General features: G+C 43.1%; 5 protein-coding genes across 5 annotated transcripts in view; 4 read left to right on the forward strand and 1 right to left on the reverse strand.

Moving 5' to 3' along the window:
• Positions 1-13101: 13101 nt before the first annotated feature.
• Positions 13102-13580, reverse strand: LOC127329502 (uncharacterized). Its single transcript, XM_051356011.1, has 2 exons — positions 13454-13580; positions 13102-13361 (listed from the first exon to the last, which is right to left on the reverse strand). The coding sequence occupies exons 1-2, from the start codon at positions 13578-13580 to the stop codon at positions 13102-13104; spliced, it is 387 nt and encodes a 128-aa protein (XP_051211971.1).
• Positions 13581-18487: 4907 nt separating this feature from the next.
• On the forward strand, positions 18488-23310 carry LOC127336584 (uncharacterized). The gene is made up of 7 exons (XM_051363415.1): positions 18488-19060; positions 19496-19570; positions 19649-20189; positions 20618-21003; positions 22078-22292; positions 22373-22529; positions 22850-23310. Exons 1-7 carry the CDS (start codon positions 18626-18628, stop codon positions 22979-22981), a joined length of 1941 nt encoding a protein of 646 aa, XP_051219375.1. The 5' UTR covers positions 18488-18625; the 3' UTR covers positions 22982-23310.
• Positions 23311-24952: 1642 nt separating this feature from the next.
• LOC127336588 (sec-independent protein translocase protein TATC, chloroplastic) lies at positions 24953-29956 on the forward strand. The gene is made up of 4 exons (XM_051363419.2): positions 24953-25257; positions 27244-27536; positions 28660-28950; positions 29580-29956. The coding sequence occupies exons 1-4, from the start codon at positions 25032-25034 to the stop codon at positions 29787-29789; spliced, it is 1020 nt and encodes a 339-aa protein (XP_051219379.1). The 5' UTR covers positions 24953-25031; the 3' UTR covers positions 29790-29956.
• Positions 29957-32546: 2590 nt separating this feature from the next.
• Positions 32547-36344, forward strand: LOC127336587 (uncharacterized). The gene is made up of 6 exons (XM_051363418.1): positions 32547-32846; positions 33387-33461; positions 33572-34085; positions 34517-34905; positions 35485-35802; positions 35897-36344. The coding sequence occupies exons 1-6, from the start codon at positions 32751-32753 to the stop codon at positions 36089-36091; spliced, it is 1587 nt and encodes a 528-aa protein (XP_051219378.1). The 5' UTR covers positions 32547-32750; the 3' UTR covers positions 36092-36344.
• A 32941-nt stretch (positions 36345-69285) lies between these two features.
• Positions 69286-71734, forward strand: part of LOC127336585 (uncharacterized) — a 4669-nt gene continuing 2220 nt past the window's right edge. The window contains exons 1-3 of the mRNA XM_051363416.1: positions 69286-69531; positions 70002-70076; positions 70207-70717. Of these exons, the coding sequence (XP_051219376.1) occupies positions 69367-69531; positions 70002-70076; positions 70207-70717 (751 nt within the window). The 5' untranslated portion in view covers positions 69286-69366. The remainder of the gene's footprint in view (positions 69532-70001; positions 70077-70206; positions 70718-71734) is intronic.

A 71734-nucleotide genomic window follows, 5' to 3' on the forward strand; every position in this document is an offset into this window, starting at 1 on the left:
ATAACTCAGTGAATAAGTATTCTGTGAAATATAGCCTAAGAGACCCACACGGTGCACACACTGTCACCTTTACACACGTGGGACAAGGAGTCTCCGGAGATCACATAAGTAAAATCCACTTGAATAGCATAACGACATCTAGATTACAAAGCTCATCATATGGATCTCAATCATGTAAGGAAGCTCATGAGATCATTGTATTGAAGTACATGGAGAGAGAGATTAACCACATAGCTACCGGTACAGCCCTTAGCCTCGATGGAGAACTACTCCCTCCTCATGGGAGACAGTAGCGGTGATGAAGATGGCGGTGGTGTCGATGGAGATGCCTTCCGGGGGCACTTCCCCGTCCCGGCGGCGTGCCGGAACAGAGACTCCTGTCCCCCAGATCTTGGCTTCGCGATGGCGGCGGCTCTGGAAGGTTTCTCGTACTGTGGCTTATTCGTCTCGAAGATTTAGGTCAGGGGGCTTCTTATAGGTGAAGAGGCGGAGTTGGAAGGCTGACGGGGGCGCCACACAATAGGGAGGCGCGCCCCCCCTTGGGCCGCGCCGCCACCCTGTGTGGTGGGCCTGTGGCTCTCCTCTGGTGCCTCTCCGGTGTTCTGGAAGCTTCGTGGAATTATAAGATGCTGGGCGTTGATTTCGTCCAATTCCGAGAATATTTCCTTACTAGGATTTCTGAAACCAAAAACAGCAAAAAACAGGAACTGGCACTTCGGCATCTCGTCAATCGGTTAGTTTCGGAAAATGCATAAAATCATCATAAAGTGTGAACAAAACATGTAGGTATTGTCATAAAACAAGCATGGAACATCAAAAATTATAGATATGTTGGAGACTTATCACGCACCATATCGGTAAGTGTGCGATTGTGGTGCTCAGCCATACTATTTTGTTGAGGTTCAGTGGGCATTGAATAATGGGCAACAATTTCATTCTCATCTAGGAACTTAGCAAAGGGTCCTGGAATTTGCCCATAAGGAGCATGCCTACCGTAATACTCTCCCCGTGATCAGATCGTACAACTTTAATTTTTGCATTCAGTTGGTTCTCAACTTCGACTTTGAACACTTTGAATTTTTCCAAAACTTTCGATCGATCATGTATAGGGTAATTCTACCCATAGAGGGAAAAGGCGTATGTGAAGGTGATGAATGAATCAAAACTATCTATAGGCACTCGTGGCTCTTGCTGCTCCTTTCTTAATTGTTTTTGCATATTTACCTTTCATGCAATCAACACATTTATCCGCATCAGAGAAGTCTAATGGGAGGATTACATCATTTTTAATAAGTCTTTCCATTCTCCCCCTCGAAATGTGGCCCAAACGATAGTGTCACAATTTCAAAGAAGTACTAGTACCCTTCCATTTCTTCTCAACATTTGAAACATCACTCACAAGCAAAACATAATCATTCATAGATAACATATATAGGTTGCCTCGTCTGACATCGATGCTAACATCATTATTACAACAGCTTAAAACAAATTGTTTGTTGCCAAACTTGCACTGATACATGTTATCATCAAGACAAGAGACTAAAATTAAATTCATGCTTAAGGTAGGTACATAAAGAACATTATTTAAGTGAAGAAGAAAGCCGGTGTGGAGCTCAAATGTGAGTGACCCAACAGCTTCTGCATCAAATTCAACTCCATTTGCAACTTTTAGTCGTCTTGCCCCACTTGAAAAGGTTTGGATCATATTGAATCCCTGCATAGAATTCACAACATGAGCAGTTACACCTGAATCAATCTACCATGATGTACAAGAGAAATCAGTATATAATATTTCATCAACAAAAGTGATTTCATCTGTACTTTTCTTCATCACCCACTTAAGGTATTATGGACCGTCCTTCCTGTAATGTCCATCCTTCTTGTAGTGGAAACAAGCATTATCAGGAGGTGCTTAAGACTGTCCATTATCTTTTTTCCTTTCCTTTAAACTTTGGCATATCTTTCTTGAAGTTCCTCTTTGGCGACTTAGAAGGGCTTGACCCGTTATGCTTTGTCTTGGAGGAACTAACATGAAAAACATGATCCATGTTTTTCCTTATCATTCTTTCTTACTCCTGGACAATCTGTGGGGATATCTCAGCGAGTGTCCACTTTTCCTTCATAGAATTATAGTTGATCTTGAACTTATCGAACTCTTCAAGGAGGGACTCCAAGATCATGATGAGGAGGAGGTTCTGAGCTCACACTTTAAGTGCTTCAACTTATTTGAAGCATTTATCATTCTTAGTATGTGCCCCCTAACATCACCATCATTTTTATACTTGCCAAGTAGCTTGTGAAAAATTTCATGTGCATAAACCTTTTCATAGCATTTGAATTGCTCCTCCAAGGCTACCATAAATTCCTTGGCAGTATCTTTGTTGGAAGAATTCATCATGAGCATTGCAACGGATTGAATTTGTCCCACTTATCCATCTTGGAATCATAAGTTTTCTTTAGTTCATCATACCCTGCAGCACCAACAACTGGCTCCACAGGCTTATCCTCCCTTAAGGAAAAATCAAACTCATTGAAAGCCAAACATAGCTCAAGAATTCTTCCAATGAGGAAAGTTACTACCGGTCAGCTGCTCAACAGTATCATAGCGCATCGTAGCGGTAGCTGAAATTTGACATGGACATTCATAAGTAAAATTGCATGTATATAATATAGGGATTTATATTTTCGTGCCCTCGGTTCCTTAGTTGTACTCAGTTTTCCCCAGCTCCTTAGTTTTTCCTCAGTTTTCCCCAACCCCTTATCTGAAACCCGCAGAAGGAGGTCGGACGGTAGGATTCCCGTTTGGTTGACTGTTCCGTGCTGACGTGTGGGGTTGCGTCGTGTGGGGCCGCGTCGCGTGGGGCTGGTAAAAAAGGACCGCGTGGTATAGGACGAGACCGCGTTTGGTTGTACGTGAGCAGGAGCTAGGTTCTGTCTCTCTCGGCCCAAATTGGCATATCCCTTTTTAAGAGCACCTTTTTCCCCTCTTTCTCTATAACAGTTCTCTCTCTTTTCACCAAATTAGTATCAAATCTATAGAAGCTTCTATTTCTGTCTTTGTCTTCAATGATTGTTGCCCTTTGGCCCTCGTTTTTTGCCCAATATGGTAACAAATCTAGAAGGTATGATAAATTCACAGCAGCATAATAAATCACGAAAACTAAGTATAATACATAAACTGCATACAACAGCCAAAAGCAGCCAATAACGATGTTTATGTTCACGACAAGCTAAGCTGAAAATAATACAAGACGTAATGTATGGCCAACATGAAGACTAGGCCCAGGATGAATGAATCAGTTCTTCATTCATCTTATATTTCTTCATCGCTCCATTCCTGTATCAGAAGGAAATATTCATTGAACTCCTTCCGTCTGCAGTGTGCAGCCAATACATCCTCCAAACGGTATGGCCTTTGTTCATCTCTCATACCGTAGTTTCCTAATCTATCCACACGCCGTGGCCAATCATCCCAGACCTTTATATAATCAAAGTACTCTCTAATATAACCCAAATTCGTGTAGTAGATGCAGCCAGGTCGAAGTGTCGGGTGCACTCTGGTGTCGACGGAGATACACCAGATATGATTGACGAAGAAGGCACGACTCCCAATGTTACCGACGACATGGAGAGAGCGGCTCGCAATGTCCACACGGTACACCAATGGTGCTTGACCTTCCTCCAAATGCATGTTGTCCAACAACACAAACAGCAGATCACCATCCGAGTTCGCAAGGTAGAACTTATCATTTCCATGTTCTGGAAATGAAAATAGTGTCTTCATGTTGACATTGCTCGCGCGTTGCTCCAACTGGACACTGTTGGTGCACACTAATTTTCCGAACTCAAAATTGTCCACAGCTATTGCATATAATTCACCATTGAACGGGGTAATGCAACGCAGACTATGGTGCTCGATCGAAAATCTTACTTCTCCCCAATCTTCATCTATATCCTTAGTTGGAGTTCTCTCATCGACCCAAGCAATTTCCTCCAGGTAATGTGTGGAAACGAAGATCATAGTCGGGGACTTCATTACAGCGACTGAGTATAGAAAAACAGTTGGAATCTGCGCCTCAAACATAGTGTTCAATGTCTTCGTGAGTGGGTTCAGAAGTCGTATCTTGTGCGGCTGGTTCTTATGGGCAAGCACGATTATGCCACAGTAAAAGCTGACGAAGTAGTATCTAAAAGATAATGATGAAGATAACATTCAGCACTAAGATGTTTACGATTGAAAATAAAAATAGCTAGATTAACTCTATAGATCTGGAGGAATTTGAACCTTGCATGAACTACCGTTAGATCGATGGTGATGTAGCGGGATTTGCGGAGGTGGAGGAAAGTGAACTCAGTGGCGCGTGGAAGGGCGTGTTCTACCATGATCCATTCGTGGAGGTGCACGTCGGGCTCAGGTAAACCTGAACGCCAATTTGCACAAACTTGCCTCAAAACAGAGTAGGTGTCCACGTACTCCTCTTTCGCTAGTAAGCAGTCGCCGATCTTGTGAAGTGGTCCGTCAGCCGAGAGAGAGGCCCAGTTCACGGAGGCGCCACGCTTGGATGCGCCGCCCTCGGAGGCGATGGGCTCGGAGGTGACGGGCTCGGAGGCGATGGGCGCGGAGGCGACGGACTCGGGGGTGACAGCCGCCAGCGCATTCTTCTTCTCCATCGCCGACAGGGGAGTGCGCGTAGGGCGGTTGGGGTTTTTTCGATTTGGAGAAGTTGATGGGACATGAGAGGCGTGGTTGCGTGCGTCAGGGAGAGAGGGGTTCTGTACAGGCAAGGTGACGGTTGGTCTCGGCAGTTCCAAAAAACTATACGTTTGGTCTCAACACGCGCACCGCCTAACCGCTGCACACCGCGACACGCGTCCGTGGTTACGTGTACTCAGTTCTACCCTCGAGTCTTACACTGGAAAAATATTTGTACTCAGTTTTACCCTCGAGTACTAATATTGGCTAGTGCAATATACTCAGTTTTACCCTCAAGTGGTTGGTCCACAGAGAGTCAACAAATGAGATTAAGCTATCTAATTGAGTCATTTCATGCGCAAAATTTTCCAAAAAAGATAAAACCATAGTGGCACTTACTCATGGAGTCTTCTTACTCGACCTGCCACATTGGGAACCATAACAATCATAGATAAATCAAGTTTTACCACAAATTTCCACTTCTCAAATCACCTAGTAGCTATGAAGGTGCATGGCTTTCCACAATAAGCCCTTCCCAAAACAGCTTTCCCCAAAACATACTTTATCTGAATGAGGCCACAATTTTCACACTCATGTATATTTGTACTGCAAATAGTTTGAGGTGGGCCAAGATGGGTTTCATTGTACAAAACACGCATTTTCCATTTTTAAATCTCATATTTGAATCCCGTAGTCTGTTTACTACTCACGTGCCCTTGGTTTCTTGATACTACTCAGTTTTGCCCTCTCCCTTCACAAATTCTCACAGACGCCCAACCTTGCCCTGATTGGTCTAGCCCTTGTCACGCGGATCGTGCTCGCCGACCGTTGATCATATGATCTAATGGGCAGGATAACCCCTCTCTCTCTGATCGGGGCCCACCACCCTCTCTTTCTCTGTCGGCATTTAGGCATTATAAACTCTTGGGATCCCTAAACTCCTTTGGTCAAACCAACCCTAAAAAATTATACCATTGGATTCATATGCAAAAGAAGTTTCCAACGATATAATGTTTGTGATATATATTTCATATTTTGTTGACCAAATTAATGGTCAAAATTCTTCTCAAATCACGAAATGTGCTTATAAACCGGTATGGAGGGAGTAGCCATTACTTTTCACGCAAAAAATAATAAACCATCACCGATTTCTTGTAGCCTTTACTTTTCACGCCAAAAATGATAAACCATCACCGAGTTGTTGTAGACATTACTTTTCACGCAAAAAATGATAAACCATCACCGATTTCTTGTAGCCATTACTTTTCACGCTAAAAATGATAAACCATCACCGATTTCTTGTAGCCATTACTTTTTCACGCTAAAAATGATAAACCATCACCGATTTCTTGTAGCCATTACTTTTCTCGCTAAAAATGATAAACGAAACAATCTATCTATCTCTGTATTTGAAGTTTGGGAGGGTTCACCATGTACTTATGTTAACTTTCAAGGTTTTGACCTGAAAATCAACTAGGTATTATAAAGGGAAATAAAAGTTCAAAAAATTGTAAAAACGAAAGAATCTACCTATCTTCGTATAGAAGATCATCTGTATGAAATTTGACGTCATTTAGAGAAGGTCGAAAAAACCTAACTTCTTACAAAAGCTGGTTTCAGTGAGACCAAACGGCATGCGCTTAAGCAAAGTGATTTCTTCGAACATCTCCAAATGACCCCAAATTTACCACACATGATGCCATACGTGTAACAACAAGGAATATCTAAAAGGTGTCAAAAACTTTTGCCGAACCGTATAGCTCTATAAAAAAACCTCACCATGGTGCCAGTAAATTTTTTAGTTACAAACATTCGTATTTTACCTAACCTTCAAAAGGAAACTTGTTTCAAATTCATTTTGGCGTACAAGAACCAAATCCCACCTTGATTCGAGCACCACAACCTCCAAACGATGGCGTGCCGATATCGGCATGGTCAGAACGGCTATGCTCGTCGCCACTGCTAGGTCACCATCGGGATGCACCCTCAATCCCGTCCCCTCATTCGATCATTGACACACCAGACATACCACCGAGGCCACTGCCGAACGTACATGCTCATGCCAATACCGAACATGCACGCCGATGTGGGCACGGCCACGCCGCCCCGCTATGTTGGACGCCACAGACCACCGCGAGGTATTTTCCTTCGCCACCACACTCCCCTAGAACCCATCTATACACGCCAGAAAGGAGAGACACTAGTTATCTCTACATTGCTCGCGTTCGTGTCCGACACCATCAGTCAAATTGTTGAGGTAGTCATCGATGTCCTCGACCATTTCTTCTGTTCTTTGCTTGGTTAAACACGTCTAGTTCATATCTATCTAATGCGTCTGGTATCGCCTCATGTAGTTATTTGTGGACGTCAATCTCATCTCAGCACCCCGCATGCCACCTCCTCCGTGCCATCGTTGTAGAGCTGCGTTTAAAAATATAATCCTACCCGTGTATTGCCCCTTGTGTCAACGTCATGGCCCCACTTGTCAATCGATATACCGAAGCACCACTCATCCGCGTTTTGGTCAGGGATACGGCGATGCTTACGGTCAAACAAAGATGGATGGTCTGACGTGTCTTTGCAGGCTCTACGTGGCCCCACTAGTCAGTAGATAACGGTCAAAGTTGTTGACCCGTCGAGCAAACGGATGTTCCAGCACTTGTGAGGGCTTCAGACAAGGGCTTGGGCAAAACTGAGGAAAAATTAAGTGGCTGGGGAAAATTGAGCACAACTATGGACACGAGGGCACGGAAATAGAAAACCCTATAATATAAACATGCCATAAATATTTCTTATTCTATGTCAAACACCGTTGGGCAGAAATGACACGAATTAGAACAACATTAGGGGTTTGACATGCAGAAATAATACAACGTTGGTCAGAATTATTTTTGTAGTCATGACATTATCAAAATTAAACATCAACATTAATCATTCAAGGAAACTCATCATATTTGATGTTTAATTTTATTATACAACATTAAAATATACTAAATACTCTAAACCAAAAAATCTTGTTGGTTCATTTTTTCTAGAACAAATAGCATGTTTTTTGATCATATTTAGAGGAAATCATTTTCTGTTTATTACAATGCATAAAACTTTAGTTAATTTACATAAAAGTGCACAGAAAATAGAAAATATAAAAGAAAACAAAAAACGGTAGCCCAGAACTGACTGGACCATCGACAACCTGGGCCGAAGCCCATTTTCAGATTGATCCCAAAAAGATCCCCGGCCCAGCTTCTGTCCCTGCCTCGATCTGGACCGTCCAGGGGATCATACGGCCCAGATTGACCGCAGCCAGAACAAAACCGCCACTGGTCATAGGAAACCCTAACCCTAAATAATTTTCTCCTCCTCCCCAGATTTTCTCGCACCCGACAGAGAGAGGCGACCACGCCCGTCGGCTAACCAAACCATGGTAGCACGCGAGGCGGACGCTCCCTCCCTGCCTCATCCTGACGTGGTGGCGTGCGACGGACCATATCCCGCGCGCTCCTCCGTCGAGCGTGGCTATTGGTGTCGTCTTCTTGTGGGGCGGCGAGGACGTGGAGCACACCGGCGAGGCCGGTGGCCGTTAGGCGACGACAGAGGCAGGCGGCGCGACGACCACCTCGCGTGTTGTCTGCTCCGCGTGTTACACCGCGTCAACCCGCACGCTCCTCCATCGGAAGACAGTGCGGTGCGGGATCTCTACCCTTGCCGGAGCAGCGGCTGCTTCGACAGGGCCTGAAGAGGAAAGGCAAATACCCGATCGGCATCAGGTGTGTCCCCAATTGCATGCTCAACCGCAGTCCAAAATTGGGGATTTTTGTAGGATTAGGGTTCATCAACATTGCATGAAGCAAGGACAATTAGACCCGTCATAACTTTTAAACATGCATAACAAGGGCTAATCTAAGGCTTAAGCATCAATATAATTGCCTAAAAACATGATCTTAAACATAAATTAGGGTTCTACTCTTAGCAAAAGTAGGCCTCTGATACCACTGTTAGGTCTAAATCCTCATGTGTGGCAGAAGATCATGAAAAGTAGCACGTAGAACACCTAATGAACATTAACAGAGAGGGTAGAGATCTTCATTACGAATTCCTGGATATGCCATCATCGCCTGCTCGTTGCAGGCGTGAAGCAGAGAGGTTGTGGACGCAGTAGATGATCTGGAGATCCTCCTTATCCCCTCCGGTCTCCAGCGGCACTGCCCTAGCACTGGTGGAGTGTAGTTTGATCTTCCCATCGCTGTTGTGCCTCCCTATATCGGTAGGGCTTATGGAAATATGGGGAAGAAGGTGGGCTGATCGTGAACGAGGTCAATCCAATCGCTGTTAGGCTTCCCCCTATTATATGGCGCAGGCGTTAGGGGACCAAGCCATTGAGTTGGTTTTGATGCCCCGATCAGGGCGCATCAGATGCGTACGAGGTGGTCACGAACTGTTGGTTCGTGGGCCTCCTCCTTATCGTTAGTTTTACTGACTCGTTCTGTCTTTTGTTCTCTATTAAACCTGATAGGTCAACCAACTTTAATTTGTTGAGATTGGGATAATCCCTTTTGATTAAAAAATATACTAAACTTCCATCATGTATCGCTTTGCGGGATTCATGGACATCTTTACAACATGTGAAGGACCGCAATAAGTTTATAGAGGTGACTACATGGACGGAGGATACGGTAAGAGAACTTTTTTTCAACATGGATGACAGCGTAATCTTACGATTAGACCTCCACCACCTTAGACACCAATACAGTTCCCAATTGATTACTTGTGTTAAACATTTTTTTCCCTTTTTTCTTTATTCATATATAAAATTTTGAATGTATATGCACATCTTAGTTATGCATAGGACGATGCTGATCCTTTTAAGTAATATAAAACCGAAAATGATGTATCAAGACATACGTACACTTAGAAAAGATTCTCACGCGTAGGCATTTTGTTCTTATGCTCTTGAGCCAAATAAAGACAATATAACTCAGACTGATGGGTCTGATGGTGACATGGCAACCTACGGTTGGTTATCATTTTAACAACGGAGTTTTCTTCAACGTGTATTGTCTATTCACGCTTGTCATGTTCCAGTGGTGATATGGTCTATCAGCCAGTCACCTATTAGCAGAATGCAATGACCACACAAACAAAATCTATGTACCGAAATTCCACACACACAAAATATGTGTACCAATAAGCGAGAGCTCACTGTGCAGACATTTGCTATGAGATATAAATGGCTGATTCCACCTTTGTGTATTTTCCTTGTGCAGACATTGTGTATACCAGCGAATTTGAAAGCCAGTTCAGACTAATTAATCATGAATCACATTGGGACCATGTAAATATCACCCCATAGTGATACCTGGGTATTTTGAGGTCCAAGTATATTCCTTGACTTCCTTTCGTTAATGAAGCTGGGATACACTTTTGGTTAAAAAGCGTACTTTAATTTTCATGATGTTTCATATCACATACTTTTTTTTAGATAAAAGACTTAAGAGTCCGACTTTAAATTAACAAAGCCCTCAACCGGCCAGGAGTTACAAACACACACGATACTGGGGATGCCAGTTTACAATACAAGCATAAAGAGAAAAACGACACCCAAAATCAAAGAGAAGCGACTACAGCAAGCATCCACCATGGTGTCTTCGTCTCGGGCAAATAAAGAACATTGAGTATCGCCGGCAGAAAGCACCGGAATCCCCACCAACCAACTACACGAGTGCAGACGCCAGCCACGGATGACCACACAGCGAGGATGCAAGCGAACGACGAGATCTCAGAAGCAACGCCTTCAAGAAGGGGAGCGACACCGAAGCGACGCCGTTGCTCGACCCAACAAGGGTCAAGGTTTTCACCTTGAGACATCCGACCATGATGGGGGCAAAGCCAAGGCTCTACGAAGAAGCCTCCAAGGAGGGGAATGGCGCCCAAGAGCGTCACTGTCAACGGCTCCGGATAGACCGGCCAAGGCTTTCACCCAAGCCATCGGCTTTAACCCCACATCAACCACACCGGGAAAACCGAGTGGGGACTACATCTCCCTTCGAGAGCGCCCACTGTGATACCACCACATCATCGGAGAAGCACCGAGAGACCAGAAAGCTGGGACCTTTTCCTCGTTCGACCAGAGGAGGCCGAGGGCCGAGAGGAGGATTGGGTCGAGACGTCACGCAGGCGGCGCTGGTGAGAGCAACATGGGAGAGAGGGGTGGGAACCAAGGGAGCCGAGCAAGGCTAAGAGAGATGGTGAGTGAAGTAACCATATACTTTCGAGGATGAAAAGGGTGACATAAATCATCAATTCATGAGGTTAAGGTGATGATGGAAAAGAATTGAGGAGTGAGATGGGTATGATGAAATATAAGTTGCTCTTCCAATAAGAGGTCAATTGGGAGTGGTTTGAAATAATCCCTGAGTCTAGGGTTTAGTTGAAGGGAGTCCATTTGAAAGTATCAAATGATCATCATCTTGATCATGTATTGGAGGATGAGGGGATACAATGGGGCAGATCAGAGATGTGCATAAGATGTGCAAGAGTTGCTATTTTAAAATGAATTCATTTGAAAGGGATCTCAAACACCTCAATTGTCTAGGAACAATTGGGAATGAACTCAAGTGGAATGAAATTTGAAAATGTTGAGAGAAAACTAGTTGGAACATAGGAGTTCAAAATATTCTACATACTTTCTCAAGTAAAGCAGAGTTTTTCTCAAATGTAAAATAAGCAAGAGGAAAACAAGAAATGGTATAGGTACCATAAACAAGCTTTTTGTTAAAAATAAAGCAAAATATAAAGTAATGTTTTAGAAATCAGTACTTGGTAGAAATGGGATGAAAAACAACACCCATTTCAGTTCCTTGTTTTCTTTGAAGAAATATCTTGAAAAGATTTAATAAAACTAGAAGTAGTTTTGTGATCAAAACTAGAGAAGGAAAAGAAATAGGGTTTTTGAGAGAGAAAACTAATTTAGGGAGGAGTGTTCTCAAGGGTAGATGGTGGCTACAAAATGTACCCATCATTCCCACTCTTGGTTTTGTGAAGATTAAACTTGAATAAAAACAAGAGGTAAAAGTGAAGGAAGTGATCTAGTGTTGAATCATTGGATAGGGTATAAGATCAGGTTGAATATATGTGCTGCAAGGATAGACTGAGACATGCAGGACGTGGAAATGTTAGAGGGTGTTATATAGAGGATATTCATGCATTGAGGTCACCAAAAACATATGAGGGTGCTTAGAGATCAACTGCCAAAGTTTTAACATTTTAAGCCTGCCAAACATCTTATTGACTTGGCTTCAAAACAGACAAAACAGACAAGGATAAATGGTATATGAGAGATATGGTTCAAGGCAAGGACATGGTTGGAAAATGCTCATGACAAGGTAGGTCTAGGATCAAGTGCATTGCTTTAGATGGAAGGGAAAGATATGATAAGGAGCAGATGATTCCAAGCTTTGATTCAAGGATGATTTGAGCTAGATTTAGAACACCAAGAGGAACTTCAAGATGGCACACTCATGTTGCCATAAGTAGAGAGGTTTGGTGTAGTAAAAAGGGATTTTTTCCTTAGTCACACATGTGTTTTATTAGGTGAGTTGTTCGTTTTGCCACAAGAGGTGTTGTTCTTTGGGGTAGCTCAAGACAACACTCAACAAGCAAATCAAGAAAATACATCTACCAATAGATCAAAGCAATTCATCATAACAAACAGATCAAGGCAATTCATCTAATTAGTCTTAATAAAAAGTTTTTGTCCTCCCTGATTTTTGCAATATGGACAACTAATCAAGGTTGCAAAAGTTGGGGTGTGACACCCCTCCCCTGTTTTTGGCGGGCAATGTGAGCTACGATTCGAGGCAGTAAGAAAATAGAATTGAAATTAAGCTTCAAAATGGGATGAATTACCGATTGCTTGTCCCCTCTCGCGCCTCCCCCATCTCGTTCCCCTCGCTCAGCAATGCCGCCAACCACAATCTAAGCTCCAACCCAACCCAGCCCTCAGATCTAATGGGTGAGAATGATGGAAGAGGGTTTCGAATGACACTCACCATGTCCGCCGTAGAACGAAAGCGTCGCCGTCCTCGGAGCAAGCTCCACCGCCGCCGCCAGAAAATGTCCGCGCGCGCTCGGTTGGAAGGGTGCGGTTGGGTCAGTTGGTTTGACTCAGGGCCATCACTAACTTAACCAAACCCTTAACTAACCTAACGGTCTCCTTAACGGCCGTTTTATGGCACGGGTGGCCCTGAGCTATTTCCTACCTAAACAACGTCGCATGCTAGCTATTTTCACGAACAACGTCGCTTCTCATCCAATTCCATGGAAAAACGTCGCATATGAGCTATTGACCTGCCATCCTGGGTGTTGCAGCACACCCAGGACATGTCGCTGCTCGTGTCCATGATCACCGTCTATCCAAAGGCGGTGGATCCGATGCTGATGGACATAATGTACTCAAATGTACGCAGAGCGGATCCGAGGACGGTCGGCAGTGAGCAGACGTCCGAGGGCTCCAACCCGCCGGCGCCCCGCTGCACATAATCCGCTCGGAGCTCGTCGAGGCGAAGGAGCTCCTCCAGGCCGCGCTTCTTGGAGGCCACCCGCGAGCAGGGCCCGTGCCGGTGGTTCAACGACATGATGACTCGACCACTGGTGCTTAAAGGAGCAGTTTCTGTAGCAGGAATCAGGGATGTGTCAAGACCGCGCAGAATAAGAATAAGGAATTTGATGAGCAGTGCAGGTTGCAGAATAATGGACGGGTACCTCTGGCCGCAGTACTGCAGGTGCCTTCGGGGTTGACGGTGCTGTATTGCAGGTGTAGCTGGCCTTGTGAGATGGCCGCCATAGCTGCCAAGCAGCAGCAAAGGAGAAGCAGCGGCTGAAGCGCCATGGCTCGGGAGACGTACGGTGGCGCCTTTGTCTTGCTGGTTCCGGTTGACAGATGTGTCTTGCTCTGAACGCTCGATGGCCTCCTAGCTAGATGGATTTAGGGCTAGATCTGTTCTGATCTCGATGGCTCAGCAACTATGAGAAGGAGGAAACGGTGTGGGGAGTGGGAAACGGTGTGGGGAGTGGGACTGCGGGAGAAGAAGCAAAGAGACCACAGGCAGTGGCGGAGCTTCACCAAAAATCGGGGGGGGGGGGGGAAAGATAAAAATGTCAATGTTTGGGGGTATAAAATGCGGATTTTTCTGCATCTAAATACTCCCTAAAAAAATCTTCACAACTTTGCAAAAATGCTGGGGGGCAGTGGCCCCCCTGACCTACACTAAGCTCCGCCAGTTCAGTAACTAGTTACTTTTTTTTGTATAAATCAGAATGTGCGGCAAGTTGCATTGTTCAGTTTTGGATTACATAGTTTTCTCATGGCAATCTGCAACCATCCTTCAACTACTAGTGAGTATCCCACAAGCTGAAAGCCCTTTCATGGTTGTGAAACATGCTTACCACAACCACATTTCTCTCTCTGGATATTCTATATTGTAGATGTATACGTGGCATAGAATTGTTTACCCTCCGCTTCAGATACTTTTAGGCCTCAAGAAATGATGTTGTTGGTCATCAAAGTGTTCCTAGACCTTACGATTTGTTTTACATATACAACAGGTTTGGCTCCCGAACCATTCTCTACCCTCCCGAGTAGCACGCGCGGGGGGGGGCTCGTTTGGTACAAGCGTATTTGCACGGATGAGAGAGTATTATCCCGGCCCATTTTCGAAACCCCGTTAATCTTCCGAAGCCCATTTGGTAGAGGAGTTTTGGGCCAAAAAATCCCGGACCATCCCCGATTAACCCCATCCCCAACCCATTTTTTTTGACTTGGGGCTAATCCCGAACCTAGACCTCGCGTATTATCCCCGTCCCCGACTCCCAGTCTTCGCGTCGAAACCCTATCGAGCACTACAGCAAGCGACCGGAGGCGAGCAGAGCCGCTGCGGGACAGGCGAAGCAATTTACCGACGGGAGGGGCGGAGCATCTTAGCGACGGGAGGGGATGGATTCCGCCTAGCCGCTCCCACATCAGGTCACCGACATTCTTGCAGTTTGACCGGTGCCGCCACCTACTGCCGTTTGGATCTCTGGTAAGCCCCCTTCTCCCTGGCCCTTTTTTTCCTCCGTGGCTCCCGATCTGAGTCCCTGTAGTCGTCCGCCATGGTAGAGGCCTGGTGTGCGTTACGGCATGGTCTATGCGCGGCACAACGAGGCCGGCTCCCAGCCACCAGCCACCAGCCGTCCGCTCCTTCCGTCTCGTCGTGTTTGCCATACTCGCTGTAGAATTGGAGACTTGCTGCTAGATTGGGACGGTAGCCCTATTACTTCCGTTCGTTATGGTACGGTGTACGTGTGGACAGATCATTCTGGCAGCTGCTATATTGGGACGAGCAAAGGGTGTTTTGCAGCAAGTTAGTTTATAAAATATGTTTTGCATTACCTCCAACAAGTAGTTCACGGTTTGGTTTAGCAGCACATGTATCCACTATTTTATCTTTGCATGGACAAACAGTATTGGGGAACATAACTGCCGAACTTTGGCTTCTAGGTGCTCTAATGGCTTTCTCTACTTTGTAAGCGTTGTGCTTTTGCACTCACTTAATTCTAAATACTGGTTATTGTAACTGTTCGGCAAGTAAATGTTTGTGACTCCAACAAGAGCATTTATGCTCGATAGTAGGTTCATGCCTCTAGTTTTCTGAAAGAGTGACAATAACTTCTAAGATTGTAGATGTGTTGTTGCTACTAGGGAGGAAACAACAATGTTTTATCCGAGGGTTATTCTATTGTTTACATTACACACAATGCTTAATGCAATTATCTATTGCTTGCAACTTAATATTGGAAGGGGTTCAGACGATAACCGAAAGGTGGATTATTAGTCATAGACGCACCTGGATTAAGGTCTATGTATTATGCTGTAATGCCCAAATGAATCTCATAGTAACCAATACCTGACCATGGGCAGCCTGGCCCGGTCGGCCCGGCCTGGCCCGAAATTCCCAGGCCAAGCCCGACCCGACCATGCCTCTAGGCCGGGCCTGGGCCTGATTTTTTGGCCCAATGGTTAGGATGGGCCGGGCCTGGGCCATCAATTTGTGCGATTTAGTGAAGCGGCACGACCCGAGGCCCGACGGGCTGTTAGTGTGATGGGCCGGGCCTAGCCCTATTTTTCCGGCTCGACGGCCGGGCCGGGCTGGGCCTAGGCCGAGATTTTCTGCATCGGGCCTTGGTCGGCCCGGCCCGAGGCCCGGTCCGACCCGAGAAATGCTCAGCTATAGTAACCATCTTATCATGTATGGTCGATATTCTGTCAGTTGCCCAGCTGTAATTTGTTCACCCGGCATGTTATTTATCTTTATAGAGAGACACCTCTAGTGAACTGTGGACCCCGGTCCTTTCCTTTACACTAATAAATTCATCCACTGCAATCCTACTATGTTTACTTACTGCAAGCTCTGTTCTCTTTAATTACTGCAAACATTTCATTCCACTTGATACATTTAATCATTTGTGTTCAGCAAAATCGGTGAGATTGACAACCTCACTGTAAGTTGGGGCAAATTATTTTGGTTGTGTTGTGTGCAGGTTTCACGTTGTTGCTGACGCCGGTAGTGCGCCTTGCCACTAGTCAGCTAGCAACACCTTCAGAAGTCACGCCTTTCTTCTACTGGTCGATTAAACCTGGTTTCTTACTGAGGTAAAACTTGTTGCTGTGTTTGTCATACCTTCTCTTGGGGATTCCCCAACGGTGTGCAATCTGCGCTCATCATTCAGCAGTAACTTCGTTCGAAGTTTCATGATCACTATCATTAGCTTCCTCTCTTATTGGTGCAGACGGCACAAGAACATCTTCCGACGCCGCTCTACTCTCAAGTCCAAGAGAAGGTTCAATAACCTCGTCGAGTTCTACTTTTCTTCCAGTCACATCTTTCAAGAGAAACTCTTTTTCAAGAAAGGATCCGTTCTTGGCAACGTAAATTTTACCTTCAGATTTATGATAGAAAGTATACCCAATAGTTTCTTTAGCATATCCTATGAAGACGCACTTTTCCGCTTGGGTTCGAGCTTGTCAGGTTGTAACTTCTTTACATAAGCTTCGCAACCCCAAACTTTAAGGAACGCCAACTTAGGTTTTTTATTAAACCACAATCCATACGTCCACGGATTTAGATGGTGCCCTATTTAAAGTGAATGCGGCTGTCTCTAATGCATAACTCCAAAATGATAACGGTAAATCTGTAAGAGATATCATAGACCGAACCATATATAAGAGAGTTCGATTACGACATTCGGACACACCATTGCGTTGTGGTGTTCCTTGCAGTGTCAAATGTGAAAGTATTCCGCATTTCTTCAAATGCATGCCAAACTCGTAACTTAGATATTCACCTCCGCGATCAGAACGCAAAAACATAATATTCTTGTTACATTGATTTTATACTTCACTTTGAAATTCCCTAAACTTCTCGAAAATTTTGGATTTATATTTCATAAAGTAGATATACCCATATCTACTAAAATCATTAGTGAAAGTAAGAACATAACGATAACCACCACGCGATTCTACACTCATTGGTCCGTATACATCGGTATGTATAATTTCCAATAAGTCTGTAGCTCGCTCCATTATACCAGAGAATAGAGTCTTAGTCATTTTTCACATTAGACATGCTCCACATTTATCAAGTGATTCAAAATCAAGTGATTCTAGAAGTCCATTGGAATGGAGTTTCTCCATGCGCTTCACTCCAATATGACCAAGACGATAGTTCCACATGTATGTAGAATTATCATATGTTTTTAATCGTTTAACATTAATGTTATGAACATGTGTATCACTACTATTGAGATTTAACAAGAATAAACTATTCTTCTCAGGCGCATGACCATAAAAGATATTATTCATAAAAATTGAACAACATTTGTTCTCAGATTTGAATGAATAACCGTCTTGCAATCGATCTTTACATGATTGATATATGCATATTTATATTTCAGTTGAAACCTTGAATCTCAAGATAAAGATAAATAATATATTTTGAACACTTAATTTTATGCCAATAAATTGAGGATAATGCCGGTTCTAGATCTCTGTTTTTTCAGATACATTTGCTACTATAGATATATTAGATAATAATTCTCTTAATAAGCTTGATAAAGCTTTATATCATTTAACTTTTGAAAAAAAAAAATACACCACATTGTGGGGAGGGAGTATCCTATATCATCTTACTACACCAAATAACCTGCATAGAAGTATACCATGATCCGCATTTCGTTAGCAAAGGACAAGAATCGTACTCTTGTTATTGAATAATTAAAATTCTACTTTAAACCCATAATACTTATCGTTGGAACGAGTGAATAGACACACTAGAATGTATTTAGATATATGCATTTCAGCAACATGTATTATGGATTGGAGGGCAACAAATTTTAGATTCCTTTAAAGAAAAGGTACTTTCTCCGATTTAAAATAATTAATTTAAAATGGGTCCATCTACACACTAAAATATATCTAGATATATCCATTTTAATAGTAATTATTTTGAACCGGAGGGGAGTATATATATCTAAATTTGGACAAATCTAAGATAAGTTTGATAGGGAGGGAGCACTTCTTCTGCTTAGAATAGTCATTTCAGTTCGTGGTTGGTTGACTACTTGTCCGCTACGTCATCGCAGACGTGGATTACTTCTCACCGTTGACCCATAACCATGATTGCGTAGAACAGTCAAACCGTCAAAACAGTAAAAACGAAAAGTGAAAATACGCCTTCCACACATAAACCCCCGGTGGCGCGTTCCCCTTTCTTTCTCCAGCCGCGCGACGAGAACCCCGAGATTCGTGCCGCCCGCGTCGACGCCCACCGCCTCGCCGCCGCGCCGCCACGAGACACCAACTCTCGATTCTACCCGCCGCCGACGAGCTCGGAGGCGATGCCTCGGAAGTCGTCCAAGGCCAAGGCCAAGGGCGGCCGCGGGCCCGCGCCCAAGCCCCACGGGAAATCCCCCGCCGCCGCCGCCGCCGCACCCGTCCCATACCCTAACCCGGCCCACCAGTACCCCTACGACGCCGACCTCGCCGCCGGCGCACTCGGGCGCCTCGACCTCGACGCCTCCGCCGCCACCGCCGCCGCCACCGCCGCCGAGGATGCTCCAGTGGAGACGCCGCCTCCCCAGCCCGAGGCCCCCGCGCCGCGGCCGCCGCCTCAGCCGGCGATGGAGGCCTCGTCGTCCGGGAGCGGTGCGGCGGGTGGGGGCCGGGAGGAAGAGGCCCTGAGGAGGCTGCAGGAGCTGGTGGGGTTTGGCCGGGAGGAGGTGGAGTTGACCGAGGAGGAGGTGCGCGCCAACTATCAGAGGCAGGAGGACGAGGTAATGCGTTGGTATCCCTCTTCCCCTTCTCGGCTACTCGTGAATTGTCCAGTTAGAATTGCGAAGCATGAGCGAGTAGGTTTTGTCATGGATATGAGACCGTACTGAACTTCGTGATTCTGCTTTACTTGCTGATTCTTCGAGGGCCAACTGAGGTCTGGAATCATTTTTCTTGTCTCAGAGGATGATCACTGTGAGTCCTGTAGTTGATTCATCCCTGCATTTGGGGTCAATGTCGTTGTTAAATTCCTAAGGTTGGGTGAGGATCATGGATTCATGGAAATGAACCAGAGAAATTCAGACGGTGTCATGCACATTAACTGGCCTAGTTATACTAAGTGTCAAGTAGGGTGTCTTCAGACGTGCTTAATTCTTAGTGTGTTCCTATCTAGTTACTTTGCTTTAGTCTGATATATAATCCCAATCAATGCCCAGATATGTGCCTTGGAAGCAATTTTCGGCGACAATGTAGTCATGTTCAATAGAAAGGAGGGCCAGCGGTCTTTCCAGGTATATCCCTCACGGTCAATTTCAAGGTCACATTCTTCTCTGCAAGGGCAAGGGTTTCATCTTTTGTTCTAATTACAGGTTCATGTGCATATTGAGATCCCAGATGGTACAGATGTATCGGCGAGGCTCAGTTTTGGTGCTGGAACACTAAATTATAAGGAAGGGCAGGATGGCGATGCCACCGATGATCTTGTTTACAAGTTCAGAGTTGAGCACTTACCTCCGATCCTGCTAACATGTCTCCTGCCTCCGTCGTACCCGAGCCATCAGCCACCCATTTTCACTATGTCCGCCGAATGGCTGGACAAGGTGATGATTTCGTCGTTATGCCACATGCTGGATATGACTTGGGAAGAGCAGCAGGGCATAGAAGTAATATATCAGTGGGTGCAATGGCTCCAGAGCTCTTCCCTTTCTTACTTGGGGTTTGACAACGAGATTGTTTTAAGCCAGGGTGGTCTAACGTGTACTGAAGATGATGGGGATAAGCGTGCGTGTCCAGGCAATGCTCCACCTGATGTTACAATTCCAAGGATTATTAGATACAATGATGATAAGCGACATGAAGCCTTTTTGCATGCTATCCATGACTGCATGATTTGTTTCAGCGAGTCTCCTGGTAACTCTTTCTTCCATTTCCACATAACTGTTTGCACAAGTGTTATAGTAGAAGTATTCTGTTGTGTTGTACTTACCACATCTGATGTGTATTGTCCTGTGGTTTGTCCTAGCGGTGGAACTATCTTAGTTAAGTGCAGTTCAGCTCACATAGTATTCCATTTTTTTGAACAGAAAAAAAAAGACTAGATATGATAACCGCAACATAGCTATACAGATGCCATATTAGCGGTTCTCATTTTGAGATAGCAATTCATCAGACCTTGTTCTGAGTGAAACTGTCTCCTTTGTAAATAATTTGAACTTCAGAATCGTGGTACTGTGGTCTTTGTGATACATGTCCAACCTTTATGTTTTCCATTTGCATCTGTTAATCCTTGTTATTTGAATTTTGCCTCTATTTCTGAGTCTAAATTATTGCTTTATCAGGCGTCGATTTCATCAAACTTCCATGCCACCATTTCTTTTGCCAGAAATGCATGCAAACATATTGCAAAATGCATGTCAAGGATGGAACTGTAGTGAAGTTACTGTGTCCTGATACAAAATGTGAAGCCGTTGTTCCTCCAAATATATTGAAAAGGCTGCTGGGGGAGGATGAGTTTGAACGTTGGGAATCATTGCTTCTTCAGAGAACTCTTGATGCGATGTCTGACGTAGTTTATTGTCCGAGATGTCAAACTGCTTGCTTGGAAGATGCAGGTGATGAAGCTGTGTGTTCAAGTTGTTTATTCAGCTTCTGCACACTTTGTAGAGAGCGACGTCATGTTGGTGTGGAATGTTTATCTCCAGGAGAAAAACTTCTTGTTTTGGAGGTAGGACTGAATCTCACATACATATATTTAGCAGTAATACAGTGGCAGAACTCCAGTTACTTGCAATATATTAATTATATTCAAACGTTACTAGAAAATGTATTGCTATTGGGTCATTTACCTCATGACCTCTCTGGGCCAAGGTTGGCAAATCATGTCCTGCAGTGCCTGAGCGTGAACTAATAGAGAATGTTTGCTATAGCAGGAAGGTTCTCAATTATTGTAACTGTGCAGTAATCCACCAAGTAGATGCTGACATGTAATTTACTAAAAGGGTTAGAATCAATATCTCTTGTATCCGTAGATCATTTGTTTCCATTCCAGGGCAGTAAAAATACCTTAAATAGATTAGTAAAACCATTCCAACAAATGGTGAGAGTGAGATACAAGTTAATGCCAAGTGATTGCTGATTTACTAGATCATGCCCAATGGTCAGACCTGGTAGCATGGTAATTGGATCAATGGTTCCCATTACGGCAGTAAAGAGTGCCTGAAAAGGATTAGTATAACAATTCCAAAAATGGTGAGGTGCAATGTGCCAAGAAATTGTTGATTTACTAGATCCTGGCTAATGGCGAGACCTGGTAGGATGGTGATTAGAGGTTGTGGTAAGGGATGGTGGCTGTATGAAGATGATAAGACACAGATGCAATGAGAGGATCTGAGGGCGTAGTATCTAGTATCTACTGGTGGCTCGCATGGAATGTTTTGATTTGTTTTCCGATAGGATCTGAATATCAGTCTTTTGAATCTATGATTTATCTGATGTTCTTCACGTAGGCTTTAACCTTGATGAATAAGTATTGCTATCTAAGTTATTGACATATTTTACTGTGATAACACTGAGTGCCCTTCGACCATAGAAGTTTTCTTATGTAAATAGTTATTGCACTTCATGGCTAGGTGTTTGCAAGCATTGATATGCATGTGTTCTTTTATCTATCTGCTGGATGGTTGAACTAACATTTTGATCCAACTTTGGTAACAATGACACGAGATTATCTGTTTCTTCCTTAGTTCATTGTTTTCTTAGATGATTGTTAGGAATGCTAACTTTCTTTTGTTTGACACAGAAACGTCAAAAGTCGGGGAATGCAAAGGGAGATATTCAGAAGCTTATGGATGAAGTACGCAGCATCAAGGAAATTTTGAAGGATGCAAAACAGTGCCCACGATGCAAGATGGCAATATCTAAGATAGAAGGATGCAATAAGATGACCTGTTGGAATTGTGGCCGGTTCTTCTGCTACCAATGCAACGCTTTAATTAGCGGATATGATCATTTCCAGTAAGTTCCTCTTTCAGTAGTATCTACTTTTGTTCATTGACATAGCTGTGACTTGACAAATATCATGTTGTTGTCTCCAGGGGTGATTGCGTGGTCTTTGATCAGGCTGAAATCGATAGATGGGAGATGCAAATGAATCAAAGGCAACAACGCCAAGTTGTTGCACAAGCGCAGGCTGACTTGTTCGCAGGAGACTATGGTTACCCGTGTCCCACTTGCCGCCAAGCAGTTCCAAAGGTAAATATCAAAATACCTTGCTTTTTCCCTCCGAAAATTACTCATGTGATTATTTAACTGTTTATTACAACTTACAAGCTCAGTAACTTCCATGAGTCATGACTAGCCAGGTGTATTTTTAGTTACTATATGTAAATCAGCAAGTGATCAATAGGTCAGTATAAGTTTTTTTTTTTGCTTGAGCCAAGCGAAGTCAGGCTAACCACTCCCCACGTTCTCCTAGTGAACACATATATCTTAACCATTACTTCATTTTTCTTTTCCATGTTGCACCCTCCCCCTCCCTCATGATTCTGCATTTGCTTTGGTAACTCGGGCAGATTGGAAACAACAACCATCTCTACTGTTGGTCATGCAACCAACACTTCTGTGCATTGTGCCGGAAGTCCGTCCAGAAGATGTCACAGCATTTTGGTCCGAAGGGATGCAAGCAACATACTGCAGATCTGTGATGCAGGTTGTCCTATATGGGCAGCCTCAAGTCATGTGCAATTTCCATAGGTTCTATGTGTGTGCATATACACTCAGTCACAGGGAGCATTTGCCCTGGCGTTTGGAAGCGAACTTGGTTTCAACTCTCCGACTTCCTTGTACTCGTAACAGCAGCTCAGCTATTTATATTCATGACAAGGAATCTGTGTATTTACCCCCGTTCATTTATGTGTATGTTTGTTGAGAAGAATCTGCATATTCAGGATGCCAGTGCAGCCCCCTTGTATCATGAACAAACTCGTTGCTGTGATACATATGCGAAGAAATTTACATTGTGTTTGTTTCTCAATATCTTCAGTTATGTATGATGTCCTTTTGAACCTTTGAAGTTTGCACGATAAATTAAGTTTACTGTGGCCAGAAACCTGGCTATATTTCATATAGCAATATACCTCATTGTTTGGGTGGAAAATTCTAGGATTTCTTTATGTTCATTTTATTTATGAGAACTGCACATAAAAGTGCAAAGTTTAGCAACGGTGAACCTTTAGTTTGATCAGAGAGTCTATGCAAAAGCGGGCCCCATCAGCCAGAAGTGATGTACTCCATATTGGTTTGTAGGTTTTATGCAAACCTAGATTGCCAATTTAACCTATATAGTATAAACTATATAACACAAAATTGTACCATTAGAAAATATAAGATTTAAAGTTCATAGTACTGTAATATAATTTTTTAATATATATCTAATATTACTTTTGTCATATTATTAGTCTAGGGTTACCTGTAAGACTAATAAACCAGGTATATAGCCAACCAAAGCAAACAAAAGTGGAGATACGATCATGTTCCCCGAACTCCGAAATGCCTGGACTCTTGCACGAAATCTGGCAACATGTAACATGCAATTCACCGAAATACTTTTCTTTTCGAGAGTACGTGAAAGGCATACCATAGTTTTATAGAAGGCAGAGGTTTAAGTACAAGAACATCACCACTCGCTGCGAGCAACAAGCCACATCAGCCAGTCCGACAAAAGCTACCACGGGCAAAGCAACAACAACACAAAAGAACCTATCCTCAACTAAGCAACAAAGCCGCGTCTCAACTAGTGCTAGACACCTCCGAAGAACAACAACTCCAAAAGAACCCTCCTTGTCGACGCACCATCATAAGAAGACCAATGGGGAAAGTTGGACGGTCCCGAGAAGGCGTCGTCTTGGACTTGCCAGCCATGACGTGCGTAGCGCCACTGCAAATCACCCTTTGACAACGACGAGCGTCGGAGGAGTGCAACATAGGACCTCTTAGCTGTGTCTTCGGCACAATGCTCCTAACAAGGAAACGACGTTGAAGATGCCGCCATCGTGCTGATCATGCTCTAGACCGAGGCTTTCGCCGAAGGCAACAACCAACTTCGGACGAGCATGAGAGATGTCAACACACGTCGGCGACGCCTCCAAGGAGGGGAACGACACCCGCGTGCGCTGTCGCCACCGGCCCGGCAAGAGCCGGACATTACTTTCGTCCGTATCAACGCACATCTCCCACGCTCGCTCCCGGAAGTGGGGCAGAACCGTCCATGAAGCCTCGCACCACCGCACCTTATCGTTGTAGTCGCAAGCCGCAGTACTCCGACACACCCCGCACGGGTAAGGGCCCGGTCATCTTCCGCCTCCCTCCCGGCAAGGAACTTATTTCAAAGCTTGAGTCGGTGAAGAGGCATAATCAGGACAGCCCTAATAGGGGTTTAATTTATTTTATAAGATCCTTGTTCTTGATGTGGTACTAGTATATTCCATGATGGTCGGCGAGGATGTATGTATCGGTTTTAAGTTTTCTAATCTAAATAATAAAACACCCGTTTTGTTAATAAACTCATTTTCAAAATGGCAAAATGAGGTTAGATTTGGGAGCAAGCAAGCCGGTGGCTGGTCTTGCTGGTGTTGTGTGGCCCCGGCAACGGCACGAGCCGCCCATCCCAGGAGAGAATAGCCAAAAATCACGCGGCGGAACTCGCCTCACCCACCTATCCGAGCTCCCGTCGCCTCCCAAGTGCGGCAAGCCAACATGGGAAGCGCGGGGGCGCTGCTCTCCCACCCGCCGCCGCAGCTCGGCGGCGCCATCCTCCCACGTCGCCACCGCGTCTCCCTCCCCCGTCTCGTCCCCTGCGCGCCCCACCGCCGCCGGCACCTTCGCTGCTCCGCCGTTGAAGGGGAGAACGATTCGCCGGTGCCTCAGAGGGAGGAGTCTCCGTCCACCAGCCTCCAGCTCCAGGATCCGCTTCCGAGCCCTGGTACCGCCCCCTCCTCTACCCTCTTCTCATCATACCACTATATTTTTCTGAAATGGAAATTCGCTGATTCTGGGGCACCCCCGGCCAGAACACATACTTATATTCTAGCTCAATTTTAGACCATGATTTGATTTGCAAGGGCATGAGCAGGTTTTTTACAGAATCGAGGGCAGCAGGACATGCATCTTTTTTTACATTGCTGAAATTGAGCCTAGCTACTGCTTTCATTTCTCTGAACATTGAGCCGTTGGCCGCCGGGTCCTCGTTGCCCACCTTCAGCGCATGGACCAACGACTGCGAGTCTGTCTCGATTTGAATATTGGAGACGCCCCCACGCTGCTGCAGCTTTGACTCCTCAGAGGGGGCCAGCTTCTGTCACGGTGTGTGATGGCATGCTCCATTCTTCCTGCTCCCACTGCTTTCTCCTCTGTTATTCCTGAGGATAAATCCCCATCCACAGCCATTACGAAGTTCACATCAGTGTTCACTGTTCAGTTCCACACTCTCGCCTTCAGGCGGTCTCCATTTCTTAGCTCGGATCTCTTTGCTCTTCTCTTGCTTGCAAAAGCGGCGCGCTCCTTGTATTCCTGTAATCCTGTGCGCATTTTCTTATTCTGAGTATTGCCAACTCCCTCTTGTTTATTGGCTCTCCTGCATTTCCCTTGCTCCTCACACCCCGAGTTCCCGACAGACTGACACGGATGCGATACACACAAGCTTGATCTGAATGTTTGCCTTCATGGCAATTTTGAGCATTTCCTTCACACTAAGAAACATCATTAATACAATCCTCACATCTTCTAACTCCAGGTCTCTTCAGACTTCTCTAACTAACATGTACTTCAGAAATATGTGGCCCCCATCTTCATCATGCATGTAAGGGCATCCCCCACGCGGGCTCTTAGACACGGGCGCCAGGATCGTAATCCCAGTCGATCGGCAGTTACGGCTGATAATCCTACCGTCTATGTCGCGTCGACGCAAGAAAAAGCGGCGGTGCTTAGGAATAAATCTGATGGCAGCATGCGTATCAGCCTGGCAGTTCTACGTCCGTGAGAAGCGCTTAGAGATAAATCTGATTTCTTGCACCTCAAGCGCTCATGTTAGCGCCGAGCATTGTACATGCCCCAACACAGTGGGCATTCTGTGTCTGTATTTCAGTTCCCTGCATTTTAATTTGATAACTTGTTCTTACTGGCAGACTGTTGTGAGCCAGTCTCAAGGATTGGCTCGTAACAGTCTACTTGTAAGAACAAATATCAAATTCAAACGCAGGGGACTCATGGTGGGCATGGGCTGTTCCAACGAACTTTCTGTGTGATTACCCAGCTTACGACATACTTTGTAGGCTGATTTGATAGTTAAGAGGCCCTTTGGATCATAGTGCCACTCCCATAGGTCCTCCATATCTTCATGAACAGTGATTGCCAATATGGTTTCTGCATCTTCTTCCACAATAAAATCCCTCCTAGCTGGTCATCCCATGAACATGTATATGGGTCTAGGAGCTCATCCACTTTGTGTATCAGATTTGACCCCTGTATTGTGTAAGGCTTTCTCTTCCACTCTCTTGGCAGCCATGAGACTATATCCAGTGTGGCAGGCTAGACCTTTGATTTCTCAGCTCCCGTATGCGATATCGGCAAAACCACTGCCAGAAACCACTTAACAGAAGGTTAGGAGATGATTCAAATCGTGTGGGACTAAGTAACCAGTGTATCTGATCCTTGAAACCTACTTGAATAAAAAGCTATACATGAAATAGAATAGACAAAATTGTGTGCAATAAAGTTGTACACTAGAAGAAGTGTTGTTTGTTTGACTTCAGGGCACTGTCTAGATCATCAGTGTAAGTGTTAGCGGTTTCAGTTGGTTGATTTACCTTGTATTTTGATGTTCATAATACACCTTAATCTTGCTAATTGTTATTGCATTGGTGGAGTTTCTTTTTGGGAAGATTTGACCGCTCAAATTTGCCTTGTGCAGTCGAAAATGGTTCCTTTGGTGGTGTCACGCAGGAAGAAGATCCGAGTTCTCTGTATAATTTTCTTTATCCGAGCAAAGAGCTACTTCCAGATGATAAGGAAATGAGTATATTTGATCATCTAGAGGAACTTCGTGAGAGGATATTCATATCAGTATTGGCTGTTGGAGCTTCAATACTTGGTTGTTTTTTCTTCTCCAAAGATATAATCAAGATTCTAGAAGCGCCTGTTAGTGTCCAGGGTGTCCGGTTTTTGCAGCTCTCTCCTGGAGAATTTTTCTTTACAACATTGAAGGTAATCCTTCACAGATCTAAGCATTATTCAATTATAGTTTTGTTGGTGCTATTCTTATTTTGTGAGACCATTAGTAATATTATTATTGGCTGTGATGGTAACCTCTAAGGCTAAGTCACCTTTCCTATTCGATTGTTATAATAATATTGCACTGTGAAGTGTGAAGTTATTCATGGTCCTAGCCAGGGGAGTCTCTCAGGTACTAAGACACCTGCGCAGCCATATCTACTGACTACTGAGGAACCCAAACGGGTCTCATTTATTGGCTCAATCTGCATACTGGCACACTATAACCAGCAGCCTCTTAACGACTGAACATACTAAAATCTTTACTCACACAGTTAGGAAGCTACAACCTAAAACACAAGTTCATTTTGTCGCTTCTGGGGGCTCATTTTTACATATCCTACAATCAGAATGCAAAGTTATTAGTAGTCAGATTGGCATATATGCCTGCCGAACAGCACTTGATAAAACCCAGATTGGCTGAGCTAGCGCACATAATTTCTTGATGCTGAATGGGGTGGGCATTGGGCAGCAAGGTTGGAGAGAATGGAAAGATGGTAGAGGTACATCTTAATGTTTGCGTACTTTCCTCACATCACTGCCTAATCTCAGTACTCCGATATACCTTTTTCAAATCATTTAGTTCACTCTGACGGTTCAGTAGGAAGTTACAAATTTAATTCGAGAAACTACTGCACTATTTTTGTTGCTAAAAACATGTGAATAACTCAAACAATTTATTTCTAGACACTACCTCTCCATTTTTTTTGCTAAAAACATAAGTACAATGGGGGTTGTACATGTGACAGCTTCTTAGAAAATAAATACTATGCAGTTTTCAGGTTCATTGATCTATGTTTCTATCGGTGAAAAAGGTGGCTAATTATGCAGAAAGGCAGAAACAACTGCACATAGTGATCGATAAACTGCTCCGAAGACCATTGGAGTTTGTGTGGGTTATTAGTCTATATATGGAAAAAATGTTTACTTTGTTATATTATTGTCCTTTCTGTGTATTACATTTTAATCAGCATGCAGCCTTCTTCAATTTTGTACATAACAGTTATGTGTTACAGCAAATTAACTGATGTTTTTCATTATTTTCAACATTATTCAGGTCTCTGGTTATTGTGGTCTTCTAATCGGAAGCCCTATCATTTTGTACGAGATCATAGCATTTGTTCTCCCAGGTTTAACCAAGGATGAGCGGAAATTCCTAGGGCCCATTGTTTTGGGTTCTTCAGTTCTGTTCTACCTCGGCATTTTATTCTCCTACACTGTCCTTGCTCCAGCAGCGCTGAACTTCTTTGTGAACTATGCCGAAGGGGCGGTGGAGTCGATATGGTCCATAGACCAGTACTTTGAGTTCGTACTTGTGCTTCTTTTCAGCACAGGGTTATCTTTTCAGGTAAACAAATGGCCCTATATGGCTATATGTTTAGATCAAGGTTGAGTGTTCCTCTGCTTACAGTTAACCAAACTTAAGCATTGCATCACAGTTAATGATCTGTCAAGTTTACGTAGATAAAATGGTCATGTGGCACACATTTTCCTCAGAACCCACTTTGTTGTAGGCCTACTTGATTGATGTCAGGGTGGTAAAATGGTGTGTTACATTTATGCACTGCAGATTTCCTAACCACAAATAGGTTGAATTGATATATTTTTGCAGACAAGTTATACCTGCCAAGAAATTTTTGCATGGATCTGTTTTGCTATTTATGTTTTGGATCTTTGTCATGAGTGTCATGCAGACCACTGCATAAACAACTAAGATAGTAAATATGAATGACAAAGCTACCTACCTCTTCTAAACATGTGCACTCAGCCAGTAGATGATTCATGATAAAAACTGGAGTTTACGCTCGTGTATGTATGAATATATATTGTTATCTGGATGAGTTATTCATTGTGTCTCTTCCTTCTGGTGTAATCTAATAATAATCCAATAGTATTATCATAGAACTGCACGACAAGTCTTCTTTTACTAACTAAACATACAGAAAGAAAACTCATCTACATGCTACTCTTTTCCAGGTCCCTGTGATCCAGCTTCTGCTGGGGCAAGTCGGATTGGTTTCGAGCGAACAAATGCTATCAATCTGGAGGTACGTTGTTGTTGGCGCGGTGGTCGCCGCTGCTGTGCTTACGCCCTCGACCGATCCCTTGACGCAAATGCTCTTGGCGGGTCCGCTGCTTGGTCTGTACCTGGGCGGAGCATGGATGGTCAGGCTAATTGGGCGCTAACTGCGACATGGCCTTAGCGGTCTTTTGAGTGTTGTGTGAGCAGTGTAGTAAAAAATCGTAGACATGGTGATTGTTTCACGCGTGGTCACTGTTTGTAACATAGTTTGTATAAAATTAACTCGGCTCCTTTTGAGTGGAAAGTTATACGGAGTACTAGGATTTACTTGTGTTCCGGTCTTTTATTTCTTTTTTTTTTGAAGTGGAAAATAGATTCCATTAACCAGATTGCACAGCTAAATCGCTGGCAACTAAAGAAGATACAAAATTAGGTGCATCACCCTCCCAGCCAACGCAAGTAGTATCAGCACGCAGGCCGAATTGGGACAGGGAATGAGCCACCCTATTACACTCACGAGGAACAAAATGAAACGTAAAAGACTCAAACGAGCCTATACAGATACTACGGATTTTCTTCTCCGATAACAGAAAGATCATAGTTCTTTTCCAACAACGCAGAAACTAAAATCTGTGAATCAGACTCAAAAACCACCCGATTTAAACCAAGCGCGGCTGCTCCTTCCGAAGCCGCCACACAAGCTTCAGCTTCAGCCTGTAAAGCATCCCTCAGATTCTTCAACCTTCCAGCTGCCGCAGCGATGAACACACCCTTATCAGAGCGTGCGACAAAACCCCAAGCTCCCTCTCCCGTTTCTTGGACAAACGCCGCATCAAAATTGACTTTAACTTGGTTATTGCTTGGTCTCTGCCATCTCAACATTCGGCCATTGCACACCGTCTCAATATTCTGTATAGGTTTTACCATCTGAAACTCTAAAACATGTCGCTGAATCAAATGGCAGACCTCATTTGCCGACAACTCTTTACCTTCTGCATTCTTTTTGTTTCTAGTCGTCCACCAGTCCCATAAAAGGATCAACACCAAATATTGTTGATCCATGGATAAGGCCGAAATCATCTCGAACATTGCTAACGCACTATCTGCAGACTGAAGTTTGAGTCGAATATCCTCTAACAGAAAATTACGCCAAATAGGTTTAACCTTTTTGCATTTGAGGAACAAATGGCCGCAATCTTCATCCAGCCGATTACACATCTAACATCTGGTATCCAACTCCACCCGTCTCCTGTAGATATTCATACGTGTAGGAAGACTATTATGACACAATCTCCAACTAAAAATTTTAATCTTCCCCGGCAGCTTTAAATTCCACAACTTATTCCACACTGGATTTTTTTATTGTCGAGGCTGCTGAACTACTTGAATCCTGATTTTGTCTTGCATCTCTCAAGCTAACTCCCAAACGATATGCTGATTTTACTGAAAAAACACCCTTACTATCATAGTGCCAAGCCACCCAATCATCCATATCATGTTTAATTGGAATGGATAGAATTTCCTTAGCATCATCCTGATCAAAAACAAAACGTACCAGATCCTCGTCCCAGCTAGTATTCTCTTGATTCATCAAATCACACACCCTCAAGGATTCATCTAGCATATTATATGTCCTTGGCCTTCTAGTAGTACCCCGTGGCACCCATGGATCCTTAAACACATCTACAGACTCTCCTGAACCAATACGCCAAATTATACCATGTTTTAGAAGCTCCATACCCCTCAATATACTTCTCCATGTATATGACATTCCTTTGTTTGTTGTTGCCTCCAGAATAGATGTGTCCGGGAAATACAGTGCTTTCAACACAGTACAACATAACGAGTCGGGATTTTGTAACATACGCCAACTCTGACGGGCTAGCATAGCCATGTTAAAAATGTGTAAATCACCGAACCCTAAACCTCCCTCTTCTTTAGATCGAGATAAATTCTCCCAACTAATCCAATGGCACTTATTTTTTTCGTCTTGACTATTCCACCAGTAGCGACATATCATTGCACTTATATCTTCACATAGCGACTTTGTAAGATCAAAACAAGACATTGCATAAGTGGGAATAGCTTGTGCAATTGCTTTAATCAAAATTTCCTTTCCTGCCTTTGACAACAATCTTTCCTTCCATCCCTGTATCCGCAACCAGATTTTTTCTTTTAAATACTGAAATTCTCTACTCTTTGAAGTACCAAGATGTACTGGCAAGCCAAGATAGCGTTCATTACGTGACTCCCTTGGTATACCAAGAACACTTAGGACCGCTTGCTTCACTCCATTCTTAGTACCTTTACTAAACATAGCTGTTGATTTCTCTTTATTTATCATTTGACCTGATTGTCCTTCATACAATGCAAGAATATGCTGCAGTTTCCGCGCATTCATCACATTCGACTTCATAACAATCAAAGAGTCATCAGCGAAAAAAAGATGATTAATCTTTGGTGCACCCTGACATAGCTCTATCCCTTGTAAAGAGCCCTCCACTTCTGCTTGCCTAAGTAAAGCAGAGAAACCTTCAGCACACAAAATAAAAAGGTAAGGCGACAACGGATCTCCTTGACGCAATCCTCGCTCCGGAATAAAACCATCATGTAAACTTCTATTCACCTTTACTCTATAAGAAACAGAACTCACACAGTTCATAACCACCTTAATCCAATCAACTGGAAAACCCATCTTATCCATAATTCTCTCAAGGAAAGACCATTCGACACGGTCATAAGCTTTGCTCATATCAAGCTTTACGGCTACCAGCCCATCACGCCCCCCTTTCTTCCTATGCATCATGTGAGTAATCTCATATGCAAGCAGGACATTATCCGTAATCATCCTTCCCGGAACAAAAGCAGGACATTATCTCATATGCATCATCCGGTGTTTTATTTCAGTTCGCCTCAAAAGCTTGAGCCGGTCAAGAGGCATATTTGAGTCCAGATAGACGTCGTTTACAGCCGTAACACCGGTCCACAGCTTATTCAAGCCGTGTACGACCCAAATTTCTCCGTACGCGCAAAGTAGCAATTCCGACCTGGCAAGGCAGGCGGCAGCCCGCAGTGATGGAGAGCCCCACGGAGAGGACGACGACCTCTCGCCGTCGCCGGAGGCGATGAGGATGCTGCGTGAGATGGCGCTGCGGGAGGGAGAGGAGCCCGATCTGCCGGACGAGCAGCTGCGCTCCAACGACCAGCTCCAGCAAGACGAGGTACTACCTGCTGAATCGACCCTTCGCCCTATACTTCATTACCGATAAAACCATTGGGCCAAATTCTGGAAACTGCATTGCAAACCCCTGTCGTGATTGCGGCGTCCGTGGAAAAGGTCCAGGCTAGTGCAATTTCGCTTGTAGCAGAAAAACGGGAACATCCATTGGAGATCATGGTTAATGTTGAAGGCACAATGCAGTACTCTCTGTGTTGTGCAGAGGTTGTGATTTGGGAATAACAGAGGCTTGATTCTTAGACCCAAATATTTGCTGCTCTGCCATTAAGCTAAGCTAAGCAAGCTCTGAAACTGAAACTAGAGAAGCTGGTTGTAGAATCAGATTGGCACTTTCAGGTTTGTGACATGCATAATATTAGAACAAAACTTGTTGTGTCATTGGTTAAAAAAAAATTGCAAATAGTTTGATAAGGTCATAGTACTGCATACGAGAACTTCTTTCTTCAAAACAAATACTTACCTAACTTTTCTTATCAAATTTGGATGTAAAATAAACAATGTTTTCTGATCTATTATTTCTTAGATGTTAGCGCTGGAGGCTATATATGGAGACAAGATACACATTTTTGATGAAAAGGCTGGACTCCGGTCTTTCCAGGTACAACTGTTTTTGTTTTGTATTCAATTGGTCCCACGCTCCCAGGAACCAAACTATCATCGAAACGCAAAAATCATGACACCGTTATCTTGATTTTCAATTCTCTGCAGATCCAGGTGCATTGTGAAATTCCAGATGGTATCAGTGTATGCGCAGAATCATCCCAGGGTGTTGATGATGATGACCCAAGCAGCAAGTTCCTTGACAACTTCAGTGTCGAGCACTTGGCTCCACTGTCATTAACATGCCTCATGCCTCCATCTTACCCAAGCCATTACCCACCATACTTTACTCTTGGTGTACAATGGTTGGATAATGTTAAGGTTTCTGCCCTTTGTCAGATGCTCGACTCGATCTGGGCACAACAACTTGGACAGGAAGTTGTTTATGAGTGGGTGCAATGGCTGCAGACCTCTACGCTTTCTCATCTTGGTTTTGATGACAGAATAGTCATACGACAGCTTGATGATAGTATGGTGGGTCATGTGGATGTACGGGTTATTGAAGAGATTCTCTCTGTAGAGGATATCGTTCAACATTTGATCAGCTACAATGAGGAGCAGTGTCACGAATCATTTCTTCGTAGCCTTCATGCCTGCATGATTTGCTACAGTGAGTACACAGGTAACTCAAATGCTCCAGTTGATGCTCACCCTTCGTGGCGCTCAACTCTTGCACGGTGCTCTGCATTATATTATTATTTTTTCTTCAGGATTTACCATTCATCATTTAACAATACATATATTTGATGCCGAACTGGGGTTCCGTGATCAGATTTTCATGAATTCAAGCCAACAATGGTTGTATTTTTTGAACATTTTATATTTGGTGTATGTACCCAGACCCAGTTATAATAACTCAAATCACTATTTTTTTTTTGTTCAAACTCTTTTCAATTATTTAAGACAAAAGAAATCATTTTTTGTGGGTAAAATTGATCCCCCCAAAAAATATTCTTTAACAAATAAAGTAGCTTATACAAAAATTTGTGAGGTTCAAGATAGAACCTAAACCGTAGCACAATTAATCATGTCCATGTCTTTGATTACCCTCAGGTGTTGATTTTGTAAAACTTCCATGCCAGCATTACTTTTGCCAGAGGTGCATGGAGACATACTCAAGGATGCATGTCAATGAAGGAACAGTACTACAATTGGTGTGCCCTAGTGACAAGTGTGGATGCATTATTCCACCTAATCTACTGAAGAGGTTGTTAGGAGTTGCAGATTTTGAACGGTGTGAAAGGTTGATGCTTCAGAAGGCTCTAGATTCAATGGCCGATTTAGTATACTGTCCAAGATGTGGAACAGCTTGCCTGGAAGATGAGAAAAAAGCCCAGTGCTCTAATTGCCTCTTCTACTTCTGCACCCATTGCAGAGATCCTTGCCACATAGGGAGGGACTGCATTATTCTTACTCCAGAAGAAAAACTTCTCACCTTACAGGTAGCAGATGGATCTACCTTGACATGCTGTATTCAGAATCCAGCTAAACAATACAGATTATCATTTGCCATAAATATTACATGTGAAGTTTAATTATCAGATCCAAGTTCATCTTAGGACATATGAAGATAGAGGCTTGCGGATGTAAAAATTGTTATTGGATATTTCATAAAAGAGAATACTTGTTCAGTTCTTCAGTATTTAGAAAAATAAGTTTAAAATAAAATAGAAAACCTTAAGTGTGGAGAATTGAATCATTTGCCCTACTGAAGTGCTGCACGAGGAAATTGTGGGGTGAGTGTAGCCATGATAGCATTGTGGCTCGACATGCCTTCGTACCAAATTTATCACCGTAAAACTTATTTACTTTGATTTATATAGAAGGCATTACCATTTACAAGTATTTTGGACACATGTAAAAATAAATAATTTCGGACACAAGACTTACTAATTTGTTGTTTGTGGGTAATGCATTTTTGTTCTTAAGGTTATTATAGAATTATGATGCATTCCTAGCAATATTATGTGTAAGAATACTATTGAGATCACAATTATCAATGTGCTGTTTGTTTTATGCAGGAACGTGAAAAGGTGCATCGCTTGAGTAAAGGAGAAGTTAGTATGATAACTACCTTGGCGAATGAAATATTTAGTATCAGGGAAGTGCTTAGTTCCTCTGTTCCATGTCCGCGTTGTGGTATCGACATTTCTCGTGTGTCTGGTTGCGACCACATGCGTTGCAAGAACTGCGGTAAACATTTTGACTATTCCCTTGCTAGAAGAAATAATGTAACGGCTCTGGATTTCATTGAGGGGGCACAGAAAGAACCAAGTGTGGGACTGTCTGTCAGCATCAGACAATACCCTTGCCCGCAATGCCGCAAGCCACATCACAAGGTTTAGTTATTGCAGCTTTAAGAATCCAGATGCCATTTTTCAATCATCTTTTCACCTGGTGTTGGGAAATGATTTCACTCTCTTATGTGAGCAGATTGGAAACAACAACCACCTTGTCTGCGCGGCATGTCAGACTCGTTACTGTGCTCTGTGTCGGAAGGTGGTGCGGAAGAGCTCAGAGCACTATGGCCCCAGAGGGTGCAAACAGCACACTCTCGACCCCGAGGTTGCTGAAGCTGGAACAGATAACAAGGATGACTCTGGATCAGAACTTTCTGAAATGATTTAAAGTTGGAGCATCAGTTTCAACTACAATCGGCTTGGAGCATCAGTTTCGACTAGAATCAGCATCGGTCATGAAAATATACAGTTTGGAATAGCAATAGTTACACCTACAACCTTTTTGTATGGAACATGTTGAAGATCAGTAGACCTCTGAATTTTTTGTGACATTAGTTTTTTCTGGTTGGGAGCAATTATTATATTGTTGCAAAGCTTGCTAGGCTCAGTACAACATAAATTTCAAAGAATTAAGCTTGCCATACCGTCTCTTAAAAGAAGAAGAAATCAGTACAAATCCCTTGTATTTGTTTATCTGCGTGAGTACTCTTGCTATTGAAATCGTTGGACAGCACAAATCCCATATATCCGTTTGCGTAGTTGTGGTTGGAATGGCTGGGCAGTACAAATCCTCTTGGCATTGCTGATAGTCTGATACACCCCTAGGGATAGGGTCATCACTTTGTCTCTGTCAGCAGCCATGGGACTTCTGATCACTAAACGAAATGTACGTGTTATAACATGGTTTTGTCATTTAGGGTGAAATTTTTGCCAAATTCCTAACAGTGGACCCTGTTAGAAGCCGATGTCTATCCTCTCGTACCACCTTATGGTGCTAAAAGTCGTGTGGCAGTCCACCTGAAAGCTTACTTCCTTTTCCTTGCTCATTCTAATATTTTTTTTCTAAATGTTGCTGCAACATTTTTTTCTGGTACGGATATGATTTGCTGGGTATGTTTGGTCATTGTGTTGCATTGTTTTTGATTCTTATTGCAATGGTATATCCCTTTTCCCTTGCGATCCAGGAAACCGTGGTTGCAAATTTATGGTTTTGTTGCATAGGTTTTTCATATTTAAGGTATTAAAAATCGTACTTGTGGTGATTGTTTCAGGCGTGGTCACTGTCCGTAAACATAGTTTGTACAAAACTAACTCGGCTCTTTTTGGATGGAAAATTATAGGTAAACACTTACTATCGTGGTTCCTCCCTTTTCCTTTTTCGCAGACTTACTTTGTATTGGCTAAAGATTGTTGAAATGTATAAGTAGATTGCCTAGCCATTTCCATCTGTTTGGACTTTTGGTTCAATTGGCTAGTGCATGAACCTTTACATGGTATCAGAGCCCCGGGTCTCGAGTTTAAATCCTGGCTTTCATAGTTTATTCTAAAAAATTATCTCTTCTCCCCCCTCTTCTCGCAGCCTCCTGCCGCGCTCGGCCTCCCGCTGCCTCTTTGCCTCTCTACACGTGTTGATCCCAGGTCTCGAGTTCAAATCCTAGCTTTCACAATTTATTCTAAAAATAATCTCTTCTCCCCCCTCTTCTCGCAGCGTCCTGTCACACGTGAGAGGGGGTGTTGAAGTGTATAAGTAGATTGCCTAGCCCTTTCCATCAGTTCGGACTTTTGGTTCAATTGGCTAGTGCATGAACCTTTACAAGGATGAGTCAACGGCCGTGTAGAATAAAAGATTCTTACAAATCATCGAACCGGTGCGATTCCCTCCATTCCTCATTTCATCGTACAGCTCACATCCGGTCCAAATTCCTTTTAAGTGCTCATAGGGGCAGGGTGTGCGTGCGTGCGTTCATAGGGATGAGTGTATGTACGTATATGTGAACGTCTACAGTGTTTCACAAAAAAATCTCCAGTTACCTCTCACCGTTTCTTCCCCAAATTGCCTCCCCGTGTCGCACCATTCCACTCGGCGATTCTCCTTGCTCTGGCGCCTGCGCCATCCCACTTCTTCCCATCCCATGCCCTAGATACGGACGGCGTGGGAACGCCATGCCGTCCCAGCGCACGGAAGCATCGTTGGCTCCTTGATAAGGCCATCTATACTCGCGTCTCCTAAATTGGTTCTTAAAGTGCGGAAGATTTAGCGTTTGGGGACGCTATTGCTTCGTGCCGTGTTTGGGACGCGTCGCTTCCTAGTAACAGAAATTTAGCTTTTTAAAATTTAATAAAAAAACATTTGAATTCATTCAAATTTGTTACATATTACATGGATTTGAACGAAATTCGATGAAATTTAAACCTAAAACTAAACTGGTAGTACTTGCGGCGTCCAGAGGGATCATAGTACTGGTGAAAGTTGTACAAGCTGTCGTCGACGACGTACTGCTTGCCGTGCTCGTCGATGGGCTCGACCTTCACCGTGCCGCTGGCGTCATCGTCGACGGACTCGTCCTTCACCGCTTCACCGCGCCGCTGGGTCCAGCTTCGCCATCGTGGGTGAGATCGACGAGCGGCATTCTGGCGTCGCAGATGGACATGGCGATCGCCTCGTCTATGTCGCCCCTTCAGGCGTCCGTGTCGTTCAGCGATGCCATGAACGCCACGTTCAACCCCGGGCTGTCCTCAGGGTCGTCGCTGCTGGCGATAAGGCGCTGCCGATGCAGGTACTTTGCCATCTTTGTGGCCTTCGCGGCCTCCTCGTCGTCCTCCTCCTCTTTCACCTCCCGCTTCGGGGCTCTTGCTGTCGGAACCGGCGCGCTTCTGTTGCTGCCGCGCCGGTTCGCGGATTGTAATGTCGCGGTCGCTGCCATGCCTCCGATTCGTGGACGGCGGCGCGTAATCCTCCTTCATCTCGCGCTTCGGCACGGTGTAGGGGGAAGCACGGTGGGAGGACGGCGCCGACCGCGCCTGTCCCAATGAAGACAAATGGGAGGAGGACGAGCTCGTCCTCCTCGGCTGCTAGCGCGAGGGAGCCCTAGGCGATGGCGGCGGCAACATTTGAACGGATCGTAGCGAACAAGAGGGGGGGGGGGTGAATGGCGCTACGGCAAGTTTTAAGCTTTTTCAAGTTTTAGCGCAACAGAAGGTAAAGGTGATAACTTTTGCTATAGCAGTGTTCCTACAATGAAGCTAGAGCATGTGCAACAAGTAAAGGAATCAACAAGATAGTAAGAAAGAGGAGCGAGACAACCGGGGGGGGGGGGGGCGTGAGGCGAGTCGAGGTTTGTTTCCCGCAGTTCCCTCCACTAAAGGAGGTACGTCTGCGTTGAGGAGGTGCTAGTCTCACACAAGAGACTAGGCGGCCACACCACGAAGGAAGGCCTCACCCTCTTCCTCGAGAGAGCTCCACGGAGGTGCTCTCCCTCTTCCACTAAGGCACCGGTCGAGGCGGTGATTCCTTCACAAGGTTGGGGCGAGCTCCACACACACAACGATGCTCCCAACACCCTATGGAGCTAGTACATCACCAAGCTAGACTCCATAGCTGCTCATCTCCAATGCTCCACCATAGGAATCCATCTCCAATGCTCCACCAAAGGAACCCCTCCAATACTCCACCAAGAAGCTCCTCCAATGCTCCACCAAGAAGCTCTTCCAGTGCTCCACCAAGAAGCTCTTCCAGTGCTCCACCAAGAAGCTCTCCCACCAAGGAACCCTAACAACAAGATCCACTAAGGACTACCACGAATTGGTGAACTTTCTCTCGGTGGAATGATAGATCGGGGTCTCCTCCACCACCACACAAAATATGAACAAGATTGGTTGGGTGGATGAGGAGATCCCCTCAATTTTGAGCTCAGCAACAATGGAGGAGAGAGAGAGAGAAGAGCTGAGCTGGGTGGAGAAGAAGGGGCCTTTATATAGGTCCCTCCAAATCCAACCGTTGCCCTCTGTTTTTGCCTAAGCGGTACTACCGCTCCTAGAAGCGGTACTACCGCTCTGAGTTCGAATTCCCCACTGAACTTGTCCACGTGGACACATTGCGGTACTACCGCTCGCGGTACCGCTTGCGGTACCGCAATGGGGTCCAAACCTTACTGGATCCCAAGCGGTACCCGAGCGGTACCAGAGCGGTACTACCATAACGCGTTACGGTACTTAGAGCGGTACCGTGGGCGGTACTACCGCCCTCAAGCGGTACTACCGCTCCAGGTACCGCGAAGGTACCGCAACGGACTCTGTGGGGCTAATCCTTGTGCAATGCTCAGAGCGGTACCACGGGCGGTACCAATAGAGGTAGTGGTACTACCGCTTCTGGTACCGGTAGTACCGCTATGGCTAAAACAGATTTCCTCTCTTCCTCTCCTACCATGTCACCTCACGACACACACACACAAAACCAGAAACCCTAAGAGCTACGCTTCGGTCTTCTGATCATAATGTGCTCAGCGAGGGTACCGTGCATCTTGCAATCCTATCAATGACAAACTTTGTGCACGGTTAGAATTGTTCGAGTGTTGTTATCAAACACACAAAACACGGGATATGAATCTTGCTCTTACAATCTCCCCCTTTTTGGTGTTTGATGACAACACACGAATTTGCAATAAATCATAGGATATTATGATAAGGAACTTCGGTTTGCAAGTATAGGTGAAACTCCCCCTAGATGTGTGCATATTTAGAATATGCATTTGTATACAAATGCACACATCCTAGAGAGAACTCCCCCTAAGTTTCACAAACCAAGCACAAGTGCTAAGATGATTATATGACAAGAATAATGTAGCACAAGAACCCTATAGAGGCAAGAATATATATATATATATATATATATATATATATATATATATATATATATATATATATATATATATATATATATATATATATGGGGGGGAGTTTGGGTGAACCTTTTCATACCTTTGCCTTGAGAAAACCCAAACTCACCACAGGAATAAGTACCACCACCATAATACTAGGTGCCTCCATAGGAATGATATGGCCAATCAAAGAATAAACAATGGAACCAAATGACCATAAAGCTACGCACGATTAAGTCTTAATACACACGAGGGGTCGGGAGACCCACGAAAAGAGTAGCAAACACATACGAATAAGTTCTGAATAACTAATGGAAAGTTTTGATGCCAAGGCCGAAAGAACCAAACGAAGTCACCAAGCCCTTGGCATCCCCATGCAAATTCCCGTCCTAATAGATAAACTTCTCCCCCTTTGGCATCGAGACACCAAAAAGGGAGAAGGAGCATACTAGCGTCCCAAGGGAATCACTCGTCGACGTCATCCTCCTCGTCATCCTCCTCCTCATCATCATCACCCTCATTGTCATCACCATCATCCTCGACGTCCTCCTCCTCTTCATCCTCATACTCTTCATCTTGGGCAACTCCTTTGCCATGAGGTGGCTCCTCGGACTCCTCGGAGCTAGACCAAACAAGCTTTGACTTCCACTCACCGGGAGGAGTGATGTTGTCCTCGGAGCCCTCGGAGACCGGGAGTTGTATGTGCCTCATCATCGCCTTTTGGCGTTGGCGGATCTTCTTGTTGTCATGATGGGCTTGGTACATCCTATCCTCGAGGTCCCTCTTGAAGCAAAAGGACTTCTTGAGGCGAGCGGTGAGCTTGGCGAAGAGGCCCTTTTGCTTGATGGAGTTGGGCACATAGTCGGAGTCGTCGCTATCGGCATCATCTTCGTCCTTGTCCCTTGCGGCTCCTTTGCCAAATCTTGGGAGGTCGTGGTCCTTGACAAGAGGACTCTTCTCCTTGTGAATGGTGACGTTGGGGCGGCATTGCGCTAGAAGATCTCCACGGCCTTCTTGATCTCACTTGAGACAAATGAGCCTCATGAGATAGGGAGCATATTGGGGAAGCTTGCGGAGGAAGGCACAGTCACGCATCTCATGCCACATGTAGTCCATGATGTCCAGTTGCTTGCCGCGGCCCCTTAGCTGATGGGTGCGCACAAGGAGATTCACAAGGAATCCGTGCACCTCGTCGTGGTTGGTATGCTTGGGGTTGATGGTGCTGCGGTAGATGCGGTTCATGATGTGATAGACCGGCAGGAGTCCCTTGGTGCTGCCACACAACATCCTCCCTCGAATGTAGAGGTTGGCCATCTTCTCCTTGGCCATGGGCTTGGCTTGGAGATGAATGCGGAAGAAGTTGGAGTCGTTGTCGTGGAGCTCATAACCAAGGCATCGAGCAAAATCTTGCCATGAGGCCTCCATCACATGCTCCTTGGTCATCCATTTCAAAGAGCGATAGCCTCCTTCATCCTCAAGAAAGACCACGGTGGCATAGAATTGGCAAATCACCTCCCGGGAGAAATCATGAGAGAATGCCATGATGGGGATGAGACCTTGTTCTTCACATATCTCCAAAGCCTCTCCAAAGTAGTCGAGGTCCGAGCGGAGCTTGTCCATGCTTATGGAGTATTGGGGGCAGTGATACGTCTCCAACGTATCCATAATTTCTGATGTTCCATGCTTGTTTTATGACAATACTTACATGTTTTGCTTGCACTTTATGATGTTTTTATGCGTTTTCCGGAACTAACCTATTAACAAGATTCCACAGTGCCAGTTCCTGTTTTCTGCTGTTTTTGGTTCCAGAAAGGCTGTTCGGGCAATATTCTCGGAATTGGACGAAATCAACGCCAAAGATCTTATTTTTCCCGGAAGGCTCCAGAACACCGAAGGAGAGTCGGAGGAGAGCCAGGGGGCCACCACACAGGTGGGCCGCGCGGGCTACACCCTGGCCGCGCCGGCCTGGTGTGGGGCCACCCTGTCGCCCCTCCTGCGCCGCCTCTTCGCCTATATAAGCCCTTTCGACCTAAAAACTCGATACCAATTGACGAAACTCCAGAAAGACTCCAGGGGCGCCGCCGCCATCGCGAAACTCCAATTCGGGACGAAGTCTCTGTTCCGGCACTCGCCGGACGGGAAGTGCCCCCGGAAGCCATCTCCATCGACGCCACCGCCTCCATCATGCTCCGTGAGTAGTTCCCCCATGGACTACGGGTTCTAGCAGTAGCTAGTTGGTACTCTCTCTCCCATGTACTTCAATACAATGATCTCATGAGCTGTCTTACATGATTGAGATCCATCTGATGTAATCGGTGTTGTGTTTGTTGGGATCCGATGGATGATACATTATGATTAGTCTATCTATAAAGTTTGTGAAGTTATTGTTGCTGCAATCTTGTTATGCTTAATGCTTGTCACTAGGGCCCGAGTGGCATGATCTTAGATTTAAGCTCTATAATTATTGCTTAGATTGTATCTACAAGTTGTATGCACATGTCACTGTCCGGAACCAAAGGCCCCGAACTGACAGAAATCGGGACAACCGGAGGGGATGGCGGTGATGTGAGGATCACATGTTTTCACCAAGTGTTAATGCTTTGCTCCGGTGCTCTATTAAAAGGAGTACCTTAATATCCAGTAGATTCCCTTGAGGCCCGGCTGCCACCGGCTGGTAGGACAAAAGATGTTGTGCAAGTTTCTCATTGCGAGCACGTACGACTATATACGGAAAACATGCCTACATGATTAATGAATTGATGTTCTTTCTTAATGCTTTATCAATCCTATCAATTGCCCAACTGTAATTTGTTCACCCAACACCTGTCACTTGTTATTGGAGAGTTACCACTAGTGTAGATCGCTGGGAACCCCGGTCCATCTCTCATCATCATATACTCGTTCTACATGTCATTGGAAGTAGTATCAACTATTTTCTGGTGCCATTGCTTTCATATTGCTATTCTTGCCGGTCTTATCACATTACTGCTCTCATATTACTGCTACTTTCACATCACCCCTGTTACTAGTGCTTTTCCAGGTGCAGCTGAATTGACAACTCAGTTGTTAAGGCTTATAAGTATTCTTTACCTCCCCTTGTGTAGAATCAATAAATTTGGGTTTTACTTCCCTCGAAGACTGCCGCGATCCCCAATACTTGTGGGTTATCAAGACTGTTTTCTGGCGCCGTTGCCGGGGAGGCATAGCTCTACTCATAAGTTCACCTGGGGAGTACACTCTACCCCTCTCTGTTTTTATTTTGTTTTATTTTGTTTTGCTTAGTTTACTTTTGTTTAGTTTATTTGTGCTTAGTTTATTTCTGTCTAGTTTTATTTTGCTTAGTTTACTTTTGCCTAGTTTCTTTTTGTTTTGTTTTATTTTTCTTATATACCCAAAAATCCATAAAAATTTGAAAAACCTAAAAATTAAAAACTGCTGTTATGGGAGAACCTACAACCTACTTGGAGCTTATAGAATATTATAATAATTATAGAGAATCAAGAACTGGTAAAGTTATGAGTGCTGTGATAGAAAAATTGAATACAATTACTAGAATCTTGCTTAAACGCCATGATATAAACTGTTGCTCTCAACAGGACACTAAACATCTTAAATTTCAATGTGGCTTTAGTGAGGAATTTTTAATTAAGAACTATAATTGGAATAACTATATTCATCTTGGGTTCGAAGAAGTAGACCAATTTGTCATATTTATGGGAGCTTCTGAGATCGAATCCTTCATGGTTAAGAATTATGAAACTTGTGTTGTTTGTAAGGACCTTAAATATTATGTCTCTTCTATCATTAATTTTTGCAATGAAAGTTACAGTGATAATCCTTATATCATTGATTATAAAGAGAGACTCATTAATGCACAAGAATGCACTCACAATTTGCAGGAACTTGTGGAAGAAGAAATTGATGAACCTGAAAGCTCATTGGATGAAAAAGAGGAGGAAATTGATGAACCTGAAAGCTCATTGGATGAAAAAGAAGAGGAGAGTGATGAACAAAAGGAGGAAGAATGGATTAGCTACCCATGCCAACCTTCTAATGAGAGTAACTCTTTATCTCTTACACTATTTGATTGTCCTCCATGCTTACCGAAAGAGGTTGAATGTTATGTTCCTGTGGATTATCTTGAAATATTCCCTATGAGTAAAACTTGTGAGAATAATTATGCTACTGTTATTTATGATAATCCATGCTACTTTGATAAATCTTATGATAATGCTTTGTTTGTGCCTGATGTCGAAATGCATGGTACTAAAGAGTTTTGCGTAGCAAATGTTTATGATAAAGCTCTAGATGATGGTCCTATGTTACTTGATAATATTAATTGTACTACTAATGAAAATGGGATTGGAGAGTTCTTGACTTTATCTATGAGTCCCATATCTCTTGAGATTGATCAATCATCATGTTATATTATTGATAAAAGTGTGTTCGAAAGTTTTAATCCCACTATTTTTGAGTTTGATAAAAATTATATGTTTGTGGATCATGAAAATTATGCTGCATGTGATAGTTATATTGTTGAGTTTGTTCATGAAGCTACTGAAAATTATTATGAGAGAGGAAAATATGGTTGTAGAAATTTGCATAGTACTAATACACCTCTCTATATGCTGAAAATTTTGAAGTTACTCTTGTTTTATCTTCTTATGCTTGTCACTTTGTTCTTCATGAATCTATTTGTGTACAAGACTCCTATGCATAGGAAGTGGGTTAGACTTAAATGTGTTTTGAATTTGCTTTTTGATGCTCTGTTTTGCTTCAACTCTTATTTCTTGCGAGTGCATCATTAAAACTGCTGAGCCCATCTTAATGGCTATAAAGAAAGCACTTCTTGGGAGATAACCCATGTCTTTATTTTGCTACTGTTTTGTTGTGTCTTGGAAGTTGTTACTACTGTAGCAACCTCTCCTTATCTTAGTTTTGTTGCAATGTTGTGCCAAGTGAAGCCTCTAATAGAAGGTTGATACTAGATTTGGATTTCTGCACAGAAACAGATTTCTATCTGTCACGAATCTGGGTAGGATTCTCTGTAGGTAACTCAGAAAAATCTGCCAATTTACGTGCGTGTTCCTCAGATATGTACGCAACTTTCATTAGTTTTGAGTTTTCTGATTTGAGCAACGGAAGTACCTCTTTAAAATTCGTCTTTACTGGCTGTTCTGTTTTGGTAGATTCTGTCTCTGTTTTTTGCATTGTCTCTTGTGGACTTTAAGCAAGGCTTTCTAGACGTGGAGAGCTGTAGCTAATGTTTTATTGAGTTCTTGCAATGTGTCACTACAGGACTAAAAGTGGATTCAAGTTTTTTGAGTACTAACCCCTCTAATGAAGTTTATGAGAAGTTTGGTGTGAAGGAAGTTTTCAAGGGTCAAGAGAGGAGGATGATATATGATCAAGAAGAGTGAAAAGTCTAAGCTTGGGGATGCCCCCGTGGTTCATCCCTGCATATTTCAAGAAGACTCAAGCGTCTAAGCTTGGGGATGCCTTGGGCATCCCCTTCTTCATCAACTTATCAGGTTTCTTCTATTGAAACTATATTTTTATTCGGTCACATCTTATGTGCTTTACTTGGAGCGTCTGTGTGTTTATTTTCGTTTTGTTTGTGTTTGAATAAATTCGGATCCTAGCAATCCTTGTGTGGGAGAGATACACGCTCCACTTTTTCATATGAACACTTGTTCTTCGTTTTACTTTTAATGTTCAATGATAAAAGTTGGAAGCTACAATACTTATTGTTATTTGGTTGGAAACAGAAAATGCCTCATAATGTCTTGAATAATTTGACACTTGGCAATTGTTTTGAGCTCTCAAGTAGATCATGATTAAGTTTTTTTTCATGTAGTTTAAACCTATTAGTGGAGAACTACTGTAGAGCTTGTTGAAATTGGTTTGCATGATTGGTCTCTCTTAAGGTCTAGATATTTTCTGGTAAAAGTGTTTGAGCAGCAAGGAAGACAGTGTAGAGTATTATAATGCTTGCAATATGTTCTTATGTAAGTTTTGCTGTACCGGTTCATACTTGTGTTTGTTTCAAATAGCCTTGCTAGCCTAAGCCTTGTATCGAGAGGGAATACTTCTCATGCATCCAAAATCCTTGAGCCAACCACTATGCCATTTGTGTCCACCATACCTACCTACTATGTGGTATTTCCTGCCATTCCAAGTAAATTGCTTGAGTGCTACCTTTAAACAATTCAAAATGCTTCTCAATTTGTGTCAATGTTTTATAGCTCATGAGGAAGTATGTGGTGTTTATCTTTCAATCTTGTTGGGCAACTTTCACCAATGGACTAGTGGCTTCATCCGCTTATCCAATAATTTTGCAAAAAGAGCTTGCAATGGGATTCCCAGTCCCAAATTAATTAACCTAAATAGACACTCCTCCATGGTATGTGATTGTTGGACGGCACCCGAAGGATTCGGTTAGCCATGGCTTGAGAAAGCAAAGGTGGGGAGGAGTGTCATCATAATAAAACTAAAATAAAAAGGCACTCCTTCACGGTATGAGATTGTTGGCAGGCACCCGAGGATTCGGTTAGCCATGGTTTGTGAAAGAAAGGTTGGAAGGAGTGGCACCCAAAAATAAAAATAATTCATGGGAGCCGCTCTTCGAAGGTTTGTCTGGCAAGGGGGTTAGAGTGCCCACTACCATTCGTTGACAACAACAAGCACCTCTCAAAATTTTACTTTTTATGCTCTCTTTATGTTTTCAAAACCAAAGCTCTAGCACAAATATAGCAATCAATGCTTCCCTCTGCGAAGGGCCTTTCTTTTACTTTATGTTGAGTCAGTTTACCTACTTCCTTCCACCTTAGAAGTAAACACTTGTGTCAACTATGCATTGATTCTTACATACTTGCATATTTGCATTCATCATATTACTTTGCGTTGACAATTATCCATGAGATATGCATGTTGAAAGTTGAAAGCAACTGCTGAAACTTATATCTTCCTTTGTGTTGCTTCGACGCCTTTACTTTGAATTTATTTCTTTATGAGTTAACTCTTGTGCAAGACTTTTGATACTTGTCTTGAAAGTACTATTCATGAAAAGTTTTGCTATATGTTATCTATTTGTTAGCAACTATAAATCATTGCCTTGAGTCACTTCATTCATTTCATATGCTTTGTAATAGTATGATCAAGGTTATGTAAGTAGCATGTCACTACAGAAATTATTCTTTTTATCGTTTACCTACTCGAGGACGAGTAGGAACTAAGCTTGGGGATGCTGATACGTCTCCAACGTATCCATAATTTCTGATGTTCCATGCTTGTTTTATGACAATACTTACATGTTTTGCTTGCACTTTATGATGTTTTTATGCGTTTTCCGGAACTAACCTATTAACAAGATGCCACAGTGCCAGTTCATGTTTTCTGCTGTTTTTGGTTCCAGAAAGGCTGTTAGGGCAATATTCTCGGAATTGGACGAAATCAACGCCAAAGATCTTATTTTTCCAGGAAGGCTCCAGAACACCGAAGGAGAGTCGGAGGAGAGCCAGGGGGCCACCACACAGGTGGGCCGCGCGGGCTACACCCTGGCCGCGCCGGCCTGGTGTGGGGCCACCCTGTCGCCCCTCCTGCGCCGCCTCTTCGCCTATATAAGCCCTTTCGACCTAAAAACTCGATACCAATTGACGAAACTCCAGAAAGACTCCAGGGGCGCCGCCGCCATCGCGAAACTCCAATTCGGGGGACAGAAGTCTCTGTTCCGGCACCCTGCCGGGACGGGGAAGTGCCCCCGGAAGCCATCTCCATCGACGCCACCGCCTCCTTCATGCTCCGTGAGTAGTTCCCCCATGGACTACGGGTTCTAGCAGTAGCTAGTTGGTACTCTCTCTCCCATGTACTTCAATACAATGATCTCACGAGCTGTCTTACATGATTGAGATCCATCTGATGTAATCGGTGTTGTGTTTGTTGGGATCCGATGGATGATACATTATGATTAGTCTATCTATAAAGTTTGTGAAGTTATTGTTGTTGCAATCTTGTTATGATTAATGCTTGTCACTAGGGCCCGAGTGGCATGATCTTAGATTTAAGCTCTATAATTATTGCTTAGATTGTATCTACAAGTTGTATGCACATGTCACTGTCTGGAACCAAAGGCCCCGAAGTGACAGAAATCGGGACAACCGGAGGGGATGGCGGTGATGTGAGGATCACATGTTTTCACCAAGTATTAATGCTTTGCTCCGGTGCTCTATTAAAAGGAGTACCTTAATATCCAGTAGATTCCCTTGAGGCCCGGCTGCCACCGGCTGGTAGGACAAAAGATGTTGTGCAAGTTTCTCATTGCGAGCACGTACGACTATATACGGAAAACATGCCTACATGATTAATGAATTGATGTTCTTTCTTAATGCTTTATCAATCCTATCAATTGCCCAATTGTAATTTGTTCACCCAACACCTATCACTTGTTATTGGAGAGTTACCACTAGTGTAGATCGCTGGGAACCCCGGTCCATCTCTCATCATCATATACTCGTTCTACATGTCATTGGAAGTAGTATCAACTATTTTCTGGTGCCATTTCTTTCATATTGCTATTACTGCTGCTGTGTTACTGTTACTACTGCTCTCATATTACTGCTACTTTCACATCACCCCTGTTACTAGTGCTTTTCCAGGTGCAGCTGAATTGACAACTCTGTTGTTAAGGCTTATAAGTATTCTTTACCTCCCCTTGTGTCGAATCAATAAATTTGGGTTTTACTTCCCTCGAAAACTGCCGCGATCCCCTATACTTGTGGGTTATCAGGCAGCACTTGAACTCTTTGGCCCCATAGACCTCGTAGTAGATCTTCTCTTGACTTATATGATGAAAGTAGGCATTGGTGCATTGGCGAGCATTTCTTGGGAGCAAATAAGGATTGGCTCCCCGCACCTCCATGAATTGGCACTTCTTCACATCAAGCATGGACTGTTGAGGTCCCCTTGCCCCTGCAGCTGCCTCTCTTTGTCTCTTGGTGGTTCTTGCCGGCATGATCTCTTCTTGCTCATCTTCGCGATGACGACGAGGGGATGGCTTGACTTTGCCACCACGGGTCTTTGGTGCACCTGTGAACAGCAGAGGTTTGGGAGGGAATAGGGGATAAGTGCACAAACCGAGAAATTAGAGATCAAAAAGGACACTAACAAGCAACATTGGTGACTCTATGCAGACCGGTAGTATCGGATTTTTGAACCGGTAGTGCCGCTCAGACCGGTAGTACCGTCCAAGAATGGGCGGTACTACCGCTCAAGCTCGCACAACCAGATCGAGTTTGATCCATGGCAAAATCAACACTAGAGTCACACATTGTTGCTAGCTAGTATTCTTACACATGAATAGCTTCCAAGAGAGCTCCTCCACCACAAATCTCCAACAAACCCTAGCATATGCATCTAGGGAGATCAACTCACCCTAGAGAGAGAAGTTAGGGTTCATACCGGAGGACATGGCGGAGAAGGGGTTGGGGAAGTTTCTCCACGGAGGAGATTGGGCCGATGGCGGCTGGAAAAGGAGATCGGGGCCGATCTCCTCGAGCTCTTGAACCTGGGGCGCCCTTTGACTCGAGTTGGAGGAGGAAGAAGTGGTGGGTTGGGATGACCCGACCCCCAACTGGTACTCTTGTCAAAAGGGGCAAGCGGTAGTACCGCTCCTAGAAGCGGTAGTACCGCTTACCCGGTACTAGCCCGGTACTTAGAGCGGTAGTACCGTTCTGGGGATAACTGTCAGTTTTGTCAGAGAACTGCCCCAGAGCGGTAGTACCGCCCCAAGAAGCGGTAGTACCGTCCACAAATTCAAAAAGAGCTCAGATTTTGGTGTAGACTTGTGCTTTTAGACAGAATTGGCTCAAGAGGTAGATGATGGCTTGGGATTAGATTACAGAACTGTTAAGGTACTACCCAACCAAGCTTGCAAGAATCAAAGCTAAAAAGCCAAGCTTGGGTGAATCTCCCGAGAAGAAACAAAGATGAAAGAAGAACGACAATCAACAAAACACGAAGAGAAAAAGAAAGAAAAATAAATCAAAAAGAACACCACCTCCTCGGAGAGAAGATTTGGTGGCCGAGGCCACCGTGTAAGAGTTTGGTAGTGTGAGGTCGCGTAGAGACCTAGGACTCACGACTACTACTCAACATGAAGCTCATAGTCACTTGATTGACGAATAGTGCATGCTTTGGGTTTCTTTGTGCATCATGGGGGGAGGGATAGCTCAATAATTTAAACCGCACTCCCCCTATGTCCATGCGTGCTTTACATCTAGACATATGGCACAAGAGTGGTATAGGTATCCACTAATGACACAATGTCCAAATGAGAAGCACAAGGGTTGAGAGGAAAACCTTGACGATAACCGATAGAGAGTAGTCTATTGTCTTGTTGGGCACATTTGGGAAGAATAGATCCTTGGGATTGCTATACCGTTGAATCCCATCACATCTTGCTCTTGAGAATATCTTGTGCTTTGCTTGGATTATGATGGAGTCTTAACGCATTAGCATCCCGGCGAGATAAGATCAAAAGGATAGGTTCGTGTGAGGTTCCTTGATCATCATCGAGATTTGAGTCCCCGCCTTGACGTCATGATGTTGGTGCCGAACTTGAGGTTGTGGAAGATGTGACTTATCACTTGGTTGTGCAAAGGAGGTGACTTGGCCTTGTGGTGTAGATGGCTCCATATAGATGGAACTTCGTCCTTCCCCGGTACTCATAGAAGGTAGCGTTTGAGATTGGTGAGTGCCAACACTCATCCTTCCTATGGTAATCGGGGGAATTACATCTCCTTTCTCACAAGAAGCACTTCGCCTTCTCCAAAGAACTATCATATCTATCAAGAAGTCTCATCACTCAATACCACAACCCTCTCAATGGACTCATACTCCATCATTATGCTTGAGTGTCTTCTTAGATTTGTCTCTCACTTCCGGCACCCCTATGAGGTTAGGGTAAGAATATGGCTAGGAGCAAAAGGTGGATTCCTTCTTTGCCAATGAAGAAAACCATGACCTTGAGAACAAACTCTGTTCCATTGTTGCCTCTTCTTGCAAGGATTATGTCATAGAACTTGTATCGAAATTGTTTGGGAAGCTTCATCATGATGCATTTCCTTTCAACACAATTCCTACAAAACACAATCTCTACACAAAGAAGCAAATTCCATTAGTCCTAGACCGTGGCCTCTTGAGGAGACTAGCTCCACAAGAGGGCCACAACATGTTCATAATAGTAGGTACAAAGACCCAAGAGTGTAGTGCAATGAACAAAGAGTACATATGTAGGAGTCCTGACAAGATAGGACTTTGATCACCACTTTGTCAAGGCTCCATTACCTTTAAGCTTGATTGTGTCGTCGTCATGAGAAAGATGGATATAAGGACTTGATGACGACACCAAATTCCTTGCTTCCGGACATAAGACTTGTGGCTTCAAGATAACCACCCAATAAGCACCTCCGAAAGCAAGGCCCTTCATGGATCAAGAGTTGGAAATAGGAGCCCACTTTTCAATGGGCTCTACCTCCATATCCTTTGCTTCATTGATCCTCCCTTCTCTCTCAATCTGCTTTGGCAAAATTGCCACTTCTCCTTCATGGCATACGTCCTCGTGGGCTTCAATGACTCCTTCCAAGAATTGGACTTGAATTTGGAGACTCTCAATCTCGGACCTCAAGTCATTAGCTTCATCTTCTCGGTCCACTAGAGCTTCCTCAAGAAGAGAATTCCTTCTCTCGAGTGAATGCTTGTGTCTCCCCAAGGTGGCAATGTCGTCCTCATGATTGCGACAAATGTAGTCCTTGCTTGAGCGCTTGTATTCTTCTATGGCTTCATCTTGCATAAGCTTGATCACCATGAGTTTGTCCTTGCTCCTCTTAAGATAAGCAATTTCATCCTCATGGTTACAACAAGTAACCTTTTCTTTGCTTGAACGGATCCACTCCAACAAGGACTCATTTTGCCTCTCATTGACTTCAACTAGCTTGGCCTTGTGTTTCTTTAGAGTTGCAATCTCTTCTTCATGATCACAACATTGCACCTTCTCTTTACTCAAGCGATAGTATTCATCTAAGGCCTCCTCTTGAGTTGAGATGACATCCAAGAACTTTGCATTGTGTTTTCTCAAGAAGCATACTTCGTCAAGGAGCTTGTCACAACATGAGTTAGGACCTTCATCTTCATCCTTCTTGGCAAAGGTTGCAACATCCTCAATTGACCATTCATGATCTTCTTCAAGATAATTCTTCTTTGTCTTGAGTTGGTCCAACCCACCAAGAGCACAATCTCGATCCTTGAGTTGGGAGATGAGAGAGTTGTTGTAGTCTTCAAGAATAAGAGCACTAGTTTCAAGAGTCATGCGCAAGCACACTTCTTCCTCATAAGCTTGGGTGAGAGAGATGAGCTCTGATGTCTACGCCCCCCTCCTTTTCCTGTAGACAGTGTTGGGCCTCCAAGAGCAGAGGTTTGTAGAACAGCAGCAAGTTTTCCCTTAAGTGGATCACCCAAGGTTTATCGAACTCAGGGAGGAAGAGGTCAAAGATATCCCTCTCATGCAACCCTGCAACCACAAAGCAAGAAGTCTCTTGTGTCCCCAACACACCTAATAGGTGCACTAGTTCGGCGAAGAGATAGTGAAATACAGGTGGTATGAATAAGTAGTAGCAACGGCACCAGAAAAGTGCTTTGCCCAGGACAGTAAACAAGCAGTAGTAACGCAGCAGTAGTAACGCAGTAAAACAGTAAACAAGCAGCGATAGCAGTATTTAGGAACAAGGCCTAGGGATTAGACTTTCACTAGTGGACACTCTCAACATTGATCACATAACAGAATAGATAAATGCATACTCTACACTCTTTTGTTGGATGATGAACACCATTGCGTAGGATTACACGAATCCTCAATGCCGGAGTTAACAAGCTCCACAATTCAATGTTCATATTTAAATAACCTTAGAGTGCATGAAAGATCAATAAGACTAAACCAAGTACTAACATAGCATGGACACTGTCACCTTCATGCTAAGAAAGGAGGCATAGATCATATCAATACTATCATAGCAATAGTTAACTTCATAATCTACAAGAGATCATAATCATAGCCTACGCCAAGTACTAACACGAATGCACACACTGTCACCATTACACCGTGCAGGAGGAATAAAACTACTTTAATAACATCACTAGAGTAGCACATAGATAAATTGTGATACAAAACACATTGCAATCATAAAGAGATATAAATAAGCACTTCACTATGCCATTCATAACAGTGAATAAGTATTCTGTGAAATATAGCCTAAGAGACCCACACGGTGCACACACTGTCACCTTTACACACGTGGGACAAGGAGTCTCCGGAGATCACATAAGTAAAATTCACTTGACTAGCATAACGACATCTAGATTACAAGCATCATCATATGAATCTCAATCATGTAAGGTAGCTCATGAGATTATTGTATTGAAGCACATAGGAGAGAGATGAACCACATAGCTACCGGTACAGCCCCGAGCCTCGATGGAGAACTACTCCCTCCTCATGGGAGACAGCAGCGTTGATGGAGATGGCGGTGGTGTCGATGGAGGAGCCTTCCGGGGGCACTTCCCCGTCCCGGCGGCGTGCCGGAACAGAGACTCCTGTCCCCCAGATCTTGGCTTCGCGATGGCGGCGGCTCTGGAAGGCTTTCTCTGGTTTCGTCGAACGTATCAGGGTTTTCGCGACGGAGGCTTTAAATAGGCGGAAGGGCAAGGTCGGTGGACTTCTGGGGGGCCCACACTATAGGGGGGCGCGGGCCCCCCATTGGCCGCGCTGGCCTAGGGTTTGGTGGCCCTGTGCCCCCTCTCTGGCGGTTCTCGTGTGTTCTGGATGCTTCCGGGCAAAATAGGAACCTGGGCGTTGATTTCGTCCAATTCCGAGAATATTTCTTTACTAGGATTTCTGAAACCAAAAACAGTGACAAGAATCGGCACTTCGGCATCTTGTTAATAGGTTAGTTCCAGAAAATGCACGAATATGACATAAAGTGTGCATAAAACATGTAGATATCATCAATAATGTGGCATGGAACATAAGAAATTATCGATACGTCGGAGACGTATCAGCATCCCCAAGCTTAGTTTCTGCTCGTCCCGAGCAGGTAAACGATAAACAAAGATAATTTCTGGAGTGACATGCCATCATAAACTTGATCATATTGTAAACATATGTAATGAATGCAGCAATCCAAGACAATGGTAATGACATGAGTAAACAACTGAATCATAAAGCAAAGACTTTTCATGAATAGTACTTCGAGACAAGAATCAATAAGTCTTGCATAAAAGTTAACTCATAAAGCAATAATTCAAAGTAAAGGCATTGAAGCAACACAATGGAAGATTAAGTTTCAGCGGTTGCTTTCAACTTGTAACATGTATATCTCATGGATAATTGTCAATGCAAAGCAATATAACAAATGCAATATGCAAATATGTAGGAATCAATGCACAATTCACACAAGTGTTTGCTTCTTGAGATGGAGAGAAATAGGTGAACTGACTCATAAAAGTAAAAGAATGGTCCTTCAAAGAGGAAAGCATCGATTGCTATATTTGTGCTAGAGCTTTGATTTTGAAAACAAGAAACAATTTTGTCAACGGTAGTAATAAAGCATATGTATCATGTAAATTATATCTTACAAGTTGCAAGCCTCATGCATAGTATACTAATAGTGCCCGCACCTTGTCCTAATTAGCTTGGACTACTGGGATCATCGCAATGCACATGTTTTAACCAAGTGTCACAAAGGGGTACCTCTATGCCGCCTGTACAAAGGTCTAAGGAGAAAGCTCGCATCGGATTTCTCGCTATTGATTATTCTCAACTTAGACATCCATACCGGGACAACATAGACAACAGATAATGGACTCCTCTTTTATGCATAAGCATGTAACAACAATTAATTTTCTCATATGAGATTGAGGATATTGTCCGAAACTGAAACTTCCACCATGGATCATGGCTTTAGTTAGCGGCCCAATGTTCTTCTCTAACAATATGCATGCTCTAACCATAAGGTGGTAGATCGCTCTTACTTCAGACAAGACGAACATGCATAGCAACTCACATGAAATTCAACAAAGAGTAGTTGATGGCGTCCCCAGTGAACATGGTTATCGCACAACGAGCAACTTAATAAGAGATAAAGTGCATAAGTACATATTCAATACCACAATAGTTTTTAGGCTATTTGTCCCATGAGCTATATATTGTAAAGGTGAAGAATGGAAATTTAAAGGTAGCACTCAAGCAATTTACTTTGGAATGGTGGAGAAATACCATGTAGTAGGTAGGTATGGTGGACACAAATGGCATAGTGGTTGGCTCAAGTATTTGGATGCATGAGAAGTATTCCCTCTCGATACAAGTTTTAGGCTAGCAAGGTTATTTGAAACAAACACAAGGATGAACCGGTGCAGCAAAGCTCACATAAAAGACATATTGAAAACATTATAAGACTCTACACCGTCTTCCTTGTTGTTCAAACTCAATACTAGAAATTATCAGACCTTAGAGAGACCAAATATGCAAACCAAATTTTAGCATGCTCTATGTATTTCTTCATTAATAGGTGCAAAGTATATGATGCAAGAGCTTAAACATGAGCACAACAATTGCCAAGTATCACATTACCCAAGACATTATAGCAATTACTACATGTATCATTTTCCAATTCCAACCATATAACAATTTAACGAAGAAGAAACTTCGCCATGAATACTAAAAGCTAAGAACACATGTGTTCATACGAACCAGCGGAGCGTGTCTCTCTCCCACACAAGCATTTATTCAACAAAAACAAAAACAAGAAACATACAGACGCTCCAAGTAAAGTACATAAGATGTGACCGAATAAAAATATAGTTTCAAGAGAAGGAACCTGATAATTTGTCGATGAAGAAGGGGATGCCTTGGGCATCCCCAAGCTTAGATGCTTGAGTCTTCTTGAAATATGCAGGGATGAACCACCGGGGCATCCCCAAGCTTAGACTTTTCACTCTCCTTGATCATAGTATATCATCCTCCTCTCTTGACCCATGAAAACTTCCTCCACACCAAACTCGAAACAAACTCATTAGAGGGTTAGTGCATAATCAAAAACTCACATGTTCAGAGGTGACACAATCATTCTTAACACTTCTGGACATTGCACAAAGCTACTGGAAGTCAATGGAACAAAGAAATCCATCCCACATAGCAAAAGAAGCAATGCGAAATAAAAGGCAGAATCTGTCAAAACAGAACAGTCCGTAAAGACGAATTTTAAAGGGGCACCAGACTTGCTCAAATGAAAATGCTCAAATTGAATGAAAGTTGCGTACATATCTGAGGATCACTCACGTAAATTAGCATAATTTTATGAGTTACCTACAGAGAAAACAGCCCAGATTCGTGACAGCAAAGAAATCTGTTTCTGCGCAGTAATCCAAATCTAGTATGAACTTTACTATCAATGACTTTACTTGGCACAACAAAACACAAAACTAAGATAAGGAGAGGTTGCTACAGTAGTAAACAACTTCCAAGACACAAAATAAAAACAAAGTACTGAAGCAAAATAACACATGGGTTATCTCCCAAGAAGTTCTTTCTTTATAGCCATTAAGATGGGCTCAGCAGTTTTAATGATGCACTCGCAAGAAATAATATTTGAAGCAAAAGAGAGCATCAAGAGGCAAGTTCAAAACAAATTTAAGTCTAACATGCTTCCTATGAAAAGTAATCTTGTAAATAAACAAGTTCAAGAAGCATAATGCAACAAGCATAGAAAGATAAAACAAGTGTAGCTTCAAAAATTTCAGAACATAGAGAGGTGTTTTGGTAACATGATAATTTCTACAACCATATTTTCCTCTCTCATAATAACTTTCAGTAGTATCATGAGCAAACTCAACAATATAACTATCACATAAAGCATTCTTATCATGAGTCTCATGCATAAAATTATTACTCTCCACACAAGCATAGTCAATTTTATTAGTTGTAGTGGGAGCAAATTCAACAAAGTAGCTATCATTATTATTCTCATCATCAAATATAGGAGGCATATTGTAATCATAATCAAATTCGTCCTCCATAATAGGTGGTAACAAAAGACTACTATCATTATAATCATCATAAATAGGAGGCAAAGTATCATCAAAATAAATTTTCTCCTCAATTCTTGGGGGACTAAAAAGATCAAGCTCATCAAAACCAGCTTCCCCAAGCTTAGAATTTTCCATAGCATTAGCAACAATAGTGTTCAAAGCATTCATATTAATAACATTCCCATTAGTATGCATATAAAGTTCCATGGGTTTTTTAATTCTCTCTTCAAACACATCATGTCCTAATTCAAGATAAAGTTCATAAAGATCTCTCATATTTTTGTTGTTTTCCATTATGCCTAACTAGTGTAAACAAGAAACAAAAAGTTGCAATTGCAGGATCTAAAGGAAATAGCTTTGAGTACTTACAACGGCGGAAAATAGCTTAGTTGCCGAGATCCGGAGTGTGAGTACCTTTTACCTTTCCTCCCCGGCAACGGCGCCAGAAAATAGCTTGATGTCTACGCCCCCCTCCTTTTCCTGTAGACAGTGTTGGGCCTCCAAGAGCAGAGGTTTGTAGAACAGCAGCAAGTTTTCCCTTAAGTGGATCACCCAAGGTTTATCGAACTCAGGGAGGAAGAGGTCAAAGATATCCCTCTCATGCAACCCTGCAACCACAAAGCAAGAAGTCTCTTGTGTCCCCAACACACCTAATAGGTGCACTAGTTCGGCGAAGAGATAGTGAAATACAGGTGGTATGAATAAGTAGTAGCAACGGCACCAGAAAAGTGCTTTGCCCAGGACAGTAAACAAGCAGTAGTAACGCATGTAGTAACGCGGTAAAACAGTAAACAAGCAGCGATAGCAGTATTTAGGAACAAGGCCTAGGGATTAGACTTTCACTAGTGGACACTCTCAACATTGATCACATAACAGAATAGATAAATGCATACTCTACACTCTTTTGTTGGATGATGAACACCATTGCGTAGGATTACACGAATCCTCAATGCCGGAGTTAACAAGCTCCACAATTCAATGTTCATATTTAAATAACCTTAGAGTGCATGAAATATCAATAAGACTAAACCAAGTACTAACATAGCATGCACACTGTCACCTTCATGCTAAGAAAGGAGGCATAGATCATATCAATACTATCATAGCAATAGTTAACTTCATAATCTACAAGAGATCATAATCATAGCCTACGCCAAGTACTAACACGGATGCACACACTGTCACCATTACACCGTGCAGGAGGAATAAAACTACTTTAATAACATCACTAGAGTAGCACATAGATAAATTGTGATACAAAACACATTGCAATCATAAAGAGATATAAATAAGCACTTCACTATGCCATTCATAACAGTGAATAAGTATTCTGTGAAATATAGCCTAAGAGACCCACACGGTGCACACACTGTCACCTTTACACACGTGGGACAAGGAGTCTCCGGAGATCACATAAGTAAAATTCACTTGACTAGCATAACGACATCTAGATTACAAGTATCATCATATGAATCTCAATCATGTAAGGCAGCTCATGAGATTATTGTATTGAAGCACATAGGAGAGAGATGAACCACATAGCTACCGGTACAGCCCCGAGCCTCGATGGAGAACTACTCCCTCCTCATGGGAGACAGCAGCGTTGATGGAGATGGCGGTGGTGTCGATGGAGGAGCCTTCCGGGGGCACTTCCCCGTCCCGGCGGCGTGCCGGAACAGAGACTCCTGTCCCCCAGATCTTGGCTTCGCGATGGCGGCGGCTCTGGAAGGCTTTCTCTGGTTTCGTCGAACGTATCAGGGTTTTCGCGACGGAGGCTTTAAATAGGCGGAAGGGCAAGATCGGTGGACTTCTGGGGGGGCCCACACTATAGGGGGGCGCGGGCCCCCCCTTGGCCGCGCCGGCCTAGGGTTTGGTGGCCCTGTGCCCCCTCTCTGGCGGTTCTCGTGTGTTCTGGATGCTTCCGGGCAAAATAGGAACCTGGGCGTTGATTTCGTCCAATTCCGAGAATATTTCTTTACTAGGATTTCTGAAACCAAAAACAGCAGAAAACAGCAACTGGCACTTCGGCATCTTGTTAATAGGTTAGTTCCAGAAAATGCACGAATATGACATAAAGTGTGCATAAAACATGTAGATATCATCAATAATGTGGCATGGAACATAAGAAATTATCGATACGTCGGAGACGTATCAAGCTCCAATTCCTTTTTCTTTTCGAGCCCTTCATTTTCTACCATGTGATCTTCATCTTCAAGCATATTAGTTCTAGGCTTCTCAGTGGAGGGAATCTTGGAGACCTCGTTGTCGGGGAATAACTTGGGGAGCCCTTTGAGAAGAGGTCTACACCCGCTCTTGCGAACGAGCTTTCCATCATGTTCATCTCTTCTCTCAAAGATACATTCCGCAACAAGATGTCTTTTGTCACCACAATTGTAGCACGATACTCTTGAGCTTTGTCTCTTGATTTCCTTCAAGTGTTCATGAAACAACGCAAACTTAAACTCAAGCTTGCGCTTAGAGTTGTTCACATGTTTGAGGAAGAGCATGTCAAGTTTGTCCCAAGCTTCCTTGGCGGTCTTGAGCGAATGGATATGAGCGCGATCCTTGGGAGTAATGGCCAAGTGAATCATGTTGATGGCGATGGCGTTAAGTTGGTTGTCCACCACTTCTCTTCTTGTCAAGTTCATATGGTCTTGTGGTGAATATCCTTCCTCATTAATACGCCACAACTCGATGGAAGCACTGCGCATCTAGGAACGCATTAAGAATTTCCAATCACCAAATCGATTATAATCAAGTAGTAGAGGTGGAGGACCATGAGGTAAAATGCATGGCATGGGTATTTGAGCATTTGAGACATAATCACTTGATGGAGATGCATCCTTCCCCTTTGATGAGGTGTCAATATCCTCAAGATCCTTTTCCCGATGTGAATTTGTTGATTGCTCAACAATCTCAACACAAGGAAAAGAGTCAACTTGTGATGGGGAGACATTGACACCTCTATGAGTATCTATGATGGGGTTAGGCTTTGGAGTAATCAACTCCATCATCATGGCCTTCAATTGAGATACAATGGATGACTCCAATTTCTTGAGGTCATACAAAGTAGCCGGAGTATTATCGACACTTGGTGATGGAGATGATTGCTCACGGGAAAGGGCTCCATTCACAACCACCTCTTGTTCGGCCATTTCTTAGGCGGTAAAGCCCGAGCAAGAAAACCTTGCCCTGATACCATTTGAACGGATCGTAGCGAACAAGAGGGGGGGGGGGGGTGAATGGCGCTACGGCAAGTTTTAAGCTTTTTCAAGTTTTAGCGCAACGGAAGGTAAAGGTGATAACTTTTGCTATAGCAGTGTTCCTACAATGAAGCTAGAGCATGTGCAACAAGTAAAGGAATCAACAAGATAGTAAGAAAGAGGAGCGAGACAACCGGGGGGGCGCGAGGCGAGTCGAGGTTTGTTTCCCGCAGTTCCCTCCACTAAAGGAGGTACGTCTGCGTTGAGGAGGTGCTAGTCTCACACAAGAGACTAGGCGGCCACACCACGAAGGAAGGCCTCACCCTCTTCCTCGAGAGAGCTCCACGGAGGTGCTCTCCCTCTTCCACTAAGGCACCGGTCGAGGCGGTGATTCCTTCAAAAGGTTGGGGCGAGCTCCACACACACAAGGATGCTCCCAACACCCTATGGAGCTAGTACATCACCAAGCTAGACTCCATAGCTGCTCATCTCCAATGCTCCACCATAGGAACCCATCTCCAATGCTCCACCAAAGGAACCCCTCCAATACTCCACCAAGAAGCTCCTCCAATGCTCCACCAAGAAGCTCTTCCAGTGCTCCACCAAGAAGCTCTTCCAGTGCTCCACCAAGAAGCTCTTCCAGTGCTCCACCAAGAAGCTCTCCCACCAAGGAACCCTAACAACAAGATCCACTAAGGACTACCACGAATTGGTGAACTTTCTCTCGGTGGAATGATAGATCGGGGTCTCCTCCACCACCACACAAAATATGAACAAGATTGGTTGGGTGGATGAGGAGATCCCCTCAATTTTGAGCTCAGCAACAATGGATGAGAGAGAGAGAAGAGCTGAGCTGGGTGGAGAAGAAGGGGCCTTTATATAGGTCCCTCCAAATCCAACCGTTGCCCTCTGTTTTTGCCTAAGCGGTACTACCGCTCCTAGAAGCGGTACTACCGCTCTGAGTTCGAATTCCCCACTGAACTTGTCCACGTGGACACATTGCGGTACTACCGCTCGCGGTACCGCTTGCGGTACCGCAATGGGGTCCAAACCTTACTGGATCCCAAGCGGTACCCGAGCGGTACCAGAGCGGTACTACCGTAACGCGTTACGGTACTTAGAGCGGTACCGTGGGCGGTACTACCGCCCTCAAGCGGTACTACCGCTCCAGGTACCGCGAAGGTACCGCAACGGGCTCTGTGGGGCTAATCCTTGTGCAATGCTCAGAGCGGTACCACGGGCGGTACCAGTAGAGGTAGCGGTACTACCGCTTCTGGTACCGGTAGTACCGCTATGGCTAAAACAGATTTCCTCTCTTCCTCTCCTACCATGTCACCTCACGACACACACACAAAACCAGAAACCCTAAGAGCTACGCTTCGGTCTTCTGATCATAATGTGCTCAGCGAGGGTACCGTGCATCTTGCAATCCTATCAATGACAAACTTTGTGCACGGTTAGAATTGTTCGAGTGTTGTTATCAAACACACAAAACACGGGATATGAATCTTGCTCTTACAACATTGCTACCCTTGGCCCGCCGTTGTGAATGTCGTCGATGACGACGGGGAGGGTGCGCCCGGGAACTCCCCAGAAGTGGATGCGCCCCTCCCTATTCCATGTGGTCGACCTCGCAATGAGGTCGTTGGTACTGCGCATGTCAGCGTCGTAGCGCGCCTAGAAGAAGTCCCACCACCATGAGTCGTAGCCGGTGGCAGCCCAGGTGGGATCGGAGGTAGGCGACGGGTTTAAGCCCCGCATCTCAATGACATGTCAGCCCACCAGTCGCGACGATTTTCCACGCTTTGTGCGGCGCGTCCAAAGCCAGGGCCGTTCCTGACTGTTCAGGGGCCCTAGGGCGAGAGAAGAATAGGCCCCCTCTGTTTGAACTTATGAAATCAACAAATAAATAAAATTGTTTTTATTTCACTTGAAATCCAACCGTTACAGATGTTTCATTAGAACAATATGATACCAGTTGGCTGACCCATGATGAAAAATTCGGTTAGATGTATAGTCTTAGGTTCTTAGCAAAGCTATAACCGGAAATTCCTCTTGGCTCCCGGGATTTTTTGGGAGCAAATTTTGTTTTTCAAAACTTTTCAAAAAATTCCGAAAAAAAATCATGCACGTACCTGACCATAGCACACACCACCTTGTGAAATGTCGTTGCGAAATGTCATCGTATGCGTCCTGGGCAAAAATGACAAATTTCCAGATCTGAGATTCAAATTTTTGGATCTCATTTCATGTCAGAAATTTGTCATTTTTGTTCAGGGCGCATACGATGACATTTTGCAACGACATTTTACACGGTGGTGCGTGCCATGATCAGGTACGTACATGATTTTTTTTCGATTTTTTTTGATAAGTTTTCGATTTATTCTGATTTTTCGAAAAAACCGGGAGCATATGCTCCCGGGAGCCAAATCGCCGCTCCCATCTATAACAAGCAAAACCAACAAAATAGTCCAAAGAGCGAGCCAGCATCTAGCACCATAACTGCCATAGCCTGATTGGACCGCTAAATGGATTGAGCACCATCTGCCACCCGCAAATAAAAATGAAAAGAGCTATGATCTATTATCAAAGGAAGCAGCTTCTTATGACATTTCTAGATGCAAAATCATCAATAATAATAGTGTCAACATCAATCTGATCCAGCATATCCTTCTCAATACATAAAGTAGCCAAAAGATTTAATCTTTCTTGAGATATTGATGATCTCAAGTAGTTCTTCAGTAGTTTTAACTTTGAAAAACTTCTCTCAGCTGATGCTACAGTCACGAGTATAGTAAATAAGGTTCGGTAAGCAACTAAAACATTTGGATAGCAGTCTACATTTCTAACAAACTCAAATATCTCCATAGCACACATTGTCGCATTTGGTAAAGTCATTTGTAACACCCTTAACTCAGAGAAAAACTCATCTACCTCCACATCTGATGAATCTTTTTGGGTAAAAGTTTCAGCAAACTTGGCACATCATTTCATCAGTTCAATATCATTCAGTGATTTCATGGTCTTTGAGCTAAGCAAAAAACCAAATATACTTTTAAACACATTAAGTTCCTCAAATCTATTTTTCAATGAAGCATTTGCTATATCAACCACAACTAAAAAATAATTAACTTCAAAAGCTTTTTTGGCTTCTAAAATTTCTTCAATGCAATCACTATCATTTTCATCAAATTGTTTTTTCCTAGAAGCACGACATTTAATAGGAAAGGATGGTTTTATTTTCATGTCCAATGCAATACGTCTAGCTATGTCCAAACTAGATGCAAATCCATTATTTCTATACTTAGCAAAAAATTCAATTACACCTTCAATTTGCTGCAATGTAGAGTCAATGCACATGGTTGTAGATTGCAGCTTCTTACTTACGATGATGTTCACAGAAAACAAAATATCATGCCATATGACCATACCAAGTAAAAACTCAAAAGAACCTAGCATATCAAACAGATTTTTAGCGTCACTCTTAGTCTTGGCATCGTGAACATCAGATTTATGCAAGTCTACCAAAGCGCTGACCTGAGTTGAGGAGCTTGGAACCTAATGGCTTTAACACTTTTAATTCGACTCTCCCAACGAGTATTACACAAAGATTTAACAGTTAAACTAGGAACATGTTCAAGCAATACTTTCCAACGTTTGGGAGAGCTCGCAAATAGTACATATATCCGTTGAACAATTCCAAAAAATGAAATAGCTTTAGCACAAGAATTCGCCATGTCACAAAGTGTAAGGTTCAAACTGTGACATGCACATGGCATATACAAAGCTTTTGAATTCATAATAAGAAAACGGCTTTGTACTCCCTCGTGTTTCCCTTTCATATTGGACCCATTATCATAACCTTGACCCCTTATGTTTTGATTATCAAGATCAAAAGACTTCATTGCGTTGATCAACTCATTAAAAAGTCCCAAACTAGATGTATCATCCACCTTTAAGAACTGTAGGAAGAAATCTTCTATTTTTATTTTATGATTGGACATATTAACACAACGAATAATTAGAGTCATTTGTTCTTGATGACTAACATCTGGGGTGCAATCAAGGATTATGGAGAAATACTTAGAATCTTTAATAATCTTTATGATAGAAGCAGTAACAGAAGATGCCACAAGATAAATCAACTCGTTCTGAATTTTGGGACTAAGGTAGTGATATTGTATGTCATTATTTTGTATATGCCTAAGATGGTCTTGCATTACAACATCAAATTCTGCTATCATTTCAACGCAAGCTAAAAAGTTACCATTGCAATCATTGTACTTCTCGCTAGATCCTCGAAAAGCCAAATTTCGTTTACCTAGATATTTAATTATGGCTATAATTCTTACTAAAACTTATCGCAAACGTTCTTTCTCCTTTGCAATGTTTTTCTGCAACTCTTTATCAATGGTTTAATTTTTGTTCAATCTCATTCTTAACTCATTCCATTTGTTCTTATTAGTAATGTGCTCAGCACTATTCTCATGCTCCTTGAGCCGTTCACTAAGGTGCTTCCAATCTCTCATTCCATCGGTTGCTAACGAACTTTTGTTGTTAATAGATCTAAAGAGCTTACAGCAGAAGCAATACACTTTGTTGACATGTTTTAAATAAACCAACCATTTTCTATCATGAGCCTCACCATTTATTAATTTTCTAGAATAATGAGCATATGAAAAATTTCTAGATATTTTATCTAGAGGGAATTCAATTTTTTTCTCTTATAGGGCCCTTTTCCACTAGAATATCCCTTGATTTATTATCAAGACCATCCCAGTATCTCGGGTCATAAATATCAATGCCAAAATTTGGTTTCTCATCAACATTCAAGGTTTCTGTATCAGGTGAACTATCTAAGTTTTCATGCCCACTCAAATTATTACCATCAGTATTAGTATAATTGTCCTCCTCTACAAATTCGTTGGGTTGCTCCTGAACACAAACTAAGGCCCATTCCTCAGAATTCCTTGAAGAAGATGCATTAGATTTGAAAATTTTGTCGATTGATCCTTTTTGAGATTGAATCAACGCATCTACCCTTTTTTTTTTTTTTTCTTTATCGCAACCAGATAAATACTTTCTAGATGACATAGTACCACACAAATTTTAAAAATAGTACTAGAATTAGTTTAGCTGGGGAATGACGGGGAATGCCAGCACCTCGATTTTACATGAAGAGATGGAGATAGCAACAAGAATCCATCTAGGAAACCTTCATGTCTGACCGTCCGAGTCAACACTCAACAAAAGAGATGTCCAAAACTCCTATAAAAAACACGTCAAGGTTAGAAATTTAGTACCAAATAGGCCTGAGTAACAAAGTAAAATCAAGCAGAAATTGAGGAATTCTTACAGAAAAGGATGAATCGGTTGGCGATTGGCTAGGTGACTAGATCGGAAATGAACTCCGAAATCCTTTCCCCAATCTTGCAATGAACTGTTTGATAATGAGATTTTGCGTGAATGAATTAGTACATTGTCTGGAGTAGGTGCTATTTATAATGCGTGTGACTACCAACGGCTATACGGAAGAATTTCCAGGAGAACTGTTGTAAAATTGATGAATTTGAGGGAGGTCTGATCCTGATTTCTTGACATTTGGGGGCGGCCTCCTCCACCATTGACGCCACAAAGAGAAGGCAATCAGGAAGGGGATTGAGGGAGGCGAGGAGCTGCAGCGGCGATGTTGATTTGGGGAGAGAAATAAGAGCGGGGGACTGATATGTGCGGGGAGTAATGGAGTTGACAAAACAACGATGGAATCTCTTGCGTGATTGCCTCCACATACATACATACATGGAGCAGCCCCCCTACGTCTTGGGGGCCTTGGGCGGTCGCCCTGGCTGACCAGGCCCAGGAAGGACCCTGCCCAAAGTGTCCCTTGTGGAGCGGGGACAGCCTCAGGACGTAAGATACCGTATTGGACCGCGTCGGACGAAAAGAGCCTTTGGAGCTCGCGCTTAGGACCGGTTAAATATTCAACGCGTCCTACAAAATTTGGGGGGGGGGGGGGGGGGGGCACACGACCGAAGATGCTCTTAAATACTTTATGCGACCTTTTTTACTTTCCAAAATACAAATCCTACTTGGATATTAGTTCTCGTGGTCATTAAAAAGAGGGTGTAAGGGGACATACTCCATAATGCATGTGGTCCAAACCACCATTTATGTTACCTTAGCCAACAACAAGAACAATGACATCCAATCGTGGCATGATAGGAGGTGACATGATGTAACGGTGAAACAGGAAACCACTACAGGAACACAGAATCTTGCCTAGTACCAAAAAATACACGTAGTTAGAGAACCAGTCCATATTGGAAGAGCCCGTCCATGCATGCTGCAGATGTGACGGCCCTGAAGTTGAGTGGACTCTCATCTGATTGAGAGTTATCAACACCGATAATTGCATGTATAAAGTATTTGTTTCATAATTGAGTGGACTAATTTAGGGTAGTAAACGAAATGAAAAATTATCGAAAAGGAAATAAATAGCAAACAAGGAAGCAATATTGACGGAAAAGAAATGAAAACAGAATATTCTAAAAAATAGCAAAAGAGGGGGCAGAAAATTTCAGGGAAACGAAACCAACATGGAAATTCCCAAATAACCAATACAATTTTTTTTTTTAAATTCAACCTAACCACATTACTCCGAGTCTGTGATTTTCTTTGATGTTAGCTTTTGGTACACACCATACAGAGCGGGATTCTCTAACATTGAGAAGCAACGCCAGGGAAAAGAAGGGAAAGAAGTTAGGGTAGTGTGGCCTAATCACCTGTTATGTACCTTAATTATTTCATTAGGTAATTACTGTAGATATAAAAACATTATAAATTTAATTACACCATATTTTTCCTATATGCAATTACTCTAAAATGCATAACACCAATTTGTAGTATACAAATCAATTTAAATCATTTGAAACTTGATCATAGGGTTTGAAAGAAGCAAAATTAGGCTACTGTAGCTTACCTAACTTAGAGGATCCAGTTCGGCGATATGTTGAGCACTTGAGCTGTCGCCTGTTAAAGTTGTGAGCTACTCTTTGTTGTCTGCTTCTTTATGTGCGTCGCTAATGTGTCCGTTTCCACTAGTAGAAAAAGGGGCTTCCGTCTAGACCTTTAGTACCGGTTTCCTTACGAACCGGTACTAAAGGGTGCATTAGTACCGGTTGCACTGCTCAGGCCTTTAGTACCGGTTTGTAAGGACCTTTAGTACCGGTTCGTGTCACGAACCGGTACTAAAGGTTTTTCTGCTCCCCACGCCTTTTTTGCTTTGTAAAATACAAATGAAAATGAAAGAAAATTCAAAAAATAAAATGTTTTCAAATTCTTGTAGTTATGCAACCTACTATTCGGTGAAATTAAGAAATTCGAATTTTGACTTTTTTTTGCAAAAAAGTTTGAAAAATGGTAAAATCGCATTAATTTTTGCATACGACGTCGGAAAAATGCGTATAATATATCAAAATCATCGTGAGAAAAAGTTACATCCGAATTCACCAGGGTTTACCCGGTTAGCCAATTTTTAGATTCTCAAAATTCCAAAATGAAAATATGAAAGCAAGAAGATTTTAGTTTTTTTCCAGAAATTTAGAATTTTATATATTTTTTATTTTAAAAAAAATTAAAATTAATAATTATAAGATTTTTTGAGTCCTAAAATATTACTATTACTTTTAGCAAATTATAAGATTTTCAAATTTTTAGGTTTTAGGTTTGGCAAAAAAATATTAATTTTTTTAAAAATAATTAAAAATAAGACAAATTAGAAAATTTAATTTAAATTATTTATTTAATATTATTATTACATCATTACTTTTGTTTATTAAAAGAATTATTTGGATTTTAAACAATAAAGAAGTGTGACATCGATCAACATGTTAATATGATTGATATGATAGTACTATCACATACATGCGCGCGAAGCACTTGGAAGTGGAACTCGAAAGTTAAGCGTGCTAGTGCGGGAGTAGTGTGAGGATGGGTGACCGACCAGGAAGTTTGATCACGGGTAAGTAATTTGACTAGAGATAAAGTGTAGTTAGAGACTAACGAAAATAATAGAAATTCTGAAAAAAATAAAAAAAAGGGAGTGAAAAAAATAAAATAAAAGAGGGAGTGCAAAATAATTAGAAAAAATGGATTAAAAAAATTAAACGAAATAGCCTTTATTACCGGTTCGTAAGGAACCGGTACTACCTTTAGTACTGGTTCCAAAACCGGTACTAAAGACCCTTTAAAACCGGTACTAAAGGGGGTTCTCTACTAGTTCCGTTCCCCGTTCCGTTTTCGACCATCGCCAAACCCGGCAAATAAGTTCGTGCAACTCCGTTACGATTACCTCGGCCCTACCAGGATCAAACCCGTGTGTACCCAACCCAAACTCGTGCGCAAGAAGCACCAGAAAGCCCGCTCCGGCCGCCACCCGCAGTCCACTCATGGAGAGCGCTCCAGGCGGCTCCCACGGCCAGGGCGGCGTCTCGCCGTCACCGGAGGCGGTGCGGAGGCTGCGCGAGATGGCGCTACGGGATCGTCAGGAGGGAGACGAGCTCGATCAGCCGGACGACCAGCTGCGCTCCAACGACCAACTCCAGGAAGACGAGGTACCGCCACCATCCTACAATATCGCTCAAGTCTCAGGCTAGGTGGATAATACATTTGTAGCAGAAAAACCGGAATCGTCATTGCAAACCACGATTGATTGTTGCTATGTTCCCCCCATGTGTTGTCCATGACCAATCTGCACACCGTGCTCTTTGTGTTATGTAGTGATTTGGAATCACTCCAACTTAATTTGTAATAAGATGATGCAGAATTAATTAGAGTGACACTTGAGGATTTGTAAAAAAAAAAGGTAAATACAGATAACTTAATACTACATAGTATTTGTTCTCTGAGACTTAGACTTAATAATTTTTGAATGCCAAAATCATGTGTTACAAAAACAGATGGTGAATCTGTGTTACAAAAACAGACGGTGATTTTTTTTATTTTTCTCAAATTTAGACGAATGTGCAATATAGTAAATTTCAAAACTCGCCGATGTAATTTTTCTCTGACGTATGGTTCCCAGATGCTCGCACTGGAGGCAATTTATGGAGACAAGCTAGATATTTTTGATGAAAAATCTGTGCCACGGTCGTTCCAGGTAATTCGGTTTTCTATATTTATTATTTTCTTGAGGAAAGTATTGTTGTTTTTATTGGTTCCAGACTTACAGGACACAACAATCACAAAAAAAGGGGATACTCATTTTTTCCGTCTTCAATTCTTTGCAGATCCATGTGCATTGTGAAATTCCAGATGGTATCTCTGTGTCCGCAGAACTTCTGCAGGGTGTTGATGATTACCCAAACAACCGGTTCTTTCACACATTCAGTGTCGAGCACTTGGCTCCAATATCACTGACATGCCTTATGCCTCCATCGTACCCGAGCCATCATTCTCCCTACTTCATTCTCGGTGTACAGTGGTTGGATAGTGTGAAGATTTCCTCCCTTTGTCACATGCTCGACTCGATCTGGGCGCAACAACCTGGGCAGGAAGTTGTTTTTGAGTGGGTGCAATGGCTGCAGAGCTCTACACTTTCTCATCTTGGCTTCGACGACGGAATAGTCATACGACAACCTGATGATAGTATGACAGATCCTGTGGATGTTGGTCTTGACAGAGAGATTCTCTCTGTAGACAATGTCGTTCAACGGTTGATCAACTACAATGACGAGCAATGCCAAGAAGCATTTCTGAATGGCCTTCATGTCTGCATGATTTGCTTCAGTGAGTACAAAGGTAATTCGTATGCCCCATTGATGCTCAGATACTCTCCCCGGTGCTCGTTTTCGTACTAAGTTATGTTTTGGCTAATAGGTGTAAATACACCTATTATGAAAAATGTATAAAAAACATATTCTAAATTGTAAAAAAAAATCGATATGAAATCTCGCGTGTACATCCGGGCATACTATGTTCCACACAAAGTTTCGCGAAAAAATAATATTTTTTGTGGCCTGTTTAAATAGACAAAAAATGTCTCGTGAAGAGTAATATCGGAGAATCTAAAATTGTTTTTTTTTCACAGGTCACATAAAATGTTCTTTTTTCCCAAAACTTTGTGTGCAAACATAAGGGATCTCCAAACATAAAATGTCTGGACATAGGCGCAACTTATTTTCCAGCTTTTTTTGTCATTTTGAAATGTGATTTTCATGCAATGGGTGCATATACACCTAGGAGGCAAAGTGGATTTTTGTCAGATCAGGTCTATTCTTGCAGGACTTGCTATTCGTTATTTCACAACAGGGTGGCTCCATGGAGCCAGGGGACCATGGTTTTAACTTTCAACCCATATGCAATCCAAATTCCGATAAAGTTTTCTGGAATTTTAGTCCCCTGGTATATACCCATTAGAAGAACTCACCTACTTTGCAATGAGCACAAATTTCAAAGAAAATACTCGTACTCTGATATTGCAGGGCATATCTAGTCTCATGATATACTGTTTTTATGTAAAATCAGCACATGCCATCATTAGAAATAAGTACAATTCTAATTTTAGTTCAGACTTATTTCACCTAGTTAGTATACAAGTTAAACCGGACAAAGGAAATACCTTTTTTTTTTTTGGAGCAACTGGCATGAGCTCTGCCTTTTCATTAAGAAAAGGGAAAATGACCAGTTTATAAGGTTGGTCATAGTGGGGAGTAACTTAGACTAGTAACATATGTCATGTTACTAGTCTAGGTTATTATCTTCATAGTGGGTAATAACTTATATGTGGTGTCATGCATTGTATCATTTATTATATTG

The sequence above is a fragment of the Lolium perenne genome, chromosome 2, assembly GCF_019359855.2.
Source record: "Lolium perenne isolate Kyuss_39 chromosome 2, Kyuss_2.0, whole genome shotgun sequence".
In the NCBI taxonomy this organism is placed as follows: domain Eukaryota; kingdom Viridiplantae; phylum Streptophyta; class Magnoliopsida; order Poales; family Poaceae; genus Lolium; species Lolium perenne.

Excerpts from the sequence above, each read along its gene's own strand:
- LOC127329502 (XM_051356011.1), bottom strand. The coding sequence starts at position 13,580 with ATGGCGCTTCAGCCGCTGCTTCTCCTTTGCTGCTGCTTGGCAGCTATG. Across the intron at positions 13,362-13,453 it reads CTGCAGTACTGCGGCCAGAG|AAACTGCTCCTTTAAGCACC; the intron begins GTACCCGTCCAT and ends TTCCTGCTACAG.
- LOC127336584 (XM_051363415.1), top strand. The coding sequence starts at position 18,626 with ATGCCTCGGAAGTCGTCCAAGGCCAAGGCCAAGGGCGGCCGCGGGCCC. Across the intron at positions 19,571-19,648 it reads AGGGCCAGCGGTCTTTCCAG|GTTCATGTGCATATTGAGAT; the intron begins GTATATCCCTCA and ends TTCTAATTACAG. Across the intron at positions 22,293-22,372 it reads AGCGGATATGATCATTTCCA|GGGTGATTGCGTGGTCTTTG; the intron begins GTAAGTTCCTCT and ends TGTTGTCTCCAG.
- LOC127336587 (XM_051363418.1), top strand. The coding sequence starts at position 32,751 with ATGAGGATGCTGCGTGAGATGGCGCTGCGGGAGGGAGAGGAGCCCGAT. Across the intron at positions 32,847-33,386 it reads ACCAGCTCCAGCAAGACGAG|ATGTTAGCGCTGGAGGCTAT; the intron begins GTACTACCTGCT and ends ATTATTTCTTAG. Across the intron at positions 34,086-34,516 it reads TTGCTACAGTGAGTACACAG|GTGTTGATTTTGTAAAACTT; the intron begins GTAACTCAAATG and ends GATTACCCTCAG.
- LOC127336588 (XM_051363419.2), top strand. The coding sequence starts at position 25,032 with ATGGGAAGCGCGGGGGCGCTGCTCTCCCACCCGCCGCCGCAGCTCGGC. Across the intron at positions 27,537-28,659 it reads TTTTCTTTACAACATTGAAG|GTCTCTGGTTATTGTGGTCT; the intron begins GTAATCCTTCAC and ends AACATTATTCAG. Across the intron at positions 28,951-29,579 it reads GCACAGGGTTATCTTTTCAG|GTCCCTGTGATCCAGCTTCT; the intron begins GTAAACAAATGG and ends ACTCTTTTCCAG.